The sequence below is a fragment of the Bison bison genome, unplaced genomic scaffold (genome assembly GCF_000754665.1).
Source record: "Bison bison bison isolate TAMUID 2011002044 unplaced genomic scaffold, Bison_UMD1.0 scf7180017864368, whole genome shotgun sequence".
In the NCBI taxonomy this organism is placed as follows: domain Eukaryota; kingdom Metazoa; phylum Chordata; class Mammalia; order Artiodactyla; family Bovidae; genus Bison; species Bison bison.
In genome coordinates, this window is record NW_011494940.1 from 219771 (window position 1) to 291859 (window position 72089).

The window sequence follows — 72089 nt, forward strand, 5'->3', positions numbered from 1 at the left end:
CACAACCATAATATGTAAAGACTGAAAATTGATATAACCAAATATGACAACTGTATTGGGAGGATGGAGGAACGGGAAGTGGGCACACGTATGTGGTGGAGGTGAGGGTGGGGTGAGCAGAGCTGAATCCCTGTGCACTGTATTGGAAAGTCAATGGATAATGCCTAATGTGGACAAAACCAGCAAGTATCTATTCACCCATGTTGTTTAGAGCTAGGAAGGTAAATACCAAACAAAAAAAATCATCTGCTAATGGCTGAAAATAGTTGACTCAGAGGACCAGGAAAGCAGGGTAAGCAGTGATATTTTTGATACATAACTGATTTTTAAACCATGTATATATATATTTTTAAAAACTACAGAATTTTAAAATAGAACCAAATTAAATAGAGATTGAGCTGCTTCACTGAGGCCCACAGGTGTGTCCAGGGGTGATGTCAGTTCCATCCTGGGCTTTACAATGTTGGAGCTAAAATGAATAACTAGGCTGCAGCCTTGGAGACTCAGGGAAGCCTGTGCAGGGTGTCTCCTCAGAAAAGCAGGTGTGCGTTCAGAGGCCCTGTTACCTGCACTCAAGTCTTCACCCTTCTCTGGCCCTCCGTCTGCTTCTAGTGGCTTTCAGGCTTGTAGCCTCTCTGGGGGTCTGATGCCTTCTATAATATTTGTGACTCACCTGCTGCCCCAGCATCCAAAGGCCAAGCCCAGGTCTGCTTCTCCCCTGAATTCTTGTGTCAGTGAGTAGCTCTGCCAACTAGCAGTCAGCCAAACCCAAGCCCTGAGAGGCACCATCACTGTGTCCACGGGGTGCAGACCTCCTCACCTTCTTACTTCAGATCCTCATGGCTTCTCACCTCGGTCCTGTGATGCCCTCCTCATTGTTCTTATGCCTCCCAGTCCCCATCCCGCAGCTCCACAGGGCTCTCCACTTCTCTCCAGGACTCTTCCCTGCCTCAGGTCTGCCTTGAGTCCTCTGGTGGCTGCCGCTAGCTTGCAGAAGGTTCCCACTCCTTGGCTTAGCGCACAGGTCTTTGTGATATCACTCTGGCCACCTCCCCCACCACCGCCCACTCCCACCTTTCGCTCCGGGAGGGTGGGCCCACTTGTAGCTCCCAGCGAGCATTATGAACTCATCATGCCTAGCATGTGACTTGCCACACTGCAGGACAAACATCACCTCCTCCAGGAAGCCTTCCTCAGCGCCCAAGTGTGATTCAGAGGCTTCCCTTACATCCTATATGTTCCCCTTTATGATAGCTCCTGTCTTACTGTAGCATGAATGTTTATTTTCTTCAGTAAGTCATCCACTTACTTGAGTCCCTCAAATCCCTCAGTAGGAATCTTGCCTATTCATGTTCAAACCGCAACCTCTGGCTTGCTGTCCTGACCTAGAAGGGACATGACGACATAACTGAAGTGACTTCTGACAGGCAATTCCTGACAAATCCCCCTCCAGAGGCCTTGGCATGAATGAAAGCAGGACCAGGTGGTTTCTGAATCGTCCCATCTTTGTTCGCTTCATTTGCTCATTTCTTTCCTAAGGCACTTCCCCCATGGGTGTTTTCCATCCTGCGCCCCTCACCCAAAATCTCATAGAGCCCATGGTCAGGATGATCAGGGGGCATGCCTACGCTGATGGGGAACCTGAATTCCTTCCCCTCTTCCTTCCTTTCAGAGAGTCTCCAAGTCTGTCCTCGAAGGGGGTGTGGCAGAGCCTGCCAAGGCCCAAGGCAGGAGGGAGATGCCTTCTCCTTAGAAGAGGGTGGCATGAGAGCTTTGTGTCTGGATGTGGAGATACCAGGCTCTGCCCTGGGCGCAAGGTTCGAAATCGATTTTTCAGTTCCTTGGAAACACAAGACTGCAACTAGAGGGGCTGGAAATGGTTCCAGCCCTTCTTTAAGGGAAGGCCCTTGTGCCCATTTTATTTTCAGCTGTACCAACTGGGTTGTGTCCATGGGTATCCACTCTGTTGTTCTTCATACCTCTTTATGTCTTGAGTGCTTCTTAATAATTAGAAAATAAAAAAAAAGTTACTCCATAAACATGGAAAGCCCTAACTAAAAAAAACACGAGTCAAAGAGGAAGGAGATATTAAAATGGCTTTTTTTTTTTGCATAATCTATAGAAAGCCCAGAGGTGTGAGGCTTTCTTTGCATATTGAAATAGAGGAACTGCATTAGCAGTGAGAGTTGTTGCTGCCTGGGCAACAGTTAACAGCCCATGGGTGACAAAGCAGAGGGGTGCTGACCCGGCAGGGTTATGTGATGTTGGAACCGCAGTGTAGACAAGAGATAGAATCATCTGGTCCAGCCCCGTGCTGTATAAAGAGCCTCTCTGGCTTGTGGAGCTGTCTTCACAGTCATTCATTCATTTTCACAGTCATCACCACAGACCCAGTGCTGTGCTGGGTATCTGGGAAACAGACACAACAAAGACCATGGTTCTAGGGGACTTTCCAGGGGGCCCAGTGGTTAAGACTTCGCCTCCCAATGCAGATGGTGCGGGTTCAATCCCTGGTCAGGGATTAAAGATCCCATATGCCTAGCAGCCAAGAAACTAAAACATAAAACAGAAGCAATACGGTAATAAATTCAATAAAGACTTTAAAAGTGATGATTATGTCACTCAGTCGTGTCTGACTCTTTGCGACCCTCCAGGCCAGAATACCAGCGTGGATAGCCTTTTCCCTTCTCCAGGGGATCTTCCCAACCCAGGGATCAAACCCAGGTCTCCTGCATTGCAGATGGATTCTTTACCAGCTGAGCCACAAGGGAAGCCCAAGAATACTGGAGTGGGTAGCCTATCCCTTCTCCAGGGTTGGGGAGGTCTGCTGGAGAAGGGAGAGATCTACCCCCTCCAGTATTCTGGCCTGGAGAACTCCATGGACTATACAGTCCATGGGGTTGCAAAGAGTTGGACAGGACTTTAAAAATGGTTCTCAACAACAAAAAAAAGTCTTTAACGAAAACAAAACAAATGAACAACAACAAAAAGACTGTGGTACTTACCCTTGGGGAATCCACAGATTCTCGAGACTCGTCTGTGAACTCATCATTGCAGGGCAATGCAGTGAACGTGTGGTTCACAGTTGACAAAGCAGGGAGCCAGAAGGGGGCTTCTCGGAGAGACGTTCCAACAGAATCTCGAGGGGCAGGTAGGACTTGGCCAGACTCTGTAGCAGAGTTGGGGTTCAGTGCTGAGCAAAACACATGTGTTCCCTCCCTCCCTGCACAGAGTTGACGGTCTAGTTGGGAGGACAGCCACCAGTCAAACAGTCACGCCTATAAGTAAAACTAGGATAAGTACTATGAGGGTTATTTGTAAGAATTTATAAAGAATGGATGAGCTATATCTTAAAGCAGGTCTTAAGAAAGAGTGGGGACTAAGTAAGAGAAAGAGAGAGAGGAAAGGCATTCCAGGCAGAGGGAACAGTACATGCAGAGGCCCTGAGGCAGGAAGGAGCAGGGCCTTTCAAGGAGTTACACGAAGTCTGTGTGTCTGGAGCAGAGAGAGGGTGAAGATAAGACTGGAGAGAGAGGCAGCAGCTCCTGGTGCAGGAGCCATCACAGGCTTTTCATTTTACCCTGAGAGCAGAGGGGAGCCACCGAGAGGATTCAAGCAGAGGAGGGTCAGATTTGTCATTGGGACAGGCTTCTCTGGCTGCTTCCTGGAGAAGCCAGTTGGAGAGGAGGGCGGTGAGCAAAGAGACAGAGAGACCTCTCATGAGGCCGCTGTGTCACCCAGGTGAGAATGGAGTTTGTGAACTGAGCACAGGCAATGGCAGGAGGGTGGGGAGCAGTGGGCAGTGAAAGCAAGGGCTGGACGGGATTGGATGGGGAAGGGGAGGCACAGGGAGGACTCAGGATAATGCCCTTGGAGACAGGGGAATGGCCTCCTCCTGGAAATCTTGCAGAGACAAGTTGTACAGTTAAAGCGCCTGCATTATACCCCCGCCTCCTGTTTCTCCTGCTTCCCTGCTGGGCCTCCCACCCCTTTCTGCAGCTGCTCTAAGTTCAGAGTATAATCCCCATGAAAAGCCAATAATCAAATTTTATGGAAAGTAAATCCTCTCCTTTTTCACTCTTTAGTGTCACACGCCCTCAAGGCTTCAGGGTGGGACGCTTGGCTCAGGTTCACTTTAATTCTGTGAGTAAATGAATAATTAGAAAGAAACAATCAAGTCCAAGATGAAACCCAGGGATTTACGGATTCCCGCAGTTCTCCAGTCGACAGCTGGGTGAGGTGCCTGCAGTTGATGCCATCAGCTGACCTGAGCTCCGAGCAGCCTTGAAAGTGCCTCCCAGTGTTTCAAGCGCAGAGACCAAGAATGCTGACTGCACCTCACTTTTTCCAATCACCTTTTTCTCTTACTGTTACATTGACTGCACGTGACAAACACCCAACTTGAACCAGTTTAGGCCCAGGGAGAATGTGTTTCAGCTGCAGTAGGGGAGATCACAGACTTCAAGGAGGAGGTGACCAGGCAAGTGGCAGAAAGGTCAGACCTGCTGATGCCCTGGGAACTGCCCCAGCCAGAGCTGAACCACACTCAGGACTCTTTCCTTCTCTCCGTCTCCATGTCTCAGTCCCTCTGAGCTGCTGTAACCTAAATACCTTACACGTGGCAGAAACTTATTTCTCACAGTTAGTTTTACAGGCTGGGAGGTCCCAGGTTCTAGGTGCCAGAAGAATCGATGTCTGGTGAGGCCTAATTCCTGTTCCTAGAAGGCTTCTCTTGCTGTGTCTCTGGGGTCCTTTTTTTTTTTTTTTTTTTTGCAAATAAGGGCACTAATCCCATTACTGGGGGTGCCACCCTCATGTCACAGTTACCTGCTAAAGGGCCCACCCCCCAACACCATCACATTCTGGTTTAGGTTTCAGCATGTATGTTTGGGAGACACAAAGTTCACAGCATCCTGCACGTCGGCTTTCTCTGTCTCTCTTCTTGAAGACTAGTTTTCTGCATTGTGCTGTTTCACCCCTTAACCTCTTCAGCTGCCTGAGAAAGGCTGCCCTGATCTTCTGACTAAATACAAACTCCAGAGTAATGACTGGGACCACACCCACGTTGCAGGCTGCCTGTGTCAATTTCTCATGCACGACACCTTGTGGATACTGCAGACGCCTCCAGAGTCCAAGTACAGCCCCGAGTCTCTGCTGTTACGGATGTCCCCATGACAACTCACCTTCCTGGTCCCTCCCCCTCCCCTTTCTCACTCCTTGACGTGCTTCTTAGTCCCCAGTGCACGCAAAATCTCCTTAACCTGCCCAGCAGGAAGAGCACAAATGGCTTTCTGGCCCACAAACTCGCTGACTGATCTCCTTTAGAATGAAAGTAAAAGCAGAGTCACCCAGTCGTGTCCGACTCTTTGCAACCCAGTGGACTGTATCCTGCCAGGCTCCTCTGTCCATGGGGTTTTCCAGGCAAGACTACTGGAGTGTGTTGCCATTTCCTTCTCCAGGGGATCTTCCCAACCCAGGGATTGAACCCAGGTCCCACATTGCAGGCAGATTCTTTACCATCTGAGCCACCAGGGAAGGGACAAGTAGGAGCCATGTACCAGGGGTGAGTGAGCTCATTTCAGACACGAGCAACGCAAGGGCAGCTGCCCAGTCGAGGCCAGCACGCTCCCTGTCCAGTCCCAGGAGGACAGCCAGGCCCATCAGGAAGGGGGCACCCAGCCCCGTTTCTCCCCATCACTGCCCTTTCTCCAGCCCCTTTTCAGGCCCGCCCCACCGGGATCTCTTATAGGCAGCTTGCTCCTCTGCGTTCCTTCCTTAACTCTTAGGGCCACCCTCACTGTGCCCCCTCCCCACTGCTCCTTCCTCTGCCTGCTCTTGTCTCAGCCTCCCTCACCGGCTCCCCCCCCCCCCACCCTGCCCAGGCCCCTCCCCCCCGCAGCCTCCACCCTGTCTCTCACTCACATCTCACCCCCCAACCCCACAAGCACAGCACCTCAATGTCAGCCCCCACCTCCCTGTCCCTCAGCTTCCCGGGCGGCCTCCCCAGCCCAGCTCCCAGTCCCAGGCCACCCCCTCTCCTGCCCCTCCTCCCAGGGTCCAGGGCCCCTCCCCGGCTCCCCTCCCCTTCCACCTCCTCCCTGCTCTGATCAGCCCCTGCGACCTGCCCCCCACCCCCAGCCCCTCCCTGCCTGCCCTGACTAGGCCCCTCTGCCTCCACTGGGCAGACAGCTCCTCCTGCCGGCAGGCTGCTCCCACCTTTCCTGTTTGGCCTCCCTTGTCTGTGAGTTTCCTTTTCAGATCCATGGATTCAAGAAAAGCGAGTGGGTTTTTAAAAATGAAGTCACACCGTCTCTTCGGGAAGTGGTCTTGGGATAGCTGGACACCTGCATGTAAACCAATAAAGAGCCCACCAGGTTCTTCTGTCCATGGAATTTTCCAGGCAAGAATACTGGAGTGCATTGCCAGTTCCTCCTCAAGGGGGTCTCCCCTGCCACCCCCCCACCCCGCCAGGGATCAGACCCGCATTTCCTACATCTCCTTCATTGGCAGGCAAATTCTTTACCATTGAGCAACCTGGGAATTCCCATGACATAAATCATACTTTTTTTTTTTTTAGCTGAGTCTCCAAAGGCAATTGAAATTAAAACAAAAATAAACAAATGGGACCCAATTAAACATACAAGCTTTTGCACAATAAAGGAAATCATAGACCAAAATGGAAAGACAACCTACAGAATGGGAGAAAATATTTGCAAACGGTTTAACAGACATGGGCTCAATTTCCAAAACATACAAATAGCTTATACAACTCAACAACACAAAACAGACAACCCAATTGAAAAATGAGCACAAGACCTAATTAAACATTTCTCCAAAGAAGAAATACAAAGGTACATGAAAAGACGCTCAACATCCTTAATTATTAGAAAAACACAAATCAAAACTGCAATGAGGTACCACCTCACACCAGAATGGCGATCATAAAAGTCTGCAAATAACAAATGCTGAAGACGATGTGGAAAAAAAGGAACTCTCTTAACACTGTTGGTGGGAGTATAAATCGGTGCAGCTGCTACAGAAAGCAATATGGAGGTTCCTCAGAAAACTACAAATAGAACCACTACTATATGACCCAGCAATTTTACCCTGGGCATATAACCAGACTACACTCTGATTCAGAAAGATCCATGCTGTTCAGTCAGTTCAGTTCAGTTCAGTTCAGCCGCTCACTCGTGTCCGACTCTTTTCGACCCCATGAATCCCAGCACGCCAGGCCTCCCTGTCCATCACCAACTCCCGGAGTTCACTCAGACTCACGTCCATCGAGTCAGTGATGCCATCCAGCCATCTCATCCTCTGTCGTCCCCTTCTCCTCCTGCCCCCAATCCCTCCCAGCATCAGAGTCTTTTCCAATGAGTCAACTCTTCGCATGAGGTGGCCAAAGTACTGGAGTTTCAGCTTTAGCATCATTCCTTCCAAAGAAATCCCAGGGCTGATCTCCTTCAGAATGGACTGGTTGGATCTCCTTGCAGTCCGTGCTGTTCAGAGCAGCACTATTCACAGAAGCCAAGACATGGGAACCACCTAAATGCCCATCAACAGAAGAGTGGACAGAGAAGACGTGGTGCACACATGCAATGGAGTACCACTCAGTGATGGAATGAATGAAACAATGCCATTTGCAGCAATGTTGCATCTAGTGGATGCAACTAGAGATTATCATACTGAGTAAAGTAAGTCAGAAAAAGACAAATACTGTATTGTATCTCTTATATGTGGAATCTAAAATATGATACAAATAAACCTATCTATGAAACAGAAAGAGTCTCATAGGGAATAGACCTGTGGTTGCCGAAGGAGAGGTGTTTGGGGGAGGGCTGGAGTGGGAGGCGGGGGCTAGCGGATGTAAGGCATTATATAGAGAATAGATAAACAGCAAGGTCCTATTGCACAGCACCGAGAACTATATCCAGTATCCTGTGACAAACCATAATGAAAAATTATTTAGACGAACATATATATACATACATATATATATATACGCACAAAACTGAATCGGTTTGCTGTACAGCAGAAAGTCATACAACATTGTAAATCAACTATGCTAAGTAGTTTCAGTTGTACCCAACTGAACTATGGACTGTAGCCTTCCAGTCTCCTCTGTCCATGGGATTCTCCAGGCAGGACTACTGGAGTGGGTTGCCTTGCCCTCCTCCAGAAGACCTTCCTAACCCAGGGATCGAACCTGCATCTCTTACGTTGTCTCCCACGTTGGCAGGCAGGTTCTTTACTGCCAGCGCCTCCCAGTAGCTAGCTCATGGAAGCTACAGACATGGCGGTGGTGGTGCCTGGATGACTGCAGTGTGGGGAATACCGAGGGAGAGGAATGGGCACAGACTCAGATGGCAAGCATCCAGGGGACGCACACAGTGACAATGCCGTGTCATTTCCGAGTTGGCACACCTCCTCTCTGTGAATCAGTAACCACACGTGAAATGACTGACACACCCTGCTTCCATCCCCGCAGCCCTCATGGTACATGAGCCAGGACTCAGCGTCCCTGCAGAGCCTGGCCCCAAGCCCCGTCACAGAGCTTGCTGCCCTCTGTCTCCCAGACACTCACTCCCTTGGAATCTGACACGTCCCCAGCATCTCCGCAGTCATCAAAACCCAGCACCCAGCCAGGGTCCTGGGAAAGTTTGAGACATCACAAGGACTCTGTGGGGTCTAGAGATCCAACAATCTTTTCCTCTCCTTCATGAAAGTCAGTGAGAAGTGGGAGGAGGCAGGGATGGAGGGTGGTCTGGGGCTGGTGATATCCACTCACTCATTTCTTCCTTCAACAAGTGCATTTAGAACCCTGACTATGAGCCACTGGTCCAAGCACTGAGGAAGAGATGGTGAACTCACTGACAAGGTCTTCAAGCTGCTGAGGCTCACAGTCCTGTGGGGAAGACACTCAGTGGGTAAACAATGAGCATAACACCATGGAAGACAGCAAGACAGAGTGAGGCGGCAGGTAGGGAAGGCCTGGCTGCGGAGGGGAAGTCTCAGCAGAAGTGAGGAAACAAGCCACAAGCTCGATATGTGTATCAGGCAAACTCAGACACAGAAATTGTCAGGTGCAAAGGCCCTGTGGTGGGAACTTGGTTGGTACATTCAAGGCACAGCAAGGAGGTCGTGTGGCTGAAGCAGAGAGAGGAAAGAGGAGTCGGGGACAGATGTTCGTGTAGGCAGGGGCTGCTTTGCATGGAGTCTTGTGGGCTCTGGTGAGGACTTGGGCTTTGGTTGAGGTAAGAAGCTAGAGAGGGTTTTAGGTGAAGGAGTGATGTGGTTGACTTGCACTGTAAAAGGATCATTCTGGCTGCAGTGTTGAGTAGTCAGGGGACCAAATGTAGAAGCAAGGGAGCAGCTGGAGAATGCTAGCAAGGGATAAATGAGGCAAGTAGATATATATGCTCTGGGGTAAGAGGTATTGATGGCGGGCTGGGTGGATCATGGCACCAACTGTCAAAATGGGGGATCCCTCTGTGAAAATGTAACTCAGCACAGAAGAGTCATGTCTTCAGCTATTTGGGTGTCTCAAGCCCCACACACACACATATACACACGCAGATATATACACACACAAACATATAGACACACACACATACACACAGCAGAGTCTCTCGCTATGAAGCCTAAAGATACATTGATAATATAAAATCTCCACTCAGGACATTTACTCAAATTGAAGCAAAAACAGAGACTAATATTTAGATGGCCACAGTTTGCTCTTGAGGCAAATGAGTCAATCAACTCAATCTTCAGAGCAACAGTTGAAACCAGAATCAATCCTGATAGGTAGCATGGCATGTTCAATTTAGTTTCAACACCTCTAGCACCTGCCATGGGAGAAGGCAATGGCACCCCACTCCAGTACTCTTGCCTGGAAAATACCATGGGCGGAGGAGCCTGGTAGGCTGCAGTCCATGGGGTCACTGAGAGTCGGAAACGACTGAGCGACTTTACTTTTACTTTTCACTTTCATGTATTAGGCTTCCCTGGTGGCTCAGACGGTAAAGCGTCTGCCTGCAATGCGGGAGACCCGGATTCGATTCCTGGGTCGGGAAGATCCCTTGGAGAAGGAAATGGCAATCCACTCCAGCACTCTTGCCTGGAAAATCCCATGACAGAGGGGCCTGATAGGCTACAGTCCATGGGGTCGCAAAGAGTTGGACATGACTGAGCGACTTCACTTTCCTTTCACTTTCATGCATTGGAGAAGGAAATGGCAACCCACTCCAGTGTTCTTGCCTGGAGAATCCCAGGGATGGGGGAGCCTGGTGGGCTGCCATCTATGGGGTTGCGCAGAGTCGGACACGACTGAAGCGACTTAGCAGCAGCAGCAGCAGCAGCAGCAGGACCTGCCGTCCTCCAATCTCTAGTATTCTTATCCCTCCCTACCCTCTTGTCAATCAAAAAAGACCTTCAGAGAAGGAAGAGGCAAAAATTCTGTCTACAGTGTAAATAACTGATAAGACAAAGTATTGCTCATACTGGGAGCATTTGCACTTTGGATGTAATAAATGCCTTAAGCCACAAGAACAAAGTCTAGTGTTCTTCTGCCTTTGTGATTATATTCTATCAACAGCCACCTGTCTCAAAAAAGTTGTCCTAATCTTTCATTCACCGTAGTTGGAAGATCCTTGACTGTTTAAGCACAAGAGCATTTTGTCAAAGGGATATTTTTTTTTCCAAAAGGATATTTTTTTATATATTACTTTAAAACCCATTAAGCTTCTAACTTTTAAAATTCTCAAGTTACAAACTCAATGTGCATCTTCAATCCATCCTTGAACCTCATCCCATCCTCATCCCCCATTCTTTCCTTCAGTCCATTTATGATCCACTGTGTCAGACTTGCCAGGTCAAAATGGCCCTTGAGTCAAATGTTCTGCTTTACTTCAAGTTGGTTGACTTGCAAGGATGAGGCTGTTCTGGCTCACTACATGGTGATGACTGATGAGAGCTTGTAACTGCCAGTGGGGCGCTCCTTGCCCTTGACCACCCTGTCTACCAGCAGCCATTTCTTGAGGCTTGGGTACTTGCTATGTCAACTGATGAGTTGTTTTTACCTTGGAGAGGGTCTACAAATTGGTTTCAAGAGTCAGTGAACCCCTGAAATCATATAATCTAGATTTGGTGAGTACATAAATACAAAGGGGAGCAAAGAAATCCAACGGCCACCAAATGTGAGAAATTAGGAGACAGATGGGCCCGTGGGCTGGACAGCTGGTGTTTGTCAAGTGGAGTAAAACTGAAGCTTTGCTCTCATCCAGACACTCCAAGGACAAAGCTTGTGGCAGAAGCTGAGCTCTGTTGAAGTAAAGAGATAAGGGGCCCACTCCTGAGGTCAAGGAAGACTTCCCTGTCTGCACATGTGCAAGAAGGCTCCTTGGGGGTCAAAAAGGGAGGGGTGCCAAGGCATAATAAGTGCAGACACACCCTCACAGGCCTCAATGGTGGGATCCATCTTGGCAAAAAGTTGAACACGCATCTTGGGGAGGGCCCGAGGAACAGTCGGGAGTGAAAAAAGAAATAAGATAACTAGCCGAAGGTAAATGAAGCCCCAGAAGAGCTGCCCTATACAAGTGATTTAAATCACCTCTTTATTACCCACCTCCTTGTTAGAGAGGACATCCATGCCCTTGCTCTCAGGTGTGTATTTCTGCTTTGCTTCTGTCTTAAATAAACAAACCGCTTCTCTGTGTGCTCTCCCACCTGTTATGCTGGATCTCTAACAGTAAACTTTGTATCTGTTTTTACAGTGTTTACCTCCTTGAAACATTCTTGCTTTCAGCAGGGGTAAGGGTCATGGGAACTTTGCTTCTAGATTCTAGCCCCTGCTGGTCTAGTAGCTAGGATTTCTGATTTTCACCCAAGCTACCCAGATTCATACTGTTCATGGGTTCTCAAAGCAAGAATTCTGAAGTGGTTTGCCATTCCCATCGTCCAGGATGAGATGGTTGGATAACACCGACTTGATGGTCATGAGTTTGAGCAAGCTCCAGGAGTTGGTGAAGGACAGGGAAGCCTGATGTGCTGCAGTCCATGGGGTTGCAAAGAGTCGGGTACGACTGAGTGACTGAACTAACTGACTGACCCAGATTCAATTCCTGGGCAGGGAACTAAGATCTCTCTTTACGACCGTTCACCGCTGTCTCTCTGAGATCAAAATCATCAGTTTAGATGGGTACTCAGATATTTCAGGTAAAAAACAAAAACAGTCAACTTTTGAGTATGCCACCTAATATCTGCCCTCACTAGATACACCGTGTTCGGGCCTCATCCTTCTGTTAGGTTTTTTTCGTCGCTATGGGCAACTGGATCATGTAGCCCAAATATTAAGTGAATTTCTTAACACAAATGATGCACTTTGGAGGTAACCTTTGAGGACTAAACAGAGAAGGACTAAGCTAGGTTAATTCTGGGCAGAGAGAAGCACGTGTTTTGTGAAGCCATCCCTGCCTTCTGGAAGGTGACCCTTTTATTCCCGCTCTACTTTGCACCAAGATTCCAAGAACCAGGTCTAAAAGGAGAATGTGGATTCTGGCTTCCATGTTTCAGGTGACTTTGAGTTTGGGAGAAGACCCAGAAAGAGCCATGGGAAGTGCAGAAAGTGGGAACTGCTCCTGCTTACCTGGCCAGCTAAGATGTCCTACTACGGTTAAGACCGAAATCGCTCAGCAGCCACACGTTTCAAATTGAGGTAACTCCCCGCTACCTTAAAGGTCAGGACAGCCGCTGTGCTGACAGAGGCCTCCTCTCCCTGGCAGTCTACCCCACAGCTCTTGAGTCATCACGTCTGGATGACTAGGCTGACAAAAACAAGGTTTCAGGGGCTGAGTAGAATTGGTGGGAAGCAGGGCGGTAGGGCAGAGTGGCGGAGAGGAAAGCACTGCCCCTGGAGTCCAAGGACCTGGACTCCAGCCCCTGCCCTGTGATCTTGGGTGGGCCTGCCACGTTGATCTCTTGGCTGTCGGATGCAATTAGATAATGCAAGACATGGTGCATGAACTTCCCAGGAAGTGGAAGGTGCTCAGTGAGATGGATTGTGCAGGACTCAAACTGAGGCAGAAGTCTTGGCCTTAGACCAGGCTATGATCCTCCTGGTTCCTCACAGGAAAGTGTCTTCATAGCTTGTCTTATGGAAACCAGGTTGGTCCCCTGATCTGTAGAGATTTGCATCCCTAACCATTTATTCTACAGATGTTTCCACAGAGCTATGCTGAAGCCCAATGAGGCACCGGCTTGCATCTAGAAGTCACTTCTGCATATCCTGGGAACACAGAAATGGTTGGCTGCCAGAGGTAGAATGCAAACTGTCTGGGTCTGTCCTAAGCTGGGAAGTGGGGATGGATCCAGGAAAGGGAAGGAAGGAGGCGGGGCGGGTGGCCGGGGCGGAGGAGCGGGGTGGGGGGGAAGTGGGGGGGGGGTTGTCGCCACAGTTCTCCGTCTTGTCACTAGGTGGCAGCACCAACACAGGACTGCTGTCCAGATCCCGTAACCTGGGACTTGAGAAATTCCATCATGGGCACTCAAGCTTGGTAAACAGCTCCAGCTTTGGAGGCAACAAGGGCAGGTTTGAGTCCCATATCTGCCCTTAGTTGTGTGACCTTGAGCAAACCATTTAAGCTCTTTTGAGTCTGTTTCTTTACCCATAATAATAGTCCCTACAATAAGGTAAATGCTTGATAAGTGGCAGACACTGATGTCCCTGCCCTCGGTGAGAAGATTAAACAGCATAGTTCCCTTATTCTTTTATCACTCTTATTTTGTGCCTTTTCCCCCCTCTTTCAAGAGCACCCCTGATGCTTATTTCAAATAAGCATGTAGGTAAACACTGGGCTGGGGGAAGGCAGGGGAAGGTCCACTGTGACTTTCCTAGAACAGACTCAGCTTTTCCCCTTCCTTCCCTCTACCCTTTCTCTTCATTATCTTTCTTCTACCTTGGGATTTTTATATTTTACTTACAAATGTATGTTAACCGCTTGCTCTGGGCAACTGTAAAGCCCTGGGCTAGCTGGGACCAGTAGGGGTGGGGTGTGCAAAGGGAGCAGAGAGGACAATTTTTTTTTTTTACTACTTCTCAAAGCATGCAGGATCTTAGTTCCCTGACTGGGGATCAAACCCACATCCCCCTGCCTTGGAAGCATGGAGTCCTAGCCACTGGATCGCCAGGGAAGTCCCGGATGGGAACAGAATTATATACACTGAAGACAGAGTCCTCCTTCAGAAGTGTTCCCAGTCCTGTAGGCACTGAACCAATCCCTAGGTGGTGGGCACCCAGCGCAGCTGAACTAATTATTAAAATATTTACATCGTTGCAAGTCAGTAATCCCTGCCCTAGTGCTGTTCCTTGCTGCAGAGCAGAGAAGGCTCCACTGTGCTCCAGCACCAACGTCCATGCTGATTGGCCGGTGCCTGGCCTGAATTTTGAATATTGCCCCTAAGCAGGTTGGTTGGACTCCACACAGAATGAACTACGGAGGATGGAGAATGCAGCCTGGAGGCTGAGCTGCCAAGTCCCATCCCGGTCATAGTTTTAAAATCAGAGACTGGGGTTCTCACCAGAAGCAGTGATGGGTCTGAATTCAGGTCAGGCACACCAGAAGCTGGTGCAGTGCTGGCTGAACGCCCATTTCTCATGGAGCACGGGGCATCCCAGAACCCTCTCAGAAAATGATCTATTCCTACTGGCCCCTGAGAATTAAGATCCAGTACTTGCTGCCTTCCTGGGAAACCCAGGTATGAGACATCATTCCTGAGTTTACGGTTCCTTAATAGAAGCTGACTTTAGCTGATTTAGGGGCTTGGATGATAAAGAATTCACCTGCAATTCAGGAGACCCGCATTTGATTCCTGGGTGGGAAAGACTCCCTAGAGGAGGCTATGGCTACCCATTCCTGTATTCTTGCCTGGAGAATCCCATAGACAGAGGAGCCTGGTGGGCCACGGTCCATAGTGTCACAAAAGAGTCAGGCACAACTGAAGCGACTTAGCATGCATGCACTAGTTGATTTTTAGGAGAAAGTGAATTTGTTGAAAGGAGATTGTGTGGCTCATAAAATCCAAAGGAAGGCTGAAGAAAAGACTCAGAATAAGGCAGGATTCAGGTCAGTTCTCCAACACAGAACTCTCTAGTCAGGGTTCACAGTGGAAGTGGAGAGCTAAGCACTCACTGTCTTTTGGGTCTTCCTTTGTTCTACTCAAAAGTCATTCCCAGGACACAGTCTGATTGGTCCAGCCTGGGTCACACCATTGCACCTGGCCAAATAAGGCAAGGCGCCTGATTGATAGCTCTACACGTGGGAAAAAAGCAATGCTTTAAGAGGAAATTAGGGTAATTTACCAAAGGAAGGAGGCATGGATTCTGGGTGGTGAAAAACGACCCTGCTAATCACCTGCCTCTCTATCCTATGTCACAGTTCAAGTGACACCCTATCTTCAGCTCCCAGGGGTTAGATCCAGGCAGAACTAGATCCCCATACTAATGGTACTTTAAACTTCTAGAGGCCACCAGATCAAGCCAGTCAGCCTGGGTTCCTACAGCCTTGTTCTTCCTACCTCCCTGGGGATAAACAATAGGCCAACATCTGAGGGGGCCATAAGGAATTTTTACCTGAAGTAGACAAACTTTAAGACTATCAGAACTCCTTCCTTCCCTCCTTCCTTCCTTTTTCCCTTCCTTCATTTGTCAAACAAATAATAAGGGTCTCCTGTGCTGGGTACTAGGGACACGGAAGAAACTAAGATAGAGACAGTCTCTACTTTTGCTTATGGGCTCTGAATGGCCTATGTAGACAGCCATTCGCCTGTCCACCATTAGTCACCACTGGTGGCTTTGTCCATGATATGGACTTGTCTTCATCGTGGCTATCATGTTTGAGGCTCCAATGGAAGGTGCTGCCTGGGGATGTGTCCTCTTTCTTTCTGTCAGAGGACTGGTTTATAGAGAGGGGGTATATGTGTGAATGTGTCTCTGTGTGTGTGTCTGTGTGTGTGTGTCTGTGTGTGTGTGTGTCTGTGTGTGTGTGTGTCTGTGTGTGTGTAAATCTGTGTGTGTGTCTGTGTGTGTGTCAGTGTGTGTATGTATCTGTGTGTGTGTGTCTGTGTGTGTGTCTGTGTGTGTGTAAGTCTGTGTGTGTGTCTGTGTGTATGTGTCTGTGTGTGTGTAAGTCTATGTGTGTGTCTGTGTGTATGTGTCTGTGTGTGTGTGTGTGTGTCTGTGTGTGTGTAAGTCTGTGTGTGTGTCTGTGTGTATGTGTCTCTGTGTGTGTGTGTGTGTGTCTGTGTGTGTGTCTGTGTGTGTGTCTGTGTGTGTGTCTGTCTGTGTGTGTCTATGTGTGTCTGTGTGTCTGTGTGTGTCTGTGTAAGGGATGAAGGGATGGAGAGCCAGCTGAGCAGGGAGGCAGGCCGACTTCCCCTGTATATTATCATGGACTTTGAGGAGCAAAACAGAAACCGAGGAGGGTTGACAGGGCAAATGTCCTTTTGGAGAGTCCTGCTCAGGAAGCCAGCTTGCTTTTGCTTTGATCCTGGTCCTTGGCTCTGTCTGACGGATGACATCTAAATACAAGACAGAGAGCTAGACGGCGGTGTGCCTCAAGAGACACAGCTCACCTATGCTTCCTGTGGCCCCATCTGGGGCTCCTGTCCCCAGTTTCTACCGACTCTACAGGAATGAGTCCCTTCTCTTGATTCCTTTTCTTTAAAGATCTGACTTGTGCTCACTCTCCATATGTTAGTTGAATGGAATTTTGTTGCTTGCATTCTATTGTCAGAATAAGAATTGTCTTGGATTCAGTACAGTGCAATCACTCAGTTGTGTCCAACTCTTTGCGACCCCATGGACTGCAACACACTAGGCCTCCCTGTCCATCACCAACTCCTGGAGCTTACTCAAACTCATGTCCATCGAGTCAGTGATGCCATCCAACCATCTCATCCTCTGTCGTCCCCTTCTCCTTCTACCTTCAATGTTTCGGATTATACACTCCTAAAAGGCAGGCACTGTGTGAGCTGAGGGGTAGAGGATGTAAGGTGTCCAGGGTCCCATCAAAGATTTGAGTCTTCACTTTAATAGTCATCTGGAATAACTTTGACCCTCTAATCATGCCCTGTGCCAGCGGGCAGTTGATAAGCAATTGATGTGAATAATACTGACTTCACTTAGAGAAGATGCACCAATAGGGATGGGCAGGACCTGCTGCTGATGAGACAACCTAATTTCACTGTTCCAACAGCACAGCTATGAACAGCCGATCTCCAAAGTTGATCACTGACTGCACATAGCAAGATGGTTCCGAAAGTTTAGCGTCAGTATCTTAAAATGCCTCGAGATGGGGAAATGAGATATGTTGCTTTTCACTTTTCAGAATTGGATGCGTCTCTAGAGAAAGTAGAAAGGGAAAATTTCAGAGATGCTACTGGGCTTCTAAACTTTGGTATTTATACTATATATTTGCTGGTTTTGAAATTTTAAATCTATTGATTTTATATAAATATATATATATTCAGTTTTGGCCAGCACAGAAGTTTTATTCATCTCTCTCTTACCCCTTTATTCTTGTGTTCAATGCATATTAAAAAGTAACGACATAGAAAACAGAGCAAATATTTATTAATACATAACACGTACATAACAATACACCCTAACTATCCTCCTGGTGGCTCAGATATAAAGCGTCTGCCTGCAGTGCAGGAGACCTGGGTTCAATCCTTGGGTTGGGAAGATCCCCTGGAGAAGGGAATGGCAACCCACTCCAGTACTCTTGCCTGGAAAATCCCATGGAAGAGGAACCTAGTGGGCTACAGTCCATGGGGTCACAAAGAGTCGGGCACCACTGAGCGACTTCACAACATGTACATTAATGAGTCGTGTTTCTTAATCGACTGTAGTTTTTAGCATATTTCTTTAGATCATTTCACTTTTTATGAAAGTATATTAATTTGTAATGGAAGATGTATATCATCATAAAAAGTGGAAAACCACTAAACTTATTGAAATAAATATACACTGACTAAATAAGTTTTACTTGAGTATCATCTAAATCATCCTGCATTCTAAGCAGGCACTGTGGCGATTGAGTGGAACTTTGAAAAATGGATAGAATTTTAAAAAGCTAAGGTGGCATAATAAAGTGAGGCATCTATGCCATTTAGATCAGATTCACCTCATGCTACTTAAATCAGAAAGGATAGGGAATCTTATTAAAAATGAGGATTCCTGGGTCCCACTTCCAGACTTACTGAAGAGATAATAGCTAGATGAGCAAAGGCTTGATGAAAGGGAAGTTTGAGATGTGGACAAGGACATGAACGAGGACTATGAACAGCCTGGCCGATCCACAGGGTTTGCTTCCAAGAGACGAGAGGTGGACAGGAGTGTCAGGGTGGGTTAGTAGGCCGTCCTGGACAAAGCGAGGGTTCTGCAGTTAGGTGAGAGGGGAGAATGGCCTTGAGAGGTCAATCATCAGTCTCTGCCACTGTTCCTAACCTTGGTCTTTCATCAGGAATCCTCCAGAAGAAGCCAGACAAACCTCCTAAGCATCAGTGAAATTTGTCTCTGTAAATTTCTCCTCTTAAGAGGGGGCTCTTTAGCTCTGCCTGCTGGTAGATTCTTTAAACCAGAATCAACTTTTTATTCCATTTCCTCGAAGTAGATTAACTCAAATCACATATCAAGCAGTTGAGAAACAACATTTTCAGGAGGAAGGGACTTCTCTGGCAGTCCACTGGTTAAGACTTTGCCTTCCAACGCAGAGGGTGAGGGTTCAATCCCTGGTCAAGGGGCTAAGATCCCACAAGCCTTGCAGCCAAAAAAACAAAACACAAAACGGAAGCAATATAGTAACAAATTCAATAAAGACTTTAAAAATAGTCCACGTCAAAAAATGTTTTTAAAAAAAGATTTTCAAGAGGAATATGTCTCTATTCCTTTCCAGTCCCCTGGTATGCACAATAGTAGCCAGTCATCCACATGGTGAGGATTCCATTACATACATACTGGCTACCAAGTCTAAAATGCACCACTGGGCATCGTTCCCTCAGCCTAGGAACCTTGGATACCTCTTAAAATGCTAATCCCCTGAGACAGAGGTAAAGATGACTTCGTCTGTCCCACCTTAGCGTTGGTCTTAGTTCACGTAGCCTTCGTTTTCCCCCTTGGAATTCCTGGGCCGCTTGGGAGCACTGACTCCCGTGAGGCAGAAGGAGGCCAGGGCAGCACAGAGAGCCGGCCTGTCTGTCCCAGAGAGAAATGGAGTCCCCAGCCGGCTGGGGAAACTGCATGCGAAGCTGCAGCTGCAGCTGGGACACTGACTGGAGGTATGAATAAACACTGCTGGGAAGTTTGGGTCCAGCAGATGGCAACCCCGTGACCTCTGAGCTGACTTTACCTCCCTCTCTCTCCCCACCCACGCTTCTCAGCCCGAAGACCAAAATTCTGGCTTTCCTGTAATTTGTTTTGACACGATCTCAGGGAAGAGCGCTGCAAGCAAGAGACGAACACTGAGGACAACAGGAACCCTCTGTCAAACCGACAGACGATGATGTGCCCATTTCTTGCTGCATAGGGCATTCACCTCGCCGGGGCGTTCCGCAGAGACATGGTTAACCCAGATCAGACTGACACATTGGCAGGCCTCTGCAGGGCCACCCTCAGACCTGGGCAAAAGAGGTCCCTGCTCTGGACTCGCCCCATTATGGGAACTCCCCTCCTCCTGCTATACCCCTTCTCATGGGGCCCTGAGTCCTGAGGACTGAAGGGATGTGCCTACCCAGAGCCCTCTGTCCCTTTAGACCATGCTCCATATTCTCAGCACGTTGGAATCCCCTGTCAGTGTCCCTAGCTGTCTTCCAGCAGCTGTAACCTTCTTCCCCGGATAACTCTTCACCAGAGTAGATCAGACCCTGGTAGGTGCCCCCCTGGACCTGAGGGAGTGGCCCACGGATGGCTTCTATGGAGGAGGGGTGTGGGTGGACCGGTCTCGTAGGCTGGTTATGTCCACCGCCATCCACATGAGGCCTCTGTGGAGGAGCCGGAGGAGGGACGAGAAGAGAACTGGTTGCAGCCTCAGGGCTGTTTCTCCCTGTGCTGCCTTGCGCTAATACGAAGTTCTGCAGCATCGCAGGCCTTTATATTCAAACCCCATCTTCCAGGTTGTGAGGAAGGTCCATTTATCAAGGCAAGAGAAAAGAGCGTATTTTGTCTAACACAGTTAACATATTTTATAAGTTTGATACCAGTAAATCTTTAGCCATAGGGTACGTGGCCTCTGTACTTTTGCTACAAGCCCTGCAAATATGAGAGGCAAACCTCCTCCACACACACATTTTGTTTGATCGGCAGAGGGTTTTAAAAACTGGAGGAATTCATGTAGAAATTCTGATTTGGGGCTTTTCTTGGAGAATTGGAAGCTCTGGCCACACTGGCCCTGAATTCCAGGGCAGCATGGAATGTTTTGCTGTTTGCAGCTGTTTGCTTTCAGCAGGTAAGCGCTCATTGTTCAGCCGGCCACATTCCCAGCCACTCCCAGTTGTCCTGCGTCCAGTGAGTTTCATGTACTTACAGTGCCTCCCTGGGCCCTGGAGGGATTTATATGTGACTGGTCCACCCACCTGAGGGACTATCTCTGTCATGGGTAGGAGGCTGAGACAGAGCCTGGATGGTGGGACATCCGAAGTCAGGGCACTGGACATTGAGACCTCTCTGTAGCTGCCCCTCCAATTTCCCTGTGTGGCAATGAAGTCAGCTTTGACACTCACCCTAGCCTTCTGTGGTCTCTGTCAGACTGATCAGAAAGGAGAAGTGGAACTTCCCAGGCTCATTAGAAAGTAGCGAATGAAAGGGGAAGAGAAGTCCTTGCCGAGAGACAGGAGCGGCACACGTGAGCCCTGCATTTCTGGTTATGGCTCTGAGTGTCATTCGGAAGGTGCCCAGCACTGGTCATGTGCCTCCTGCGGGGGGTTTCTGGGGGGAAATCACAGAGCTAGAGCAGGGGTGGGGACAACATCTCTGATTGGAGGGAGGCCCAAGAGAGATCTGGTCCAGGAAGGGCTAGCTGGAAAGTTCTGCTTCCTGAGACTGAGAGAGAAAAATCAAATTCTAGTCAATGCAGGCCATATCTCAAGGGGCCATTGGCGGCTTTGCTTTGCCTGTTAACACAGGTGTGGGAAGGAGCTACCCAAAGCATCAGAGCTACCAGAAACCAAGCCCTGAAGGAAATGGAGGAGAGTTCCTTCTTGACATAGCCCCTCATCCCAGGCTACACCAAGTTCGTGCACTGGAAGGGGAGGCTCATTTACCAAGTTCTGCTGGGACACCAAAGGTTAGAATGCAGGATTCTGCAAGCAATGCTAATCCTTGGGAGAGGTCTTCCGGCCTGTCTCCAACAAGCTCCAAGCCCCCTTCCCGCATGCCGGGCCTCCATGGGGAATCGACTTCAGGGATGAGAGCTGAATGGTGGCAATGCGCTTTCAGAGGCCCTTGGGCTGCACGTCTCCCATAGTTAGGCCACAGGGAGGTCAAGTGGCCACGTGCTAGGACGCAGCACTTCCAGGCCTCTGCAGAGTTTAGTAGTCACACTAGTACAACACTAGCATAATCCCAGCGGGTAGGAAAGACGGGCAGGGAAGGTCCCTGAAACCTTGCCTCAAGTCAACCAGAGCTGTCAGCGGGCAGGCCCACGAGATGCTGGCACAGGGGAGCAAGCTTATTCCTCCCTTCCCCCCATGCTCGCTGCATCCCAAGACAGCTACCAGCAGGGAGGCCACAGGCAGCGGCTCTGAAGGACCACGGGGTGGGCTGCGGAGGCTGCTAAGGGGCTGCATCTGACACCTTCCATGCCAGTCCCTGTCATTTTGGGTCCCAGCTGGCTCACCAGGGGCCATGTGTGTGTGTCTGGGTTGGGGGGGGGGGCGGTAGAGACAGGTCCTGCCATGGCTCTTGGGCAGTGGTATGGGTAAGGCCAGAGGGCACTTGGCCTGGGGATTTCTGAGGAGCAAGTGGACATCCAAGCAGGAAAACCGGAGCACACTGGTTTCAGCTCTGCCAAAATTTGTGAGTTCGTAGCCCTGAAGATAATCCTATGTTATCTGAGCCACATAACAGGACTGATGCTGAAGCTGAAGCTCCAATACTTTGGCCAACTGATACAAACAACCAACTCATTGGAAAAGACCCCAGTGCTGGGAAAGATTGAAGGCAGGAGGAGAAGGGGATGACAGAGGATGAGATGGTTGGATGGCACCACCGACTTGATGGACATGAGTTTGAGTGAGTTCTGGGAGTTGGTGATGGACAGGGAGGCCTGGCGTGCTGCAGTCCATGGGGCCGCAAAGAGTTAGACACGACCGAGTGACTGAACTAATCTGAGCCGCTGCTGCCCTCAAACCGTGGAGCCTTGAGGAGACAGCAAAGCTGTGTGTGCGCTATCCCAGCTTCCCAGGGGAGGTGGAGTCCTCAGCAGGACACTGGTGCCTGTGTCTCTGAACCACGGGTTGCCCCGCAGAGAGGAAAGCCTTGCATTCCTGTGAGGTGCTCCTTGAGTTACTAGTGCTCCTGGCGTGGGGCCAGGCATGCAGCAGTCCCCAGGGCTGGCCGTATAGATGGGGCTGAGTCTGCGCAGTCCTGTGAGAGGTGAGTACCAGCCTGAATGACCATCCCACTCCACTGCACCAGCCCTTCTCTCCTGCAGAAAATGACCCTAGAACCGTTTAGAACTGACAATCTAGAAAGCATCATACAATGAGGCATGGAAAGTGGGAGATCACATAGAGGCGATTTGGGGAGGAAAATGATGGAGATGCCTAGAGGGGAAATTGAAGATGCTTTGAGAAAACCCAGCTTCCCAAGTAGATGAACAAGCCGTGGGAAAGAGCCGAATGAGCAGAGTCTCCAGACCTTTAAGGGCTCCTGAGCCCAAGAACCAAAAAAATGACAGAACTTTAGGTTTCAAGCCCTTGCCAGATTGGTTTCTTTTAAGACATTTATTTAGAAAAATAACCCTGCCCTACCCTGCTCCCTCTGGATCACGAGACTTGGGCGTCATGCTTGACCCATCACTGGGTCGGGCCTCCCAGCCAGTTGAAGGTCCAGGCCCCTGGCGGCGTGTGGCCATGCAGCAGGCGCTGCACACACATCCAGTTGCCGCGCGTTCCCGTCCCCGGGCTCTCGATCCTGGGGTCCGGCCTCGGCCTCTGGCTTTCTGGGCGGCGAGAGGGCGCTGACGGAGGACAGCTGTCTGTGTGCTCCTCCCGAGACCCCGGGAGCAGCTGGAGACGCAGGCTCTGCTCTCTGCTCGCCCTCCCTTGGGGGAGCTCAGGGCTGGAAGCGCGGGGAGCTGACGTGAGGCTGGTGGAAGGCGTGGGTGCTGTACACCACCTCGGGGGGCGAGGGCGCGCCGGGGGCCAGCACAGAGCACAGGGGCTCATGGCTGCTCAGCACCGACGTGAAGTACTTCATCTCTTCCGTGAGCTGCTTGATCTCCTTCCGCAGCGCCGCGTTCTGCTTCTCCAAGTCTTCACTCTCCTGTGAGCAGAAAGGATGGACATTGCAGGTTACTCTCAGCGCGCAGGGGAAGATTGGGGGGCGTGGAGGAGGCAATGGGAGTTCCGCATTAGATTTCCACTAGTACGGCCAGGCAGGGCATCGGTGACTTTTTCTGCACATGCGAGTGTGTGCACGCGTGCGTGTGTATTTGCACGTGTCATGTGTGTGGATGGGTGCGGTGCTGTGTGCTGTGCTTAGTCCTGTGCTGTGCTCAGTCGCACCCGACTCTTGGCAACCCATGGACTGCAGCCCCTCAGGCTCCTCTGTCCATGGAGATTCTCCAGGAGAGAATACTGGAGTGGGTTACCATGCCCTGCTCCAGGGGATCTTCCCAACCCAGGGATCGAACCCAGGTCTCCGGCGTTGCAGGCAGATTCTTTACCATCTGAGCCACCAGGGAAGCCCATGCATCTGCATAAATACATGTATATTTGTACATGTATATGCATAGCTGTTTAGATCAAACCATATGAAATTGCTGATATTTATTTTGACCTCGGAAAATGGCAGTTGCATTCGGTCCCAACTAACAGAGATATGTGTGTGTGTGTGTGTGTGTGTGTGTGTGAAGGCATGTGTGAATTGCATTAGTGTGCTCCTTTGCGTGCAGGTACATGCATAGGTCTCCATAAGTGTATATGAGAGTTGAGAGTGGCAAGTGCATGTCCAGGCCAGTGCATGACCAGCTAGAGCTAGAAAAAATGGAAAACAGTTTGTGAGACTGACGTATACCAATTTCACTCTTTTCTGCTCTGTTACACTGGTGTGTTTGCCTAAGGTTCCCAGCATTTGCATTTAGTCTTATGAATGGAGTCCTTGGTTAACTGTCTACTTCACCCAGATTCTAGAACGTTTGGGGTCTTCTAAATGATAAATGGTCAATCTCCAGCAGAGTTCTCTCTCCGGCAGCTTGTCCTGTGGAACTCTGGGTGTGACCCAGCACCTGTGCTTTGTTTCCAGAAACATCTTTACCCCTTGCTTCAGGGAACCATCAGATACATGCTAATCAGAAAACCTCAGGACACCCTGGTGGTCCAGTGGTTAAGAATCCGCCCTCCAATACAGGGAATGTGAATTCAGTCCCTGGTTGGAAAACTAAGATGCTGCAGAACCCCTAAGTCTGCATGCCGCAACTAGAGAAGCCTGTGCGCTGCAACTAGAGAGAAGCCCACATATGCCAAAACAAAGACTCAGCGCAGCCACAGAAATTTTAAAAAGAAAGACTCAGGGTAAAGAGCTCTGACTACTGATCACATCATTAATTAATCAACAATTACACCCTGGTAATTAGCATTTACTGGAAAACAATCCCACCTTCAGAAAACCAGGGGAATTGCATTTCCAATGTGATTTTAATGTTCACATTCTTTGACTCAGATAGATCGTCTTTGCTAATCATTGGTACCCACAGAGGAAGAAAAAATGGCACTGGAGATGCAAATAAATTACATTTCTGTTCAAAAAGTGACCTAATATTTGGATTCTAGGTCTTATTTTTCTTGTTCTGTTTCACTTAGCTTGTTTTCCAAGCTTGCCATGACATTAGAACTAATCTGAGGGCCTGATAAAAATATAGTGCCAGGCACTTCCTGAAATCTAGAGGTTTGAACTCAGTGAGTTTGGGATTTGGGGTTTGAATTCTGGGAATCTGAATTTTTAACAAATGCCCCAGATTATTCTAATCACCAAACAAGTTTGAAAACAATAGCTAGTAATGTTAAATGTGATAATAAATGTGTTCTAACTATCCAAGCACTTATTAAGTGCCTGGCATGGAGTATGAACTCAAGTGCTTATTGATTGGCCGCCTGATGACATCGACTGATGGATCAGAAGTTGACTCAGAATTACAGTAGGCAGTGAGCAGATGTGTGATAACTTGACATTTAAAATTTGCTTTAGAAAACCAGCTTCAGGTTAATGAGAGAGTTAGTTACTCTGCCGACTGCCCTAAGCCCTGCAAATGGGAGTTCTTTTGAAGTGGTAAGGAGAACGTGGCCTTATCCATCAAGGCAGCTTCCGGCGGTTTGTACAGGACAGACGCTAGCGTGCTCAACCTCAGCCTGGCATTTCCTGTGTGTGGCCCAGGGCTAGAAAATGTGTCCAGGTTGATACAAAGGAAAACCCCATCTCTAAAACAGGGTGGGGAGATGGGATACCAAGAGCCACGATGGTAGAGACAGGGGCACTGGCTGCTGCTTCTGCAAGGTGTGACCGGCTCATTCATCTCACCATTTGGTTATTTCCGGGCACATCCCAGAGAGAGGGCATCCCCTCTCTTTACCAAAAGGTAAGATAAAGCAACACATGAGACTGGGGGGCGTTGGCAAGACGGGAACTGGGGGCCGGGAGTCCTGGCCCCTTCCTCTAGCCCTTTTCCTCGCCCCCTCTGAGAGTTTCCACTGGTGACAACATTTACTGTAAGTTCTGTGCTCCGAAGAGCCTGGGCAAACCCCGAGGCAGAAGGGAGGGGCGGGGTAGGCGGGCCGCAGGGACCAACCGCTCTGACCTGCTCTCCGCCCAGAGGCCGGCCGGCTTTCGGGAAGTGACAGCGGGCTCTTCCTCCCTAAGCCAGCCCTGCTGAGCTCCAGCTTTGTCCTTTCCTTCTCCCTGTCCCCTGGGAGATCCCGGAGCTCTAGGGGAGTGTTCAAAACCACCATGGCCTCTAACTAGAAAACAACCAGCTGCGACAAGAAACTCGTCTTTACCTTGGGAAGCAAGACTGTTTCCTGCCAGGGGCCCAGAGAAACCTGCACTGCCAGCCCAGGGGCCCTGCAGCCAGCCAGACACTTCGCAGAGGAAGAGCCTGGCTTCCCTCGCAGAAGCAAGCGGCTGATCTAGGGCTCTCATCCCCACCTACCCCTGCCTGGCCTAGGTCCACTCTGACCCTCCCTGGGTCCCAGCATGCCCTGCAAAGGGTTCACACAGGGACACTGGCTGAGGGACACCTGGGAGCAGCTCTCCACCCAGAAGTACCATGATCACAGCCCCCCTAACTTCCCCCTGAATTCCCAACAGGGCCTGGAAACCGAGAACTCAGCAAGGGAAAAAGGAAAGTAACATTTAGAAAGTAAATTTTAGTTTCTAATGTGTGTGTCTTCTCCTAATGTGGGGGGGCAGGGCTGCCCTTGGGCTTCCACATAACCTGCTTTTTACTTTTGGGAATACATTTAGATCCTTTAGGCTCCTTGCAATAACCCTTTGAGGTAGCTATGTAAGGCCAGCCCTTATCATTGTCTCCATTTTACAGATGAGGCCAACTGAGACTCTGGGAGAAACCTATTGCGCAAACCCCCTACTCCCATCCCTAAAGGAGTACAGGCTGGTGGCAGCAGCTGCTGAAACAAAGAGCTATAGATTCACCTAGAGACACTTATTTTCTAACTATCCCTTCCCCCACCCCACCCCTGACCCCCGACACCCATAAATTCGTTCTCTAAGTCTGTGAATCCGTTTATGTTTTGTAAATAAATTCATTCGTATAATCGACATGTACACACTGCTATATTTAAAATGGATAACCAACAAGGCCCTACCATATAGCACAAGGAACTCTGCTCAGTGTTATGAGGCAGCCTGGATGGGAGGGGAGTTTGGGGGAGAATGGATACAAGTATATATACAAGTATATGTATGGCTGAGTCCCTTTGCTGTCCACCTGAAACTATCAACTAAACATTATTTATCAGCTCTAGTCCAATACAAAATAAAAAGTAAAAAAATAAAAATAAAAAGACATATTTTTCTTGGAGGTCCAGAAAGTTTGAGTGGGTGACTGATCCAAAGGCCCAGAACCAGGCAGATACAGAGCAGGGCTGGGCTCTCGGCTTCTCCATCTTCAGTCCTGTGCTCCTTTTAGCCCACCCACTGCTTCTCCTGAGAGACTTGACGACTCAGGATCTCTGGAGTCACTAAGATCACTAGCCTTCTAAGAGAAAACTGGGTCTTGGTTTGGTGATCCTTCAAGACAACACAAGAACCCTGAGTCGGTCATACTCTTCCAAACACAGAGCTGATCATCACCTCCTGCCCTGAGCTGGGATGGAGTCTAATGTGCAGCTACTCTATGAGAGGGTTGACTTGGGGCCAGACCATCCCCAGACCACAGCATGGTCTGGAATACATGGCAACGGGGGTCGGGGGGTGGGGGGGCTCCATCAGGTAACAGTGGACAGGGGTCTTGGTCCTGGCTCTGGCTGGGTGACTCTCGGTGACATCCTTTTCCTCTCTGAGCCGCAGTTGCCTCACTTTAAACTAGGAAGACTGGACCAACACAGTGATTCCCAATCTTGGTCACACACTAGGATCAGTGGGATCCCTGGAACGTTTTACTGATGCCTGATTCTGATTTAATCAGGCTGGGGTGCACCTGGGCATTGAGTTGTTAAGGGCTTCCCAGGGGAGTCTAATGTGCAGTGAATGTTGAAAACCACAGGATTAGAAGCCCAAGCCCTCTCTAACTTTCAAATATTTCAGATTTTAAATTGACTACCTGTGTATTAGCCAACTAGAGCCTCTAACTGTTTGGAAAGAGTAGTTGTGTGTTGGAACCAGAGGTATGTAGGCTCAATGTATATGAGATAGGTAGTAGAAACCAAAAATTTAAAAGGCTAATCCAGTTTGAATTAATAATGACTAACATTTTTTGGGCGATACCATGTGCCAAGTACATTACAGTTACCATTACATTTAATCTTTGCAACAACCCTATGTGGTAGATAATGTTACTAGCCACACTGCACAGAAGAGGGAAATCTAAGGTAGAGAGAAGTTTAGTAACTTGTTCAAGGTCACACAGCTTGTCAGCTATAGCACCAGTACTTGAACTGAGACTGTCTGCCTTCAGAGCCTGTGCCCACCATCCCCTGTTGCCTTTGAAGTCTGTTTAAATCTTATGATATCTGGTAATTATCTCCTGTGAGGCCTCAGCCTGGTTGACTTTCCTATTTCATCTTCCCTCTCTTCCCGCCTCATGCAAATTGAGATGCTAATGTTCACAATTCACCCTCACCTGTGAGGTTACTTGGTGCCGCCCTTACCATGAACCACAAGCAGTTTGGGGGTGGCTAAGGAGGAGGCTTCTTGGGGGTGTGGGAACATTCTGGGAAATTCCCTAGTGGAGGGGCCAAGCAGGGGGTCACTGTAGAGTGCATCAATGATGGGGAATCCCCAGGCAGGTCCCTTCCCCACAGGGAAGCCAGTTGGGACTGAGGCTAAGGACTAACTCTAACCCAAGGCTCTAGCGGGGACTCTCCAGGCCTCCTTTGCAGGGCTTGGAGCGTCTTCCTGCCAGATCTGGTTTAGTGCCTTGACCTTCTCCTTGAGTTTTCTAATCACACTTTCCAGAAGGGTGAAAATAGTCCCTGTGTTTTTCTCCTCAACAGAACCTACAGTTATTGGTAGGGTGACCTTTCAGCTCCCACCCACACTTCAATACGAGAGTGGTGTGTGAAGCTCACACCCAGCTCTTGGTTCAATCCCCAGCAGTCTGCAACCCCCCCGCCCTCCCAGGCAGAACTAGGCTGGAGCCCACCATTCCTGGAGAAGTCCATGAACGGAGAGATAGGGCACGTCCCAAGCCATAGTGGGATCTGTGCTATGTCTCCCACCAATCCTGGGGAAATAGCCCCACTCCTGTTCCTCACCTGAGGAGGAGAGAAGAATCACTAAACCACAGGTCTTTGCACTGAATTCTGGAGAAATCTATACTTTTGAGCCTTAAAGTTGAAGCTCCAGGACTGTCAGCACCTGGTCATCCACTGATACTTAACCACATCAGCCACGCCCCTCAGGGCCCTGCCCTCTCTTCTGTTCCTTGGCTTTCAGGACCATGACTTCATTGATCTCATATATGAGAAACACTATAAGATGGCTCACTCAACGTCTATCCAAACTCCTTACCCCTGCTTTCCTCTAGAGAGGCTAGGAAAAGAATTCCTCAATTACCCAGCTTCCCCTGCAGCTAGATAGGACCATGTGACAGATTCTGACCAATGAGACATAAGCAGAAATACAGGGAGGGAGAGGATGAAGCTTCGCTTCCCCGGGGATAAAAGGGAAAGCCTCACCAGAAAAACGCTAACCTCTCTGGACACAGATTGATGCCTGGAGATTCAGGAGCCATCTTGCAGCCTTGAGGATGAGACCCCCCCATCCTGAGAATGACTGCCCAAGAGAGAGAAGGAGGTTGGTTCTTTGATGACATTCTTGTACTATCCCTGGTCTGTCTACTTCTGAACTTCTTATTTGAGAAAAATCTAAAATACAAATGACTTGTTGATGCCTCTGATGGATAGTTTTTCTATAACTCCTGACTGATACCTCAAGTTAGAAAGGATATCGTCCAGTTTTGAAAAACAAACTAATAATTTCCATCAACATCAAGGTCTGAACTGTTTTCTTTGGTTTTGTTTTAAGCTCCAGGTCTCTGGGACAGAGTGTCTGGGTATCTACTCACAAATTGCCCCAGATTCACTCCACACATTCTACCACATGCATCAGACAGGCTTCTAAATGTCACCACTCCCTGATTCTCAGCCCTGGCTGCACACTGCAGTTTCCTGGAGAGCTTTTTTTTTTTAAAAAAAAAATCTTGATTCCTGGATTTTACCACTGAGAGGTTCTAATTTAGTTGTTCCAGACTGGGTTCAGGCATCAAGATTAAAGAAGTACTTGCCAGGTGAGCTTAATGAACAACCAGCTTGAGACGTATGTTCATAGTAGATTCTTCTTGAAAATAATAAAACAATATAAATATATACAGTTTGATGTTAAATTTATGATATCATATTTATATATTTACTTATATTTTGTTTTATTAAATGTATTTATTGTGTAACATAGTATAAATAATATAAAGAACTTTAAAGAAGGAAGAGGATATTTCTAAGTCAAAATTTTTTCTAAAAGTAAATGGCTATTTAAGGCGAAGAGTCTTATAGTTGGTGAAAATTTCAAGTGGCCCAGAATAGTTCACTCTTATAGAAAGGCAAGAGGTAGAGGACTTATTGGAATCTCATTAATGATAACTTCATCAAATTATTTGTCCTATGGATTGTTAAGCTCGGTGAGGACAGGAGCCATCCTTGTCTTCACTGTTTTATCCTCAGTGAAGGACAAAACACGGTCTGGAGTGAAAGACAGTGTTTTGTCCTGGGACTGTGCCTGGCACACAGTGAAGTGATCAGTAAAATCATGTTTCTTGATTGCCAACTTGGAGTCTGTAAGAATTTACCAAAATCTGAAACCTGCATTTGAAGAGTCTGCTAAATTTGTGATATCCATGAAATTTCCCAGGGAGTGTTTAACCAAGCATTTAAGTACTTTCATTGCTTCTGCATTTAACTCTAGAAGAGTTACAAATGAGTGTTTGGTGGTGGTTTAACCGGTAAGTTATTTCTGACTCCTGTGACCCCATGGACTGTAGCCCGCCAGGCTCCTCTGTCCATTGGATTTCCCAGGCAAGAATGCTGGAGTGGATTGCTGTTTCCTTCTCCAGGGAATCTTCCCAACCCAGGGATCGAACTCTGGTATCCTGCATTGCAGGTGGATTCTTTATCAACTGAGCCATCAGGGAAGCAGATTCTTTTTTTTTTTTTAAGGCCTGCTTAGCAACATTGTTGTTCCCCAGACTGAAGCTGTGGAGTGGAGGCAGCTGAATTACAGCACTGTCAGAACCCTGCGTGCAATTTCCCTGGCCTCAACTTGACCTGTCCCAACTAAACGAAGCAAAGGAGACCTGACCAACTGTAGTGAAAAAGCCAGCCAAGGAAACAGCGTTCTTAAAGTTTGTATAACCAACTGGAAAGAAGGGCATACGTTTTCATATATGATCTACTTCTGATATCTTCATGTGATTGATTTATAGGAAAATACTGGCCTCTCTGCATTAAACAAATAAAATCTTCTCTCCAATGCAAAACTGACAAATGCGCTATTGCTTTCTTTTAACATTTGCTCTCACATTATTTCTCAAACAGCCCAGTGAGATGTAATTGCTTTACATTTTGTGGATTAGAATTTAGGTTCAGATATATCTGCCCTCTCCCTGTCCCTACTGGATTTGAAGTCATTTTACTGAGGACCCCACCCCCACCCCATCTGGTTCCTGCTTCCTGGGGCACAATGGCCTTTTTTCCTGAGTTCCTCTTCTTGAGCTCACAGTCCTGGGCCCCACAAGGCATCTTTCTGACCCTTGACAGGCCCCACAGAGTTTGGCCTGAAGGCTCTGCAGATAGCACTCTCTCCTGAGATCTTCCCAGGCTCCTTCCCATGACTCATATTTGATTTCAGATGTCAGGCCCTCAGAAGGACCTTCCTTGACACCATTCCCAGCCCTGTCCTTAAGTCACTGTTAACACTGCACCATTTGCTTTCCTTTGAAGCCCTCCTCACTTTGTGTGATTAGTGAGATAGTAAATAACAATTGGTCAGTTGATTTTCCAGTGTGACTTCTGATTGAATGTAAGGTCCCTGAAATCAGGGACTTTGTCTTGTCCCTGCTGAACTCTCATCACCTAGGAAAAAAAAAAAAATGCCCATAGGAGGCATTTCATATATACTTATACAGCAGAAAGAATCATTTCTGTCAACATGAGCTCCAGTACTAGGAATATGGCCTTTGTTTTTGTCATTTTCTGGACTACTGCACCCTCTTAGCAATAGGCATATTTTTGTGTCAGCTGAGTAACTGGAAAATATTTTAGTAACAGGGTCATCTCGTGCAGGAAATTGCCTTCTAGCACCAGGAATCTAGCCCCCTCTAGTTGGCTCTGAACTTAATCTTTACTCGTGAATTTCCTAAGCGCCTTAGGTCTCCTCCTTGGTTCCCCTCAATCTAGTGTGACCAGATGTTTACTGGGACACTCCCAGTTCATAGTATTGTCCTCGTGTAATTTTTCACTAGTGGCTCTTTTCTCTCTCAAAAATGTCCCTGTTTGGAAGATAAATTATGAGATCTTCTGCCAAAGGCTTTCTCCTAAATTCTAACTCAGGGATACCCTCAGTGTTCTCATCCTCTGTCCACCAGAATTCACTCAGGGTCTATTTGATCATTTTCTTATGTTTTTTAATAAAAAACATACAATATAAATATATTAAAGATATATTTTTAAAAAGTATACCCACCCATGATTCTAGTCCTCTAAACACAACCCTTCTCATTTGTACATGGTGCCATCTTGTCCTTTTTAACAAATAATAGCAGCCAAAATGTCCAGCATTTTTGTAAGTGTGACAAAATTATTATGACAGAAAAGAAAAGACAAATTTGTATATATACTTAGAGTATACTTACAAAATCACCATAATTATTATTTTAATGGCTACATCAACAAACAGATGGTCCACAGTTTACCTTATGTGGTTTTCTAATGCTGGAGATTTTGGTTGCTGTTGTAAATAATGGTGTAGTGAACATCTTGCAGTCCTTGGTTAGTATTTTTATAAAAGGTTGTGTAAGATATACAGTGTCATCGGCCTTGAATGTATATATTAATTATTACAACGACATTGTCAGGATTTAGGTGTTGTAATTTTAGGTGATTTTTTTTTTTTTGGCCTTTCTGCGTGGCACTGGGGACCTTAGTTCCCCAATCAGGGATCAAACCCATGCCCCCTGCAGTGAAAGTTCAGAGTCTTAACCACTGGACTACCGAGAAAGTCCCAAGTGTTGTAATTTTAAATAATTTATTTTGCTAACAAACTTTTGGAAAGTTTCTTAATTTCATTATAATGTTACAAGTTATTGATTACTAAGAAGAAATAAATTTCTATATATGTATTCCCTAGTATAGCATTCTCAACCAAGGAAAATTTTGTCCCCCCAGGGAACATTTGGGAAGATTTAGAAATATTTCTGATTTTCATAACCAGAGGGATGAGGTAGTGCTACTGGCATCTAGTGGGTAGGTTTTAGATTTTACAGTGCTGGAGACCAACCCCCTCCCACACACACAACAAAGAATTGTCCAACTCAAAACGTCAATATTGCCGAGGCTGGGAAACCCATGGTGTGTATTGTTTTCACAATCAGAATAGAAAATTGGGCTATGTTCATTTCAGTAGGAAAAAGCATTACGTAAGCTTTCTGTTCATAGCCTTTACCCACTTACCTACTGGCATCTTGAGGTTTTTCTTAAAAAGGCTGTTCTTTCTATACTGTAAGTATTAAATCTGAATTTATTTAATTTGACAGAAATATTCCCCTAGTATGTCATTGTCCTTTTGATTTCGGATTACACCTTTAAGATCTTTTTTAAAATAAATGAACTTTGACTTCCCTTGTGGTCGAGTGGCTAAGACTCTGAGCTCCCAATGCAGGAGACCCGTGTCCAGTCCCCTGGTCAGGGAACTAGATCCCTCAGACCCAGCACAGCCAAATACATAAATAAAATAATGGAACTTTTCAATTTAGCCCCTTTTAACCTGGGACTCTCTGCCTTTCTGGTCTCTTACTATGTGGTTGGGCTCTGTTGCTGAACAGTGTCTGGACTGTTCACATGTCCCGGTTAATGGCCTACTTCTTAACTCACCCTTTGCAAAAGGACGTGTGAGAGCAACACCATCTGCAGAGCAAAGTCCTGCTCAGCAAAGTGGCACAAAAACAAAAGTAAGTGGTGGGAAGGCAAGAGGTTTCGTTCCTTGGATGTCCTTGAGGAAGACAGCAGCGTCCTCAACAGTAATACATACAGCAGGGTGACCTGGAGCAACTCTGAGTTCCTTTTTAATTCTGCGATTCCATCAAGAAGGGGGCATGACCACAGTTATGGTTAGTCCCTCTACGAACTCCCGTATGGACCCATGGCAGGGTCCCCTACAGGTACTCCGCATTCTGAAGGGGACTTTGTCTTGTGGAACCAATCTATGGAATCCCTCTAGGACTCGGGGCGCCTGACTGAGCCCTACAGAGGAAATGGAGAAAACCCCAGAGCAGCTTGGGGTTTGGTGAGACTCCCTCATCCTTTCCAAGAGAAAGTAGTTTGGTAGCCACTGAAAACAGCTTCATGAAGACTTCAGCTGAGTGGGTGCCACCAATTTCTGACCGGGACATGTAATCGCTTTCAGACAGAAATTCCTTATACTGCCGAATACGCCTGCTGACCATAACCACACTGACCACTTATTAGTAGGACAAGAAGTTAGCGGGGTGTGAGTTCCTCTGTGTGTTTTTCCTTCCCAAATGAGAATCGTCAAATTTTTATTACAGATTTTTAAAACAGTACACATTTATTATAATAAAAAGAACTACAGAAAAGTACCAGGAGTAAGGTGACTTATTCAAATCTCAACCACATAGAAGAATCCACGGTTAGCATTTTGAAGACTGTTCTTCCAGACATCTCTTTATGCATGCAAACGTGCCCCCAAACCACAACTTTTACATCAAGAGGATTATACTCTGCATATTCTTTGTCACTTGCTTTGTCACTCAATGCCATGTCATTAACATCTTTCTGTGTTGATAAATACAGATTCACTTAGTCACTTTTAGTGCTAGCATAGAATTCTAGTGTATGAATGGTCATAATATACTTATCTCCATAGCTGGGCATATGTCCAATTTTAGAGTATTGGTAAAGTGTATGCTGCTGCTGCTGCTAAGTCTCTCCAGTCGTGTCTGACTCTGTGCGACCCCAGAGACGGCAGCCCACCAGGCTCCCCCGTCCCTGGGATTCTCCAGGCAAGAACACTGGAGTGGGTGATAAAGTGTATACTGTTCACAAATAATGATGAATTGGCCATCTTTGTGCATCATTGTTTCTTCAAACTCTTGTAGGTGGAATTGCTCCACCAAAGAGCAGGATGTTAATATTTATTGCTACACTGCTTTCTTTAAAAACGGTCTCAATGGCTTTGATCCAGTGCTTACTTTCTCAGCTAGGCCTAATGGTGGAGGAGAAAAAGTGTCAACTTTGGAGGATGCTGCTTAAAGAACAAAAGAATAAAATTCAGGAAGGGGTTCAAGGAGGATCAGTCTTCACAAGAGTCCAAAGGAAGAGGCTGTGTTGCCTAGTGGTTAGGAAGATGGGTTCTGAAGTCAGACAGACCTAGTTACAAAATGTGCGACCTTGGACAAGTTACTTAACCTAATATAGGAATGACAAAATAAGGTTTTTGTGCAGATTAAACGAGACAACTGCAGGTAGAGCACATAATGCACAGTGCCTGGTATATAGTTGTGTGTTCAATTAATATGTTTTTAATAAAAAGAAGTTCAGAGCAGTAAAGGCATAAGAGAAATGTCCTTTCCATGGATAGTTCACTGATTTTACACTGAACTTCTTTAGGCTGGAACCAGCAAGAACATTCTTTCTGTGGTTTTCATTTTGCTTTATTTTTTTTTTAACCTATGACTTCTCTATACCAATAAAACTTATGGTATAATCTCCTAGAGGGAGGAAAAAAAAAACTGATAGAATGAAAAAGAACCATAAACAGCCTTCTTGCATGGCCCTTACCAGAAGACCAAGAACAACACTCTCCTCCTAAGGAGGCCTGGGAAGTGAGCATCTTTGCTGAGCTTTGCTTCTTCCATTACTTAATTTTCCTCCAATTATAAAAACTTTATTTCTCACAGCATCAGCTTAATTTCAGACATAATTTACCCTCCTGATATTTGCTATATATGACATTAAAGATCTACCCTGGGCCTGTAAATCTTTCTCTCTTTTTTTTAAACTAGTATGAGATCTTCCACACTAGAGGCTGCCCCAGGCAAACACCTATCCCTCCTCCAATCTAAGTATCTGAAGTTCCAGCTTCCAGATCTGACCCTGTAACTCTGCTTTGCTTCCATTTCCATCCTCAAGGCCAGATCTGACTTGTCAACATCATAGCTCTGGGCTAATACTACTGCCTCTCCATCGCCTCCTCTACTTTGAGCCTTTTCATGAACACAGCTTCTCAACTGATCTCAATTCTCTTTCCCACTGACCTGGGACACAGACTCAAAATCCTTCCTGCTACAAGGCACCAGAGTATCCGACAATTACCAAGATAACCACACAAATGAAACTGATTCGCTGTCCCTTACAGTGGCTTGTTTAGTGCTGGAGACCTTAAGATTACTCATTAGAAATCCCAATTGACTGTTGTCCCGAAGGACTGAGATATTTATGCACAATGTTCAGGGATAAAACATCACAGTGGAAGACTATTCAATGTTTGAGATCAAATTAGAAAAGAAATCATTCTAATGCACATGTAATAATGATCTATATTGGGAATTTAATATCTATATTATATAAATAAAAGCACATAATAAAAACATCCAAACTATATAAAAAAGTAGAAAAACACAAAGTATCTCTCTTCTGCTTTAGACCTTTTGTCCTACTTTCAGAAATATGTATCATTAGCAATTTTGGGGGAAAACCTACTTGAAAAATTTTAAGCTTATACGCATATGCACATATATGTTTTTATTTTCGTTAAAAATATGCATAGAAGAAAACTATACTCCAGACTCATACTTATTCACTTAAGAGTATAGAAGCTTGATAATCTTTTCAGAGTAGCACATTCAGATTTAACTTGTTATTTTAATACCTTCGTGGTATTCCACCGAATAAACCAACTCTAGTCTATTGAATGAGTCTCTTACTGACCATTTAGCTTGTTTCCTGTCTTTGCTATGACAAGCAATGCAGCGAGGATTATATCTACATGTACATAATTGTGTAATCCGTGAATATGTTTGTAAACAGATTCCTAGATGTAAAATTGCCAAGTTACCGTGTGTGCGCACTAGTAACTTTGGACATGGTCAAATTGCTCCCTAATGGAGTTGCACCAACTTATGCTTCCAATACCTGCTTCACCATCATCTTGGGAACATCGTCTTTTAGCAACATTTTCTGTCTTTGTCAGTCTGGCAGAGAATGTAACTGTTGCTTTAACTGTTGTTTTCCTAACTGAGGTCTAGCAGCTTTTCCGTATTTATTTGCCATTTATTTTTCTCTTTCTATAAATTGCCTATTCTTCTTATTATTCATTTTTTCTTTTGTTTGTAGATCATTTTCTTATTCATAAGGGCTCTCGTATATTAAGCAAATATGCCCTTTTTTGGTCATATGTGTTGCAGGTATTTTTCTCAGTCTTCACTTGCTTTTGATTTTGCATATTAGGTACTTTGAACTGTATAGACATTTTCACTTATGTATAAAATACGCTTTTTATTGATAAATGTGTATCAATCTTTCCCTTTATGGCTTCAGGGTTTTTCATTTTACCTGGAAGACTTAATTCCAAGATAAATGTTTTTAATGCTAATTCTTCAAATTTCTTTAATTTTTTCTATATTTAATCTATATGCATTGTAAAAGAAGTGAAGACTCTAGCTTTTTTTTTTTTTCTCAGATGACCAACCAGTTTTCCCAACACAATTTATTGAGTACTTCATTTTTCTCTTGTTTCAAGTGCCATCTTAGACATTTTGCATTTTTACTTGTGTCTTAGGAACTAACACAAATTTGAGTCTATTTGTCTTTGAGTCTATTTGTATTTGGGTCTCAAATTTGAGTTTGTTTGGAGGTCTACTTCTATGTTCTATTCTGTCCAATATTCTATCTTTTCCACATTGTTTTGATTTCTATATTTATAATTCACTTTAATATTTTATTCAGCTAATTGTCTCTAATTACCCTCTTTTTTTAGAATTTTCCTAGAAATTCTCACATGGTTATTTTTCACAAGGTATTTACAATATCTAATTTAATATCCTCAAATACTCAGAAAATCCTATTTTATTGAGATCACATTAAATTAGATAAATTTCTAAATTAACTTAAGGAAAATTGCTATCTTTATATAAGACATATTTTTTCAATTATTTGAAATTTTAAAAATCACCTAGAATAATTTTGAAGCTTAAAAAAATTAAGCTTCAAATTTTTTTGTTAAATTTATTCCTTCTTTCCATTTGCTGTTCTTGGTATTGTAAATAGAATCTTTCTTTCTATTAAATTTTTTAATCTAATTTGCATAAGAAAAGTTATTACTTTTTGTGTTAACTTTGAAAGCTGACTGGGTTCTTGTTATTTTTAATAGTTTTTAGCTGATTATCTTAGATTCACTTATTACTTTTGAAAGTGAATGGCTCAAGATATGACTTTCTCCTTTTTAATCAATACCAATTCTATGCCTAACGGACTCTACTTGACCACGTGAGAAAATGAACTGAGTGTGCGGAGTGCTGTGTGAGACATCAACCAAAAGAGAATTAAAACAGAATGTGGGGGAATTCCTTGGTGGTCCAGGGGTTAGAACTCTGAGCTTCCACTGCAGGGGGCACAGGTTCAATCCCTGGTCAGGGAACTAGAATCCCACACGCCACGAGATGCAGCAAAACAAACAAAAAGACAGAACGCGGATACTGTTGATATTACGCTTATGAAAAGGAGCTCCTCCTGATCTGGCTTATGTGAGTGGTAGTCAAGGCCAGAGATGTTATCACATTGGCATGAGGTTAAACCGCTTGTTGAAAGCATCAGCTTCCCTACTCCGCTATTTTAAAAGCAATCTACACACAGAGTGTTGATGCGAACCACTTATAGGATAGATACTGAAAATGCTAAATAATAGGTATTCCTCTCTCTCTCACTGGAGAAACAGAATAATTTTTTTGCTATTTTAAGAGAAATAATAGTGACAAAGTTGAAACCAAGAAATCAGTTGTTACCCCAGCATCTAAGAGGCTAGCATACTAATACAAAGGCGGTCCTTATTTAAGACCACAGTGCTTTCTAAACCCTGGTCTTTTACATCTTGTTAGGTGAGTCCTATGGCTGTGTCTTCCGGCCAGAGAATGGTTCCAGAGCCTCAACATGTGGAGACAAGCATGGAAAGGAATCAAGGACAAACCACCCACCCAACCCTAAGAATGCTGGTGATAAATAGAAGGCTTTCTACCTGAATCACAAACATGATTAAGAGGATAATGGATGCAGAAGATGGGTGATTATTGTCTGAGAGGAAATGAACATTTCAGATCACAATCAAGCTCTCTGTTTGACGGTGGCAGATTTGTATGTTGCTGCCAAATTTCAGATCACAGCCAAACCCTCTGCTTGATGGTGGCAGATTTATATGTTGCTACCAAAAGTTTCTGCCCAAAGTCAAGAAACATAAGTCACACTGGTTGCAACACTCAGGCTTGCTGTATAAACTCTGAGGTGTTCTACTCACTGGTCAGAAAGTGAAGGTGAATGCCATGGTGCTCAGAAGAAAGGAGTGGGGAGGAGTCTGTGTCCAGGTACGGCAAAGATGAGAACATTCTAGAGACTGAGGCCAGGGTTTTGAGTGTGGACATGGTGACTACATGACTTGGGTCTCCATGGACCCCCAAACCCCAGAGCGTATCTTGGTATAGTCTTGACTAGTATAATCAGATGGGCTATATATCTTCTGGCTCAAACTCTTTTCTTGAAAAGAGAGGCAGCAGAGTCAGTGTTGAAAACCTTGCCATAGCAAGGAAGCATGCATATCACCCTCACTGATATGTCCCCAAAGAGTTGAAAAAAGACCAGGGGGTTGAGTTCCCAGGGAGACAGTGGCACAGCTCGAGTTAGGGAAGACTTCTCTGCTCCTATCGGGAGGTAGAGGGCTCTCCATCACTAGGCGTGACAGGCATACTTTGGGGATCATGTCCAGAGGGTGTTGTAGAGATTCTTGAGCATCAAAAGTGTGTCTGAACTTTCCAGCCTTTAAGAAATCTTTCAGCCCTGAGATCCTGTGGTTTATATATAAATATAAGTTCAGATGCATAAAACTTTAGCTGTAGTCATCTTATTTCTTATAATGATAACTATCATTAATATTACTCTTATTATACTTAAAATTTTTGAATAGTTATGATATGCCTAGGAGGACTGAGCTTGAGCTGTTATATTATATGCACTCCATCTATGAGGTAGTCATTGTCCCATTTTCCTGATAAGGGAACCGCAACTAAGGGAAGTAAAGGACATCTCTGCAGTCTAAGGTGGGTCATACAGACAGTGAATGGCAGAACTGGGACTCACACCATGTCCTTATGACGGCGGCACTGCTGAGCAATACATAATTTCCTTTTTAAAAAATATTTCAAACTTATAAAGCCTATAGCAGATTTCCAGTTTCAGAACATTGTCTACTTATACCAAAAGATAGACTTTATCCTTACTAATTTTATTTATTTGTTCATTTGCTTGTTCTAAAGAATACTGAATAAGAATCAGATGCTGATGGAGGCAAAGTGAGCAATCATAGATTTTTCAAGCCTAAAAGAGTAAATTGGAGTGTCATGAGCCCCTAAGCCATGGTGAAATCATGGAGAACATATCAGCAGCAGGGCCACCACCAGCTTAACATTTAGACTACTGATCACAATTACCAAAGAGAACAGGCTTAGTGTTCATTCATTCTTTCTTTCAACAATTATTCATGAGTATAAAACTACGTTAGTATGCATTGGAAGACATGTTGAATACGTTTCAAATAAAACACGAGCAACCAATCAGAGATCTTCACACTACCTGCTCTCTGCTTCCTTACAAAGTTAAAAAGGGTGTCTTTTAACCTAAAACTGCACCTTACTTTTCCTTGATGGGATTAACACAGTTATTCTTTAACTGACCAGTTACCAGGCTAATCTTTCAAGTAAACATAAGCATATTCATTTTTGATGCCAATTCCCCTTTTTATCATTGGAATGAATTCCCAGGATGCTAGGGGTCTGGGAATGGTGTGGGGTCGGCAGAAGCACGGGGAAGGATGAGAAAGGACAGTGTTGCTAGAGGAAGGGCTGACGGGATAGAAGAGAAAGGAGCTAGTGGAATAAGGGTTGATTGAAAAGGAGCAAATTAAAGGGCAGGGTGAAGAGAGGCAAGGTGGTAAGGTGAGGGAGATGAGGAGAAGACTTTTCTGTAAGAAGCACACAGCCACGATTTGTAAACACTGACCAGAATCTTGTGCTGCTGAAAGAAATGCAGTTCTGATCACCCAAGTCCCCTGCTCAAGCCAGGGGTCAGGGCTTCCCTAGAAAGTGCAAGACTGGAGGCAGCTCAATCAGGATGGTAACTGTGCCAGATACATGCACTTGCAACTGTTATCATTCACAGGCCATCTTGGGATACCATCAAAACAGAAATTTTGAAATCAAACCTTAATAATGTTCAGAAAAGAAGTTGTGGGGTGCAGCACCCTGTGGACCTCATTGTCCCAAATGCAGGGCCCGGAGTGGCCACCCCGCTGGCCTCCCAGGGGATGGGACTATATACATGTGTTCCTAGCACTGTGAGATGACAGACCCTCCCAAAGCACATAACACCTTCTGAACTGCTCCCAAAAGCAGTCGTGACTTCTGCTGCCTGGGTCCACGCAGAATGGAGCTCTCTGAGGTTGTCCCACCCCTGAGCAGGTGGATCTGCCTTCCACCAGCCTCTGGGCTGCCACACTCAGCCCCTTTCCTCCACATGCCATCCTGGGGCTCATTTCTGTTTCAGCCTCCTGGCCCATTTCCTGCGACAGAATCACTCCACCTGCATCCCTCACCCCTCCACTGACACCCCACATGTACATCTCCACACAGGCAGACTCAAGGCTCCGTCCCGGTGTCCCCAGGTTGGTGGGGAGCAAAGCCTACAGCCCGAGAGGATGAAAAGAGGTCTGAACACTCACCAGGTGGAGGGTGTCGGCTTTCTGTGTCTGCCTCTGCCGGCTCTTCTGGGCGGCGATGCGATTTTTCTCCCTTCTCTGAACCTTTCTCACATCATCAGATGAGTCCTGGGGAGCAGAGATGATGAAAATTAGGGGAGTCTACACCTCTCTTCTGAGCTGAAGCCGCCTCTCATGGTGTTTGGTATCCTGCCGTCCACCCTTCCATTTCTTCATCGTTATTTGCCTGTCCACACCCTGGTGACCAAAACGCTGAACCCAAAAGGGAACTCTTCCCCACACTCTGTGAAACTCTCTTGTGTCTCTGTAGCTTTGGCCAGAAGATACAGGAAGAGGGCAAAAGAGCTTGAGGCCTCAGGAGGGCTGTATTTGGAAAAAGATGGTTAAGGCGATGAAGTATGTTTCATCACCTCTCCTGTTCAGGGCTGCTCCACCCTTACTCTGTTACTTCTGGCCTAGAACCTTCTTGTTTTTGTTTTTGTTTTTTTTCTAAAATGTTGTTGAGCACTCACTATGTGCTTGCTTCTGTGCAAGTGTTTTTCCCTGAGGTGCTCTTGTTGAACCCCCTGATTTGGTGAAGTTGATGTGAGTATTTGCATCTTACATGGGGGAGCGAAGGCTCAAAGAGCTTGCCCAGGAGCTCACAGTACTCTGGCAAGTTGCATCCTCGAGTGCTGAGTCTGATGCCTCTCTAAGCCACTCCCTCACCCACTACCAACTACTTCTTCCCTGGTGTGACCCCTTGGGGCTTCTGTTTCCTACACCCCCACCCCCGCCCCAGTATGAGGTCCCCATCCCAGATCTGCCTCTTTGTCCCCTGCATTCCCTTCCTTACACTCAGTGTCCCTGACATCCCCCAGAGTGCCCTGAGCACAAGCCCTAGTACAAATTGGAGACCAGGAACAGTTTTAATGATGGAGATGACCTGGCCCTGGCAGGTAGGAGACGGGTGCTTAGAAGGACCCGGGACCTTTGGTGTCATCTGAGTGCCTCCCACAGATGGGCGTGTGCTCTACTTGGGCAGAAAGGTTAGCTCTAGCTTTGCCCAGACGCTACAGGGTAAGTGTAGAAGTTTGACCGAAGCCCTCCTGCACCCCCAGTTCTGTGCCATCTCACATCCCTGCAGGCTAGCAGGACACAGTTCCCAGGACAAGAGTCTGCCCTCCCAAGCATATGTCTCACCAACGGGCCCAGTACTTCCAGGCCATTGCAGTCAGAGGGCAGTGGGTTAGATAGGAAGGAAGTGCTCTTCCTCTCAGGGGTTTGGGGAGCCGGGTTACCATGAAAGCCGTGAGTAATTTCCTTCCTAAGAAGAGCACAGACTTCCAGGCGGTCTGAACAGCTCGATTCGTTCTCGAGCCGAGGACTGGCTTGTCTGTCCTCTAGAGGTCTCCACGAGGGCTCCTTCCTACCTGCCTCTCTTCTGTCAAGTACTGATGACAGAAGCTGTGGTATAAGTTTGTATACTTTTATTCGGGCTGCAGCATTTTCAAGGCCCTCTCGGACACCCGTGCGAAGGAAAGAAGGCAGTTTTTAAACCCCGAATTGGAGAAGACATTGTCCTCCACCGTTGTACTGGATGATCAGGGAGAGGGCTTCCTGGGGAGAGGGCTGTCAAGGAATGTGATGAGGAGAAAGCCCCGGGAGATGCGAAGCAGCCAGTATGCTCGTGGTGTTTTGTTTTTTTTTTCTTTTCTTTGAGCAACCCTCAAGTTGAAAAATTTTGAGTTGGAAGTTACAATCTTAGACACCCAAAATCTCCACCCTCACCTCTCTAGTTTCTCCAGAGCTGAGCTACAAGGGAATAATTTCAAGTGCCCAGAACCATCTCCTGATTCATTTCTTTCCTCCTCCAGCCCCCCTTCCCCCGTCCTGTGCCAGCAACAGGTTCTGTGCTAGGAGGTAAGATAGATCCTTCCGAGCTGGCCTGGGGTCCTCCTCCTAACTTGCCTCCCCCAACCCCATCCCTTTCCTCTCCTCTTCTGCTGGCTGTCTCCTGGGCAACCATCTAGCTTTCAGGGTGTGCGTGCCCTCAGCCCGCATCAGCGCTCCACCCCACTCACTCTGCTACAGCCTTGGAGAGAGGTAGACTCTCTCTTCTGAGAGACCAGAGTTCTTTGGTGCCCATTCCCCTCGGCTTCCTAGAAAGCTTCCTGGGATGGGACCCCAGGTGAGGTGAAGGCGATGGGTACCATTAGGGGACACGGAGAGCATCCTCTGGCAGGAGGGGCGGAAGGATGAGGGTCTCCGCCTGAGACGCACGGCTTCCCTGCAGCCCTTGAGTCTAACAGGATGCTCCGGCCATCTCCTGGCCCCTCAGCGTCCCTGGGCAGAGGCCCAGGAAGCCTGACCCTCTTCCTGCTGCCCCGGAGAATCAGGAGGGAGGAGGAGGGAAAGGCAGGACTCTACCTGTTTGCCGGGGGGTGGAGAGCGGCTGAAGCTGGAGTCGCTGCTGTCGGAGCTGTGAGGCATGGCCGCAGTCTTCCGGGCTCTCCACACAGCCCCAGGCGCCTCGGGGCTCTCCTGTCACCAGCTGGCCTCCCTTCCTGACTGCTCCCCCCAGGCCAGCAGCCCACCCCCCTCCGCAGGGCCCTCCTCTGCCCGCCTTGCCGCTGCCCCTGACCCCTGCGTCCTCCTCGCTCCGGGGTGCAGAGGCTCTGCTCCCCACAGGGACATGTCGCTTGCCCTGGGGCTCGCGCCCTCTCTCTTGTGGTTTCTGGTAACGCGCTGAAAGTCACATGGGCGGAAACTTAAGTTAGAAGTTAAATTGAGAGAAAATACATATCTGGGAAAAGACCCACAGAATTATTTGAAAGAAAGAAAAGACAAAAAAAAAAAAAAAAGATACACAAAACCCCAGATGCCTTCCGACAGTTTGAAAGGCAGAACAGCTCACTTCAATTGATGAAGATAAAAAGAGAAAAACAGCCCAGGGAGGGAAAAACCCCAGCCAGAATTAGCAAGTCCGTCTTCTGTCAACATGGGCAGAAAGGAGAGGACAGCAAGGAAAGAGTTTCCACTGTCACCCGACTTGATTTTTAAACTGAAATGAAAGCAACGGGCTGGGATTTCTTTCTGGTTTTTCAGCAAAGTGGCTGCCTGTCCTGTCTTGCGGGGGGGCCTTCTCTGTCTCTCCTGCCTTGGGGTGGGCTGGGGTGAAGGGACCCAAGGGCTCAGACCTTTCCAGACAGACAGAAGGGGTGGTGGTAGGTCTGAAAGCCACAGGGGCTAGCCTGGAATCGATGTTCTAAGCATTTATTCATCGCCTATGCCTCTTGGCAGGTGCTCTCTCTAGAGGAAAGATGCTTCCTGTGTTGAAGGTCTTTCAGGGGATCCGGGTCAGCCTGGAATCTTAGTGATTCATGAAGGTCCCAAGGTCAGAGCCCAGAGTGTAGGAACAGCTGAACACACACACAGCCACAGAAATGAGCACTGTACTTGGAGTTGAAATAATCAGGATTTGAAATCTCCCTCTATCCCTTAGTATGTCTGTGGCCTTGGATAGCTTACTCATTTATCTGTAAATGAAGGGTGATAAAATCTTCTCTGCCTACCTCTCAGGGCTGTTTCAAGAAGCAAATAAAAATGGATTACAAAGCCCCAGCAGACTGTAAACTATGCCATGAAGACAATTGGTTGAAGCGCCACTTGACCTGTTACATACATGTTTGATAAGTTCTCAATAAGCAATCCCCCACACACCTAGGCATTTGAGCTTTCAAAAAATGTCTTGTCTTATTCCCCATACGGCTCCAAGCTAAGTATTTGCCTTGCTTAGTCCTCACCGAAAGGAAGTATGGCCCCTGAGGGATGCTGTGTCCACTGGCTGAATTTCTGCCCTAAGACAAAACTGTCCTAGAGGTAAATTGAGCAAAACAAAATCCCTTCCCCCATGGAAGTTGTATTTGAGTGGGGGAAGCAGACTGTAAACAGAGCAGTTAACATTTAGCACAGCAGAAGGTGACAAGGGGCATGGAAGAAAATAAAGCAGGTATGGGGTGGGGAATTCAGGGGGGTCAGTGGGTTGCTGTTTCTGCAGGGTGGTTGGAAAAGGCCTTCCTGAAAGGGAGACAAGTGAGCAGAGCCCTGAAGGGAAGGAGGGAGTGAATGGTGTGGGTGTCTAGGGGAAGAACATTCCAGCAAGGACCTGAGGTGGGAGAGGAACAGCAGCGAGGCCAGGGGAGCTGGAGTGAAGAGCTGTGAGTGGTAGGAGGTGAAGTCAGTGACGTACCAAGCATTTACACCGGCCTCGGAGGCCACTGTTAGGACTTTGGCTTTTGTTCTGAAAGAGATGGGGAGCTCCCAGAGGACCTGCCCTCCCACTTGGACGCTGTGATTCTCTACCTCAGCCACTGTCTGTTCCCAGCCCTCATCTGACTTAGTAATGATTTACTTTGTTTTCTCCGGGTGTTCCCTCTTTGGAAGGTGAGCGCCATGTGTGAGTTTCATTCAACAAGTGTTTATTGAGCACCTACGCTGTCCCCAGTTCTAAGTAAGGATATAGTTAGTATTTTGACTGTTTCTCTGAATGAGAGGTGAATCCGTTTGTTTTGCTGCATGACAAACCACAAAAAAAAAAAGAAAGAAATCTCAGTGGCTTGAAAGAAATCTCAGTGGCTTAAAACAACAGCCATTTAGTCAGCTTTCAGTGAGAGGATCATCTGGAATATTCCCCCCGGGAGCTGGGGGGGTCTCAGCAGGACCTCATCATGTGTCCTCATATACCTGTAGGTTGGTTGATCATCGGCTGGTCTAGGGCCATCTTGCCCAGGACAGTTCCACGTCCTGTGCCCTCATATACCCAGTAGGTTGGCTGATCATCGGCTGGTCTAGGACAAACTTGTCCAGGACAGTTCTGCTTCACATGGCTTCTCATCCCTCAACAGGCTCTCCCAGGCTTGTTAACACAGCCATTCAGATTCCAAGAGGAAGGCTAGAAGCATTCAAAGCCTCCTGGGGCCCAGATTTCCCACCACGGTCCTTCTGCCACATTCTATTGGACAAAGACAGTTACAAGGCCAGGTCAGATGCTCTGGGTTGAGAAAGAGACTTCATCTCTTGATGGGAAGAATTTAAAGAATTGTGGCCATGTCTGTGGTCTCCCACAGATGAGGTTTTAGAGCAGGAGTGATGAGCTCTAATTTAGGGTTTTTAGTTTTTTTTTAATCTATTTATTTAGTTTTGGCTGCACTGGGTCTTCATTGCTATGCACAGGCTTCCTCTAGTTGTAGCTCATGGGCTGTAGAGTGCAGGCTTAGTAGATGTGGAACACGGGATTAGTTGCCCCGAGGCCTGTGGGATCGTCCCAGACCAGGGATTGAACCTGTGACCCCTGCATTAGCAGATGGATTCTTAACCACTGAACCACCAGGAAAGTCCCTAATTTGAGTTTTAACAGGATTTCTCTGGAAGCAGTTGAGATTTAGTGTAGTGTAGAGGAACAGACGGAAGTAGGGAGGCCAGGTAGGATTCCAGCATTGGATTAGTGCAAGAATCCAAATAAAAAATATTGGTGACAGTGACCAGTGAAGTAGTGATGAAGGTGGTGAGAAGTGGGCCATGTGATAACGGAGGACTGTGTCTCTCTTATTTACAATTATATACCCAGGGTGTTACTGGGTCAATCAGTCTTGTCCAACTCTTTCGTGACCCCGTGGACTATAGCCCACCAGGCTCCTCTGTCCATGGGATTTCCCAGCAAGAATACAGGAGTGGGTTGCCATTTCCTTCTCCAGGGGATCTTCCCGACTCAGGGATTGAACCCGCGTCTCCTGCATTGGCAAATGGATTCTTTACCACTGCGCCAACTGGGAAGCCCACACCCAGGGCGTAGTAGATGCCTAAGAAATAGCTGTCAATGAAATTAATGTCTGAATAAATTCCCAAAGAACTTTGCCTATAACTTATGGCTCTTATCATGACCACCTTGTCCTGTATCTTTTCTCACTGTTAGTGTACTGAAAGCTCTGTAAGGATAAAAGCTGGCATGTTTGTGTTTCATTCAGTTTAATTTAACAATGATTAATGCTGCTTGTGGGGCTTCCCTGGTGACTCAGATGGTAGACTCCGCCTGCAGTGCAGGAGACCAGGGTTCTATCCCTGGGTTTAGAAGATCCCCTGGAAGAAGGCACAGCAACCCACTCCAGTATTCTTGCATGGAGAATCCCCACTGATAGAGCAGCCTGGTGGACTACAGTCCATGGGGTCGCAGAGTCAGACATGACTGAGTGACTAGCACACACGCAATGCCTATCATATGGCAGAAATTGGAAGTCTGAGTAAGGCAGAGACCCCCAAGCCCCATAGTAAGAAGGGAAAGAAGTCCAATAACCAGAAAGGCTATCAGAAGTATAATAATAATGTAATAATTGTAATAATGTTCAGGTGAAGTTCTTAACTCTTTAAACTTTCTACCATTCAACAGTGTTTTAAACACTTGTTATGTGAATGACTGCTTTATTCTGTGGTTCCAAATCAATATACTGCTTTAATATTCAACAGAGACTAATGATGACAGAAATGAAAAATTAGCTCTCATGAAGAAAGATGGTCTCCTTCAATAGTAATGATTATCAATTATTTTTAAATATTTAAGATGAAAGAATAATAAACACTTGATATCTACCATTAAGCTTAATAATAAATAAGATGAATAGAACTGAAGGCCCCTATGAATTCTTCCCTAATCCTGTTCCCTCTCCACCCAGATAACGGTTATTCAGAATGTTGTTCTTATCATTCTTACATGTTTCTCTTTATTTGAACCATATCTGTATGTATACCTAAGTAATACATGGTGCTGCCATGCATTATTTTTAACTTCTTACATTGTCAATATTTTTACATTTAATTTCTAGTTTTTATTACACAGTATCTGAATGGTCACAGCAAGACTTGGAATATTGGCATTCCCACTGAGGTTATTCTGCACAGTATCTGAATGGTCACGACAAGACTTGGAATACTGGCATTCCCACGGAGGTTATTCTGGAGAACACTACAAAGCCACCAAGTGACTGATGTAAAACAGCTCAGTCAACATCAGCCCAGCCTAAGGATAATGCTAAAAGGTAGCTTTCTTGCTGGCTCAGTGGTAACGAATCTGCCTGCAATGCAGGAGACGCAGGTTCAATCCCTGGGTTGGGATGATCCACTGAAGAAGGAAATGGCAACCCACTCCAGTATTTTGCCTGAGAAATCCTATGGACAGAGAGGCCTGGTAGGCTACAGTCCATGGGGTCACAAAAGAGTTGGACATGACTTAGTGACTGAACAACAACAAAGCATTTGCAAGACACTGAAATCCCTTATGTTGACAACTAACATCTGTCAGTCAGAACATTTGCTGGTTCTTTCATGGTCCTGGTACAAATTAGAAAATAGTGCCACCTCTTGGTAGGCAATCCCAGGCCAAAAGGCGTGGACTGGTGAACCCCTATCTGACTTACCGTCAGGGCTCTTGTGCAGTAAACAGTCCAGTACCCTTGCTGTGTCTCACTTCCTATGTGTTAGGCACATAAAATGACTCATTTAATCCTCACAACAGACACAGAAGCTAAGTAGAGTTGACCTTTGAACAACTCAGGGGTTAGGGGTGCCGCATATAACTTTCAACTCTCCAAAATCTTTGACTTAATAGCCTACTGTTGACTGGAAAACTTACTGATAACCTGAACAGATGATTAACACATATTTTGTATGTAATATGTGTTATATACTGTATTCTTATAATAAAGTAAGCTAGAAGAAAGAAAATGTTATTAAGAAAATCATAAGGAAGAGAAAATGTATTTACAGGACTGTATTTCATTTATCAATACTGTAAGTTTACATCATCTGTTTATAAGATGAATCGTCTGTCAGTACCTACCTCAATATTGCTTTATGTGATACAAAGATGTTATACATGTAACTAATACTGGACATCAAAAATGGAAAGACCATGTGAAAAATTCATACTTATTACAGGTATAATGATTCATGTACAGATAACGAACAAGCAAGCAATATGACTGTTTTATGGTAGCCTAGCTTATACTCTGGGAGAAGGCAATGGCACCCCACTCCAGTACTCTTGCCTGGAAAATCCCATGGACAGAGGAGCCTGGTAGGCTGCAGTCCATGGGGTTGCTAAGAGTCGGACACGACTGAGCGACTTCACTTTCACTTTTCACTTTCATGCATTGGAGGAGGAAGTGGCAACCCACTCCAGTGTTCTTGCCTGGAGAATCCCAGGGACGGCAGGGCCTGGTGGGCTGCTGTCTATGGGGTCGCACAGAGTCGGACACGACTGAAGCGACTTAGCAGCAGCAGCAGCAGCAGCAGCAGCAGCTTATACTCTAATGAGTCAGTGAACTGTTACAAAATTTTTAAGGTATACTGTATTACAGTCATATTTATAATGCAGTATGAGAAACACTGTTACTTTTTTAAACCTATGTTGATAGGCTGATTGGCCACGTCTCCAGTTACTTCAGAGAGAGAGGCATACTATGCTGCTGCTGCTAAGTCACTTCAGTCGTGTCCGACTCTGTGCCACCCCATAGACAGCAGCCCACCAGGCTCCCCCGTCCCTGGGATTCTCCAGGCAAGAACACTGGAGTGGGTTGCCATTTCCTTCTCCAATGCATGAAAGTGAAGAGTGAAAGGGAAGTCGCTCAGTCGTGTCCGACTCTTAGCGACCCCATGGACTGCAGCCCACCAGGCTCCTCCGTCCATGGGATTTTCCAGGCAACAGTACTGGATACTATAAAGTAGTGTAACTTTTGAAAGCAAATAACTTTTGAGTAGTGGGATCACAGAGGTGGGAGAGGGGGTGGTGCTGAGGGAGAGGATGGGAGAAGCGGAAAGAAAGGCAACTCTGAGAATTTAGGGCAGCAGCCATTTGCCAATATGTATTTATTTCAGTGTGTAAATAACTAGAATCATAACACATGTGCCTATCGGATGAGCCTTGTTTAAAATTAGCAGGATATGTTGTAAGCAAATGGGCTTCTTATGGTAATTGAAAATAGACATTTTTTAAGTACCATAAGCTTGCTATATTCACACCAGTCTAGTTCTCCTATTCCTTTGCTGTTTCCAGTGCCAGCACGAATATAGACTTCAGCCCAACTCTTACTGAATCAGTTCATTTCCAAGACCCCTGTTTTACAAAAGCTGAGATGCTCTGACCAAATTGTTGAGAAAATGGGTTGAAACTGTGGAACCTAGCAAAGCAGAACCTTCCTGATTGTCGGTGGTGTGCCCCCAGGGGTTGGGGGTGGGAGTCGGGGGCTGAACAAACAACTAGGTACTTTTCCTTCAGGATAGTCATTTCAGAAATCAAGCTTCCCTACCTGGGAGGAGGTACAAAATCTCCCAAAGTCGAAAAAAAGGAAGGAAATACTTGCTTGGGACCCCCCCTCAGTTATTCTGATATAACCGGTCTCAGCTCGGGTATTTTTTAAAAAGCTCCCCACGTGGTTCTAACATGAAGCCATTGGATGGAGGGGAAATTGCGGAGCCCATTTCTCCAGGAGGGGTTCCATCATGGCCTCAGAGTCCAGTTAAGCTTCTCCGCCCAGTTCTTTCATCTCTATTCATCCTCTCTCACCGGCCCTGGACACAAAGGCCTCCACGCCCTGGGGTTAACCGGCTCCAAATCCACTTTCCTCACCTGATTTGAGCTGACTCAGGGCGTGTATGTGTGAGCCCCAGGGTCCAGTCCACGAAGCAGATTAGGCAGAAGGGTTGGGGGCGGGGCGGCGGGCGTCGTGGGCCCTGGACGGGGATGAGAGTCAGGGATGGTTAGGGGAGCTCCCTCCCCTAGCAGGCACTCGAGGGGCATCATCGAGCAGCTGGGACCACTGGCTGCACTTTCAGGCCCCTGAGCCTTTTCCTCTGAGAAAAGGAAAGGCCTTTTCCTTTTCACGTTCCTAGAGCTCTCTGCCTCACGTTCCCTGATAGCCCCCTGTCTAGTTAGTAAAGACAAAACCCAGGAAGAGGAGAGAAGACTCTTCTGCAAGTGCAGGCAAATGTCCCCCAGGCCCCCAAGGGCTCCTCACTGGTGGCGATTAGGCGGGAGGCCTTCTCGTCAGCTGCTGCCCACCCTTGCAGGCCACCCCCACCCAGGTCAGAATTCCTGGGTTGTCACCCCTCCCATCTGGACCAGGAACACACTGACACCAAAAACCCACTCTTTTTTCCGAGCTCTCTCTGAGCACTTCGCTGGATGTACCACCTTTGAAATCTTAAGAGCTGACTGCTGCTTGTTAGCTATTTGAGTAAAAATAATAAAAATCCCCTAGCTGCCTTATTAAAAAAAAATTTTTTTTTGGTGGTAAGGCACAAAGCACAGTATGGCACATCTTCAATGCTTACAAGATGGCTAAAGGGGATTTTTCTCAAAGTTTCCCAAACAAGCAGGGAAAATATTTACCTGAAGGCAGAGCACTCCAACAAAGGGGCCAGAGTGGGTGGCCAGGTGATGGTAGGGAAATTCCCCCTGAAGGCATGGGCAGGGCCTGTAGTCCAACCCTCTTCTTATCTGGGCTTTAAGTTTTAAGCCAAGATAGGCTTTGTAGGAAGCCTCTTAGGAGGCAGTGGCCGCCCTGAATATGTCGGCCCCAAAGGGTTAAATCAGATTTCTTAACTCACATTTTGCCATTTGGACAGATTAATCTTTTCTGTGGGGGGCTATTGTAGGCTGTATAGCTGTATCTCTGATCCCTATGCATTAGATGCCAGTAAAATTCCCCAGTTATGAAAACCGAAAATGTTTCCAGATCTTGCTTCAGTTCAGTTCAGTTCAGTTCAGTCGCTCAGTTGTGTCCAACTCTTTGCGACCCCATGAACCACAGCACGCCAGGCCTCCCTGTCCATCACCAACTCCTGGACTCCACCCAAACCCATGTCCATTGTGTAGGTGATGCCATCCAACCATCTCATCTTCTGTCATCCCCTTCTCCTGCCCTCAATCTTTCCCAGCATCAGGGTCTTTTCAAATGAGTCAGCTCTCCACATCAGGTGGCCAAAGTATTGGAGTTTCACCTTCAACATCAATCCCTCCAATGAACACCCAGAACTGATCTCCTTCAGGATGGACTGGTTGGATCTCCTTGCAGTCCAAGGGACTCTCAAGTCTTCTCCAACACCACAGTTCAAAAGCATCAATTCTTCAGTGCTCAATTTTCTTTATAGTCCAACTCTCACATCCATACATGACTACTGGAAAAACCATAGCCTTGACTAGACGGACCTTTGTTGGCAAAGTAATGTCTCTGCTTTTGAATATGCTATCTAGGTTGGTCATAACTTTCCTTCCAAGGAGTAAGTGCCTTTTAATTTCATGACTGCAATCACCATCTGCAGTGATTTTGGAGCCCAAAAAATAAAGTCTGACACTGTTTCCACTGTTTCCCCATCTATTTCCCATGAAGTGATGGGACCGGATGCCATCTTCGTTTTCTGAATGTTGAGTTTTAAGCCAACTTTTTCACTCTCCACTTTCACTTTCATCAAGAGGCTCTTTAGTTCTTCTTCACTTTCTGCCATAAGGGTGGTGTCATCTGTATATCTGAGGTTATTGATATTTCTCCTGGCCATCTTGATTCCAGCTTGTGCTTCTTCCAGCCCAGCGTTTCTCATGATGTACTCTGCATATAAGTTAAATAAGCAGGGTGACAATATACAGCTTTGATGTACTCCTTTTCCTATTTGGAACCAGTCTATTGCTCCACGTCCAGTTCTAACTGTTTCTTCCTGACCTGCATACAGGTTTCTCAAGAGGCAAGTCAGGTGGTCTGGTATTCCCATCTCTTTCAGAATTTTCCACAGTTTATTGTGATCCACACAAAGGCTTTGGCATAGTCAATAAATCAAAAATAGATTTTTTTTGGAACTCTCTTGCTTTTTCGATGATCCAGCAGATGTTGGCAATTTGACCTCTGGTTCTTCTGCCTTTTCTAAAACTAGCTTGAACATCTGGAAGTTCACGGTTCACATATTACTGAAGCCTGGCTTGGAGAATTTTGAGCATTACTTTACGAGCGTGTGAGATGAGTACAATTGTGCGGTAGTTTGAGCATTCTTTGACATCACCTTTCTTTGGAATTGGAATGAAAACTGACCTTTTCCAGTCCTGTGGCTACTGCTGAGTTTTCCAAATTTGCTGGCAGATCTTGCTAAGCAGATGTAAACTATTATATGTTCAGTCGCCCAGTCCTATCTAACTCTTTGCGACCCCATGGACTGCAGCATGCGAGGCCTCCCTGCCCCTCACCATCTCCTGAAGTTTGCCCAAGTTCATGTCCATTGCATCGGTGATTCCATCCAGCCATCTCATCCTTTGACACCCTCTTCTCCTTCTGCCCTCTACCTTTCCCAGCATCAGGGACTTTTCCAATGAGTCAGCTGTTTGCATCAGGTAACCAAAATACTGGAGCTTCAGCATCAGTCATTCCAATGAGTGTTCAGGGTTGATTTCCCTTAAGATTGACTTGTTTGAGCTCCTTGCTAGCCAAGGGACTCTCAGGAGTCCTCTCCAGCACAGTTCGAAGGCATCAGTTTTTTGGCGCTCTGCCTTCTTTATGGTCCAGCTCTCACAACCGTATGTGACCACTGGGAAGACCATAGCCTTGACTATATGGACCTTTGTTGGCAGAGTAATGTCTTTGCTTTTCAACACATTTGTCTAGGTTTGTTACAACTTTCCTGCCAAGAAGCAGTAATCTTCTGATTTCACTGTAGTCATCATCTGCAGTGATTTCAGAGCCCAAGAAGAGGAAATCTGTCACTACTTCCACCTTTTCTCCTTTTATTTGTCATGAAGTAATGGGACTGGATGCCATGATCTTAGTTTTTTTAATATTTAGTTTTAAGCTGGCTCTTTCACTCTCCTCCTTCACCCTCATCAAGAGACTCTTTAGTTCCTCTTCACTTTCTGCCATTAGAGTGGTATCATTCGCATATCTGGGGCTTCCCTTGTGGCTCAGCTGGTAAAGAATCCGCCTGCAATAAAGGGGACCTGCGTTCGATCCCTGGGTTGGAAAGATCCCCTGGAGAAGGGAGAGGCTACCCACTCCAATATTCTGGCCTGGAGAATTCCATGGACTATATACAGTTCATGGGATCGAAAAGAGTACTGGCATGACTGAGCAACTTTCACTTCACTTCACATCCGCATATCTGAGATTGTTGATGTTTCTCCTGCCTATCTTGATTCCAGCTTGTAACTCATCCAGTCCTGTATTTCTCATGATGTGCTCAGTGTATAGGCTAAATAAACAGGGTGACAGCAGACAGCTCTGTCACACTCCTTTCTCAGTCCTGAACCAATCAGTTGTTCCATACTGTTCTAACTGTTCTTATTCTAACTGTTGCTTGTTGGCCCGCCTACAGGTTTCTCAGGGGACAGGTAAGATGGTCTGGTATTCCTATCTCTTTAAGAGCTTTCCACAGTTTGTTATGATCCACACAGTCAAAGGCTTTAGTGTAGTCGATGAAACAGAGATAGATTTTTTTTGGAATTCCCTTGCCTTCTCTATGATCCAACAAATGTTGGCAATTTGATCTCTGGTTCCTCTGCCCTTTCTAAACCCAGCTTGGATTTCTGGAAGTTCTTCATTTGCATAATGCTGAAACCTATCATACAAGATTTTAAGCATGATCTTACTAGCATGAGAGATGAGTGCAATTGTCCAGTGGTTAGAACATTCTGTAGTACTACCATTCTTGGGAATTGGGATGAGGATTGACCTTTTCTAGTCCTGTGGCCACTGCTGGGGTCTTCCAGATTTGCTGATCTATTGAGTGCAACACTTTGATAGCATCATCCTTTAGGGTTTTGAATAGCTCTACTGGAATTCCATTGCATCCACTAGCTTATTAACAGCATATACAGAATGGATATATAACAAGGTCTTACTGAATAGCATAGGGAACTATATTCAATTTTCTGTGAAAACCACAACAGAAAAGACTATGAAAAAGTATGTACATAAATGTATAACTGAATCACTTTGCTATACAGCAGAAATTAACACATTGTAAATCAACTATACTTCAATAAAATAAAATTTTAAAACAATGTTTTTTGTCCTTGCTAATTAACTTATGGGATTTTTAGTTCCCCAACAGGGATTAAACCTGGGCGTGAGAGTTCAGAATCCTAATCTCTAGAGTGCCAGGGAATTCCCTCAATAAAATAAAAATTTTTTTAAAGTTTCTAGACCTTGCCAGATGTCCCCTGGGAGGAGGATCAAAATTGCCCCAGATAAGAACCACTGAATTAAAGACCGTGCACCTTCACGTGGCAATGATCCCCCCATCAGTCTGGACCTGAAGACTTCCTTAAAAACCCTTCAAAGTTCAGGAAACCTCTAGACAGATCTGCTCTATTCCATTCGACTTCTCAGTCCCCAGGTTTTGGACCTTCTTCAGCCAGTGGGTGTAGCTGTACTGACTTCAGAGCCTTGGGCAGCTGAGCATCAGAGCTGCTCCAGGTAGGCTCCCTTCTTTCCTGCCCCTTGCAGACCAGTGAAAAAGGAGCATGGCCTCTCAAGGTCAAGAGAGAGGCCACTCCAGTTTTTAGTTGGTGACTATATTTAAAAATGCAGCTATATCAGGATAAGATAACAAATACGGTGTTGCTTAAAAAAAAAAAAAATTTGTTTGGCTGCAAAATCTTTCAGTGTGACCCATGGACTCTCCAGTTGTGGCACGTGGACTCCAAAGTGCACAAACTTAGTTGCTCTGTGGCATGTGGGATCTTAGTTCCCTGAAAGAAAGAAAGAAAATGAAGTCGCTCAGTGGTGTCCGACTCTTTGCGACCCCATGGACTGTAGCCTGCTAGGCTCCTCCGTCCATGGGATTTTCCAGACAAGAGTACTGGAGTGAGTTGCCATTTCCTTTTCCAGGGGATCTTCCCAACCCAGGGATCGAACCCAGGTCCCCCACGTTGCTCAGACGCTTTACTGTCTGAGCCGCCAGGGAAGCGCATAGTTCCCTGAGCAGGGATCAAACCTGCACCCAATGCACTGCAAGGCAGACTCTTAACCACCAGGGAAGTCCCAATAATGCTGTATTTTTAAAGCAGCATGTTTGCATTAAAATCAGATAATTATGGAGTTTATACACTATTGGTTCATGGCTCCCTGGAGGTGGTACCGACAGACAGTGGAAAGTAACTTCAACAATGGGTGGATCCCTTGTTCTCTGGCCTGGCTGAGTCTTTCTGTCTGGATATACGAGTTCACTTGGACATAAGGTGCTTTGAGAACGTGAGACCTATCAAATCACTTTTCAGCACCACCCGCCTCATCCACCGAATCCTGAAAGGATGTGGAGAGAGTTCCTTGGAAGAAGATGAGAAAAGGGAAACGCTACTTAGCTTTGAATTTGAATACACAATCAAATGCTCTGACTCTGTTGCTTAGTAACCATGTGATCTTGGGCAGAGCACTTAAAACTCTGTGCCTCGGTTTCCTCATCTACGTAATGGGAATTACAGTACCCGCCTCTTAATGGGCTTCCCTGGTGGCTCAGATAGTAAAGAATCTGCCTGCAATGCAGGAGACCAGAGCTCGATTCCTGGGTTGGGAAGATCCCCTGGAGAAGGGCACACCCCTGGAGAAGGAAACAGCTACCCACTCCAGTATTCTGGCCCAGAGAATTCCATGGACTATAAAGAGCTGGACATGACTGAATGAATGACTTTCACATAATAGTGAACATATTTAAATAACTTGGCACAGTGATTGTGCCTAGTAAGCCTTTTGTGCTAGTACTGTTGTTATACTCATTTTATATAGCCCCCAGTAGATCTGGTCTTATTTTGGAACAGTCTCATCCAAAAGAAGCATTAAGAAGAGGGAAGCACATCACGGGTCAGCTTTCTGAAGTCTTCTTGACACAGTTTCTCCCCAAAGTCACCCTCCTCAAAGCTACTGTGCCAGGCTCACCTTTCTTTTCTGAGGTTTCTACTCAAATCTCACATGCTTTCTGTGACCTTCACTCTTCTCTTGCTAAGCAACTCTCCTCTCTACCTCCCAACCAAGTGTTCTTTGATCCTGGACTAGGTATCTCCAGGCCAGGTCAGAATCACTTACCTTTTTGCCCCATTGTCTTCCTCTCCACTCTCTCCTGGATCCATAGGGCAAAGGTTCAGTAGCCACTGGCCCCTGAACAAAGATATCTCCTCCACGGGCAGTTTGTTATTTATTCACCTGCTGTTGGACATTTGAGCTGTCCTCAAGTTTTGACTATTGAGCCAAATGTCTCTGCATATTAATATACATATGAATGGTGGGTGTATACTTTCATTTTTCTTGGGTGACTACATAGATGAGGATATCTGAAACCTTGCTATAGTCACTTATTCATTCAAGTAGATTTTATGTAGATTTCTTAGGCTTTTCTTTGATGATTATGATTTTTGTGAATATAGTTTTACATTTTCCTTTCCAACCCATTTGCTTTTTTTTTTGTTTTGCCTTATGCAAGTGTTTTTGTGTAAAATAAAAGTACTGAGAGTTGACATCCTTGCCTTGTTTCTAATCTGAAGAGATAAACATCTATTATCATCAAGTAAGCTATAGGGTTTTATATTTTATAGATTTTCTGCTATCAGGTTGAGGAAATTCTCTTCTATTTCTAGCCTGTTGAGAGCCTTCATCTTGAATTTTTGTTTCTTGAATTTTGCTTTTTCTTAATCTATTGATATAATTCCATGATCTGTCCCCATTATTTCATTTTATAATATTAATATTAATTGATTTTTTGAATGTTAAGCCAACCTTGCATTCCTGGGATATACTTTATTTGCTCATACTTCTTAGCATATCTATTTATTTATTTTAACTTTTTGACCACACCCTGTGCATGTGGGATCTTAGTTCCCTGACCAGGGATTGAACTTGCACCTCCTGCATTGGAGGGTAGAGTCTTAAGCACTGGACTGCCAGGGAATTTCCTTAGCATATTTAAAAATTGAGATATAATTCACACAGCATGAAATTTACCCTTTTAAAGTGCAAAATTCATTGTATTCATAGAGTCGTGCAACTATTACCACTATCTAATTGCAGAACATTTTCCTCACCTCAAAAAGAAACTCTGTACCTGTTAGCAGTCACTGTCCATTCCCTCCTCCCCCCGTTTTCTGGCAATCACTAATACACTTTCTATCTCTGTGGATTTGCCTGCACTGGACATTTTATATAGATGGAGTTGTACAATATGCAGCCTTTATGACTGGCTTCTTTCACTTGGCATAATCTCTTCAAGGTTCATCCATGTCGCAGCATGTATTGCTATTTCATTCCTTTCTACGACCCAATAAAATCCCATTGTGTAGATAAGCTACATGCTGTTTGTCCATCATTCATGTTGATGGACATGTGGATTTTTTCTGTATTTTGGCTTTTATAAACAATGTGGCTAGGAACATCTGTGTACACGTTTTTGTGTGGACATATATATTCAAGTCTCTTGGAAGGGGATTGCTGAGCCATATGCTACTTTTAACTTTTGAGAAACTGTTATACTGTTTTCCACAACGGCTCTCCATTTTACATTCTCCAGCCACATATGAAGGCTTCAGTTTCTCTACATTTTCATCAACACTCGTTTAATCATCTTCTTTATTATAGTCATCCTAGTGGGTATGAAGTGGTGTCTCAATGTGGTTTTGATTTGTATTTGCCTGTGACTAATGATGTCAACCTTCTTTTCATATACTTACTGAATATTTACATATTTTCTTTGGAGAAGTGCCCATTCCAATCCTTTACTCATTTAAGGAATGGATTAAAAAAATATTTACAAGTGAAACTTCTTTATATATTCCAGGTACTAGATCTTTCTTAGGTATGTGATTTGCAAATATTTTTGTGAGTTGTCTTTCATTTTCTTCTTTTAATTTATGTTACATGTTATATTCTTACAAATTTGGGTATAGAAGACCTGCCCAGTTAATGTTCTTTACTCTAGACTGGATTTTTAGTGCGGTTTGGGGAGTTCTTAAATAGGACATAATCCTTTTATGTTAGCTGGGACAAGATTATGGAATAATTTGGAATGAGTGGTTTTGTTCACATATCTGTAGAAAGATAAATTGAACTTGTCTTCCAAATTTAATTATAACTACTACTGCGTTTTTGTTGACATTAAAGCTGAACCTGGATGATGACTTACTTTTCTATTGAATTAATGTCTTTTACTTTCTTGATAGGGTCTTTTTAAGAACAAAAATTTTAATGAAGTCCAAGTCCTGCCTTTTTTTTCCTTTTAGTTGCTTGTGCTTTTGGTGTCATATCTAAGAAACTATTGCCTAAACCAAGATCAAAAAGATTTACACGTACATTTTCTTATAAGAGTTTTATAGTTGTAGATCTTACATTCAAGTCTGTGATCCATTTTGAGTTAATTTTTACATGTCTCTTTGATGCAACTAAAGGTAGAATTTTCTTAATTTTATTTTTGTATCATTCATTGCTGATGTGTAACAATATAACTGATTTTTATAAATTGATTTTGTATCCTGCAGCCTTGCTGAACTCACTTATTAGCTCTAACAATTTTGTATCTGTATGTGAATGCCTTAGAATTTTCTATATACATGATCATGTCTTTTGTAGATATCATTTGTTTTTCCTTCCAATCTGGATATCCTTTATTTCTCTTTTGAGCCTAATTTGACTGCTAGAAATTCCAATGTTGAATAGTAATGGTGAGAGTAGATGTCTTTTTCTTGTTCCTGATCTTAGTGGGAAAGCCTTCCATCAGTCTTTCACTATTAAGCATAATATTAGCTATGGGTTTTTAATAGATATCTTTTATCATGTTGGGAAAGTTCTACTCTTAGCTTGTTGAGTTTATCATAGAAAGCTGTTGGATTTCGTCAAATGCTTTCTCTGCATCTACTGAGATGATCTTCTGGGTTTTGTTCTTTATTCTAATAACCATGCTGGTGCTCTTTGCTAAGTCGCATCCAACTTAGCGACCCCATAGACCGTAGCCAAGTTCGTTTGTCTATGGGATTCCCAGGCAAGAATACTGGAGTGGGGTGTCATTTCCTTCTCCAGGGATCTTCCCGATCTGGGGATTGAACCCCCGTCTCCTGTACTGGTAGGCATTCTTTACCACTGAGTCACCAGGGAAGCCCACATTCTAATATGATGTGTTACATTGATTAATTTTTATAAGCTGAACAAGTCTTGCATTCCTGAACTAAATTCCACTTGGTCATGGTGTATAATCCTTTTCATATGTTGTTCTATTTTTGGAAGGTTTTGAAAAGGATTGATATTAATTCCCTTTAAACATTTGATTGTATTGTATTCACCAGTGAAACCTAACTCCTAGGCTTTTCTTGGTGGCAAGTTCTTGACTACTAATTCAATCTCTCTATTTGCTTTCCTTCTATTCAGATTTTAAAATTTCTTCTTGATTAAGTTTCAGTAGTTTGTATCTTTCTAGGAATTTTCTTTTTTATCTAGATTATCCAATTTGTTTTTATAAAAAGTATTTTAGTATTCTCTTTAAACCTTTTTATTTTTGTAAGATCAATAGTTGGATAGTTGGATGGCATCACCAACTCAATGAACATGAGTTTGACCAAGCTCTGGGAGTTGGTGATGAACAGGGAAGCCTGGCCTGCTATAGTCCATGGGGTTGCAAAGAGCTGGACCTGATTGAGCAGCTTAACTGAACAGAACTGAACTGAAGATCAATAGTAAAGCCCCTTTCATTTCTGATTTTAGTAATTTGAGTCTTCTCTCTCTTTTTTCTTGGTCAGACCAGTTAAAAGTTATACAACTATGCTGATCTTTTCAAAGGACCAACTTTTGCTTGCTTGAATTTTTCTATTATTTTCTATTCTCTGTATAGTTTACTTCTGCTCTATTGTGGTTATTCAGTCACTCAGTCATGTCTGACTCTTTGCAACCCCATGGACTGCAGCACACCAGGCTTCCCTGTCCTTCACCGTCTCCCAGAGTCCACTCAAACTCATGTCCATTGAGTCGGTGATGCCATCTAACTATATCATCCTCTGTCATCCCCTTCTCCTCCTGCCTTCAATCTTTCCCAGCATCAGGGTCTTTTCCAATGAGTTGGCTCTTCGCATCAGGTGGACAAAGTATTGGAACTTCAGCTTCAGCATCAGTCCTTCCAATGAACATTCAGGACTGACTTCCTTTACAATTGACTGGTTTGATATCCTTGCTGTCCAAGGGGCTCTCAAGAGTTTTCTCCAATACCACAGTTCAAAGGCATCAATTCTTCGGCACTCAACCTTTTTTAGTGTCCAGCTCTCACATCTGTACATGACTACTGGAAATATCATAGCTTTGACGAGACAGATCTTTGTCAGCAAAGCAATGTCTCTGCTTTTTAATATGCTGTCTAGGTTGGTCATAGCTTTTCTTCCAAGGAGCAAGCGTCTTTTAATTTCATGGTTGCAGTCACCATCTGCAGTGATTTTGGAGCCCCCACCCCCGCCAAAATAAAGTCTCTCACTGTTTCCATTGTTTCCCCATCTATTTGCCATGAAGCAATGGAATCAGATGCCATGATCTTCGTTTTCTGAATGTTGAAACTTAAGCCAACTTTTTCACTCTCCTCTTTCACTTTCATCAAGAGGCTCTTTAGTTCTTCACTTTCTGTCATGAGGATGGTGTCATCTGTATATCTGAGGTTACTGATATTTCTCCCAGCAATCTTGATTCCAGCTTGTGCTTCATCCAGCCTGGTATTTCACATGATGTACTCTGCATATAAGTTAAATAAGCAGGGTGACAATATACAGCCTTGACATACTCCTTTTTCTATTTGGAACCAGTCTGTTGTTCCATGTCTAGTTCTTACCAGCTACTGTTACTTGCCCACAGTAGTAGATACAATGGTCATCTGAATTATATTTGCCCATTCTTGTCCATTTTTAGTTCACTGATTCCTAAAATATCAGTGTTCACTCTTGCCATCTCCTGTTTGACCACTCCCAATTTACCTTGATTCATGGACCTAATATTCCAGGTTTCTATGCAATATGGTTCTTTACAGCATTGGACTTTACTTTCACCACCAGTCACATCCACAACTGGGCATTGTTTCCACTTTGGCTTAGTCTCTTCATTCCTTCTGGAGCTATTTCTCTGCTCTTCTCCAGCAGCATTTTGGAGACTTCCTACTCTGTACTGCGTGTGCTTAATTGCTCAGTTTTATCTGACTCTTTGTGACCCATGGACTGTAGCCTGCCAGGCTTCTCTGTCCATGGGGATTCTTCAGGCAAGAATACTGAAGTAGGTTGCCATGCCCTCCTCCAGGGGATCTTCCTAGCCCAGGGATTGAACCAAGGTCTCCCGCATTGCAAGCAGATTCTTTACCATCTGAGCCACCAGGGAAGCCCAAGAATACTGGGATGGATAGATTCTTGACTAGCTACCAGGGAAGCCCAATATAGACATTATCCAGCTAGAAAATTCCCTCTAAGTAATGATTTAGCTGCATCCAGTAAGTTTTGGTATGTTGTGTTTTTGTTTTCATTCATCTGGCTGCTGCTGCTGCGTCACTCCAGTCGTGTCCGACTCTGTGCGACCCCATGGACTGCAGCCCACCAGGCTTCTCCGTCCATGGGATTCTCCAGGCAAGAACACTGGAGTGGGTTGCCATTTCCTTCTCCAATGCATTAAAGTGGAAAGTGAAAGTGAAGTCGCTCAGTCGTGTCTGACTCTTAGCGACGCCATGGACTGCAGCCTACCAGGCTCCTCCATCCATGGGATTTCCGGGCAACAGTACTGGAGTGGGTGCCATCGCCTTCTCCCTCATTCATCTTAAATTAGCTTTAGTTTCCCTTGTGATTTCTTCTTTGATCTAAACACTTCTAGGAGTGTGTTATTTAGTATCAACATGAATGTGAATTTTCCTTTTTTCTTTTACATATTTCTAATTTCATCCATTGCGGTTGGAAAACATACTTTGTATGATTTCAGTCCTTATAGCTTTACGGAGACTTGTTTTATGGCCTAATAAATTATCTATCCTGGAGAACATACTTGAGAGAATGTGCGTCTGCTTTTGTGTGGAATTTTCTGTCAATGTCTGGTTTACTTGGTTTAGAATGTTATTCAAAAAAAAAAAAAAGAATGTTATTCAGATTTTCTATTTCCTTGCTAATCTTATGTCCAGTTGGTCTATCTATTAATGAAAGTGGGGTGTTAAAGTCTTCAACTATTATTGTTGAATTGTCTATTTCTCCCTTCAATTCTGTCAGTTTTGCTTCATGTATTTTAAGGAGCATGCTGTTAGTGCATATATGTTTATAATTGTCTTGTCTTCTCGAGGGATTGATCCTATTATTATTGTAAAATATCCTTCTTTGTTTGCCCCTGTGCTAATATTTGTCTTAAGTTCTTCTTTTTTTTTTTCCTTCTGATATTAGCACAACTATTTTGGCTTTCTTTTGATATTGTTTACATGGCATACGTTTGCCCATCTTTTTACATACAATCTATTTATTTCTTTGAATCTAAAGTGAATTTCTAAGAAACCACATGCAGTTGGATCACATTTAAAAAAATGAATTCTGCCGATTGCTACCTTTTGACCTCAGTGTTTAATCCATTTGCATTTAATGGAATTGCCAATAAAGCAGAATTTATGTCTACTATTTTGCTATTTGTTTTCTACATATCCTGTGTTCTTCTGTCTTTTTTGTGCCTCTATTCCTTTATTATTTCCTGCTTTGGGGTTAAATAGATATTTTCTAACATACCATTTTAATTTCCTTTTTCTTTTAACCTATGTAGTTACCATTACCAGTGTTCTTTGTTTTCTTCACGTGGATTCCAGGCACGCTCTCTCGCATCCTTTCAGTTCAGCCTGAAGGACTCACTTTAGTATTTCTTATAGGTTAGGTCTGCCGATAATAAGTTGTGTCAGTGTTTGTTTATCTGCGACTCTCTTAATTTTGCCATTATATTTTAACTGCTTTATTGAGATGTAGTTTACATTCCCTGATAGCTTAGTAGGTAAAGAATCTGCCTGCAATGCAGGAGACCCTGTTTCAATTCCTGGGTCAGGAAGATTCCATGGAGAAGGACTAGGCTATCCACTCCAGAATTCTTGGACTCCCCTTGAGGCTCAACTGGTAAAGAATCCACCTGCAATGTGGGAGACCTGGGTTTGATCCCTGGATTGGGAAGATCCCCTGGAAAAGGGAAGGGCTACCCACTCCAGTATTCTGGCCTGGTAAATTCCATGGACTGTATAATCCATGGGGTCGAAATGAGTCGGACATGACTGAGCCAGTTTCAGTTTCACTTTACATACCTACATCGACCCATTTAAAATGCACAGTAAATTATGTTTACTGTACTCACAGAGCTGTGCATCCACCATCATAGTAAATTTTAGAATATTTTCCTTACTCCAAAAAGAAACCTTGTACCCTTTAGCCATCACTCCCCAAATCTCTCATATGCCTCCATCACTTCAAGCCCAGGCAACTGCTAGTCTACTTTCTCTATAGATGTCCCTATTTGTTGATCTATTTGGTCTTTTAAAAGAATAATATTTTAACTTTATTGATTTTCTCTATTCTTTGTTCATTTTCTCTGTTTATTTGTCTGTTGAGTGTAGTTGTAGTTTGATCCTTCTAACTGATGTTGCTATTCCAATGAATGTATATCATTAATTTATTTATCCATTGATTCTTGACAGAATTTTGGATTGTTATGCATATCTTCAACATTATATGTCTAGCATTCCAATCCTATTCTTCAATTATTTGTATTTCCCCCTTTATAACGGAATATCCACTGGACTGATTTACATTAACTGGGTAAAGACTTGCTGCTCTCAGCATGCTCAGTGATTTTCACTTTTTAATCTCAGTTACTATAAGTTAGATTTACATTTCTTATGATTAGTACCAGTACTTCCACTTTTCCAGTCTGTATTTCTTTTTTAAGGAAGAGGACAATGTATTAGTCAAAGAAACAGAACAGAACCTATATATATATATATATATGGGAGACAGAATTATTATTAGGAAACTGACTCACGCAATTATAGGCACCAAGTTTCAAAATTTGCATTTGGCAAGTTGGAGATCTAAGAGAGCCAATGATAGGGTTCCAGCCAAAAGGCCAGCAGGGCTCAGACCCAGGAAAACCTGATATTTCAGTGTGAGTCTGAAAGCGGGGGGCGAGGGAAGACTTAACTTGAAGGCAGTCAAGTAAGAAGAACTCCTCATACTCATGATGGGTCGACATTTTGGATTTGTTCAGGCTTCCAGCTGATTGGGTGAGGGCCACCAGATTAGGGAGGTGTCGTATGCGTGCATGCTCAGTGGCTCAGTAGGGAGGTGTTGCGTGCATGCTCAGTGGCTCAGTAGGGAGGTGTTGTATGCGTGCATGCTCAGTGGCTCAGTCCATATCCGACTCTTTCAGGCCCCAGGGGCTGTACCCCACCAGGCTTTTCTGTTCATGGGATTTCCCAGGCAAGAATACTAGAGAGGGCTGCCATTTCCTACTCCAGGGGATCTTCCCAACCCAGGGATCGAACCCACATCTCCGTCATTGACAAACAGATTCTTTGCCACTGAGCCACCTGGGAAGCCTCTAGGGAGGTGTTAGGACTTTATTAAATTCACATTTGTTAAATGAAGCACTGGGGGCAGGATGGTTAGCCCGGGTTCAACAAAAGACCACAAGAGAAATTGAAATAGGGAAGTTCATTACTCACAGGTCCAGGAGGAAGCACAGGGCACACCTGGAGAGGAGGCCAAGGCAGGTGCAAGCAGAGAGTGGCAGAACTTGGTGCCCACGCCTATATTAGAGTCCTTGGGTGCAGTGCTTTGAGGCCCCCAGGCTAATGCTTGATTGGTCAACTTAAACCAAAAAGAGCAGGGTTTTGGTAAGCTGCATGGGGGTCTTATCTAAGGGGGGCACACAAAGGGAAGGTGCTGGCTAGGGGTGGGTTGAGAGGGACTGTTACTCACAGGGCTGTTGAGTCATATCAGGAATTCACATTTACTTCTGACTCGGTGGGCTATTCTCTAGGGCATGCGCTTGCCTGAGGGGCTAGTGTTAGTTCCAGGCCCCCACAGGCCACTTGGCCAAGAGTGTTGAGGCAGCAATTTTATGGAGACACTTACCTAAACTCTCAACAGAGGGCAATCTGCTTTATTCAATCTATTGGTTTAATTGTTAAACCCACGCAGACATACCCTCACAAAACCACCCAGAATATTGTTTGACTGGATATCAGATTCTCCCCCACCCTCCGATCCCATGATCCAGTCAAGTTGACATCCAAAATTAACCCCCACAGGCAACATGCGATAAAATATTAAAGAAGTGCACAAAAAGATTAAAAATGAATATATAACAGCCCCTCTGTGCTCCTATCACCTTCAAGGATCCATCCATGAAGATACAAAGTATGATTTCTCTCTCATTCTACTGGTCAGTAGGGCATGTGGCCACATGGTAGGGTCAGGCTTAGGGGCTGAGAAAATAGATGTACCAGTGGGCTTTCCAAGTCAGTTATTATCTAAAGATTACTTTCAAAACACCCTTATACCTCTGGTCCAAGATGAACTGAGCCCAGATGCTTGACAGGAAAATCCCATTGAAATGAATTTTAAGTGACTTTTAAGTATCGGTGGGAGATATTGTGAAAAGGACACTATAAAAGGTGACAGACCAAGAAATACAGATTTAAGTAAATTGTTTCAAGTGTTAAAGGTTACCAACAGACTAAAAACAAAAATGTAAGTAAAAATTGGAAGGGGGAAAAATGAGGTGATATGTTACCAAATTAAATTCTTCAGTATTCAATATCCACATTATTGAAAGTGAGGGGTTCTTTAAGTAATGTTTAAAGTAGATAACGTTGAGGAAGAGAAGTATAAGCATATTTTTGAATTCTGAATGTAACCACTGGAAGCACAAAACCTGTTCGTGATTTCAAATGTTGACCTCCGGAGAGTAGGCCTAGGGGTAGGCGTGGAGAAGTGGAGAACTTGCACATTTTCTTTACCCTTTCTAAAATTGTTTGAAACGTTATGACCCCGTATATGAGCCATTTTTATGGTAGTTAAAAACAGGGGCGACAGGGCAAAAACTCCACCATAGGAAACTCTAACCCTACCTTAGGAACTGCAAGGGAAAAGTTTCTCTGTTTACCTCCTTACAACAGTTGAACTGATCCTGTGGCCTCTCCCACATCCTTCCTGGTCAGAAGGTACCACCAGGGAAGCATACAATGACCGGGCTTTACAAGGTGCCCTCGGTTTAAAATCTTTTTTAAATTTAATTTTTTATTTATTTGTTTATTTCCTTAAGATGAAGATAGATTGATGTCAGGGGAAGAGGGGTGGTGGGATGGAGAGTTGTTCAGTGGATATAAAGTCACAGCTAGATGCAATGAATGATTCCTGAAACCTGCTGTACCACCCAGAGTTTATAGGGAAAGATACAAGATACAGTGAGTGCTGGGAACTTAAAGCTTGTTGAGAGGTTGTCTTATGTTAATTGTTCGTAACATACACACAGACCACACAAAGCCAATGGACGTAGGGAGTCTTTTGAAGGTGATGCATATGTTTATTATCTTGATTGTGGTTGATGGTATTATGGGTGTTGGTACATGTCCAAAGTCATTCAAATGTTTATCTTAAATGTGTACGATTTTGTGTATCAGTATACCACAATAAATCTATACTTTAAAAAATTTTTACTATTTCATTTTTAAATTTATTTAACTATATTTTGTTCTACAGCTCTAGAGTAAATACCATCACCATTCTTTTCTGAGTTCTCTTTTCATCTGACTTGGTTTAGTCTTGGCTTGATTAGCAGAACCTGAAACAATAGGAACTTATAAAAGCATGACGACAGAAAACAAGGATTCCCAAGCCCAGCCCTTTGAACTTCTTGTCAATAGGAAGAGTGCCCAGAGCCTAGGAGTCAGGAACCTTGACTATCCCAGGTCCCCACAGACAGAGACTCAAGGAGTCAGCCACTCCCAGGCCCATTGCTTCGTCTGCAGAGTGGGGCTCGTCAGAGTAGTCACTTGCAGATTTAGTGGGAGAGGCAGATGAGATGATGGCCATATACAGAGGCATTCATACAGTGCACGTGGTCACCACGCCACCTGTGTCGGTGGTGTTGGTTTCTCTAGGCTCTTGTTTAGCTGTCACAGCTGTTCCTGGAGTCCTCAGAAAGAACCCAAAGTGAAAGTTGCTCAGTCGTGTCTGCCTCTTTGCAACCCCATGGACTGTACCGTTCATGGAATTCTCTAGGCCAGAATACCAGAGACGATAGCCTTTCCCTTCTCCAGGGGATCTTCCAACCCAAGGATCGAACCCAGGCCTCCCACATTGCAGGCAGATTCTTTACCAGCAGAACCACAGTGGAAGCCCAAGAATACTGGAGTGGGTGGCCTATCCCTTCTCCAGTGGATATTCTCGACCCAGGAATCAAACTGGGGTTTCCTGCATTGCAGATGGATTCTTTACCAGCTGAGCAACCAGAGAAGCCCCAGAAAGAACTCAGGGAGATGCCGTTCTGCATCTGAAGGAGCTCAACGCCAAATAAAAAGTGAGGCCCCAGTGTCCATCAGCAGATGAATGGATAAGAAAGTTGTGGTATACACACACAATGGAATATTACTCAGCTATAAAAAGGAATACATTTGAGTCAGTTCTAAAGAGGTGGATGAACCTGGAGCCTATTATACAGAGTGAACTAAATCAGAAAGAGAAAAACAAATACTGTATATTAACACATATATATGGAATTTAGACAGATGGTACCAACAACCCTACATGCAGGGCAGCAAAGGAGACACAGATGTAAAGAACAGACTTTTGGACTCAGTGGGAGAAGGCGAGGGTGGGATGATTTGAGAGAATAGCATTGAAACATGTACATTACCATACGTAAAGTAGATGACCAGTGTAAGTTCGATGCATCCAAAGACAGTGCTCTAGGCCAACCCAGAGGGATAAGGTGGGAGGGGGATTCAGGATAAGGGGGACACGTGTATACCTGTGGCCGATTCTCACTGATGTACGGCAAAACCCATCACAATATTGTAAAGTAATTATTCTCCAATAAAATAAACTGATTATTAAAAATACTAAAAATAAATAAATAAAAGAGAGGTGGCAGTTGAGGTTTTGAAATAATGTTTCACCAAGAAACAATATAGAAATAGCAAATAAATACATGAAAAGATTTTTTAAAAAGCCTTTACTCTCAGAGGCAAGAAAAGCTAATGAAAGATGGCTCAATAGGTGAAGAATCCACTTGCAATGTGGGAGACCTGACTTCGATCCCTGAGTTGGGAAGATCCCCTGGAGGAGGGCATGGCAACCCACTCCAGTATTCTTGCCTGGGAAATGCCCATGGACGGAGAAGCCTGGGGGGCTACAGGCCATGGGGTCGCAAAGAGTCAGACTATGACCGAGCGATTAAGTACGCACAACAGAGTGATGAAACACAGCACAGACAGGAAGACGGCAGGCCAGGTGACCTCCACGCTTCTCTGCCATCCGTCCTCAAGCTATAGAGTTCAGCTTTCAGTTAGCTTTCAAAAAAGAAAAACAAGGCTGTCATGGTGGTGTGCACATCCAGAAATTCAGACTGGGAAATCCAGGCACAAGGGTTTCTAGAAGTCTAGACTGCACCACAGAGCCGGGGCCTACGGCTAAAGTTTCCTGATCTGAGTCACCTGGCATTGAGGCGGTCAGCTGTGGCCGCGACGGCCACAGGCGCACATCTGGCTGGTTCCGAGGAGAAGCCTCCACGGGCTCCTGGTCACATCTGCAGAGCCGTTCTCCCGTGTGCGCTCCCAGGTGTGGAGAGGAGTTTAGAATTTCTACGTGTATTTATTTTTACCCCCCAAAAAAGGTCAGAAGGAAATTGGCTACAGTCATCTTTAACATATTAGTACCAGAGCAAGTATCTCTTTTGTAAATAAATACACAATATCACTTTGCAAACCATTTAACATAAGCTAATTGTCTAAATAAAACTTTTTGGGTGCTCAAAAAAAAAATCAACAGATGAAGCACAGTGGCAAGAAGGTTCAGAGATCACAGTTCTGCAGAACAAAGCCCCAGCTCCCCCTGTAAAGTCATTCTTCTTCCAGCAAGCTTTCTGGCCAGAACCTGGGGACTTCACCTTCCAGCTGTACTTCACTGGTACTTCTCGGCAGACATCATTGTCTTTCTCGACTCTGCTCTTCTATTCTTGTTGCTTCCTCTGGGTTGTCCCTTACCCCGCTGACCTGGCCAACTCCTACACACCCCTAGGCATCTGTTTGGCTGTCATCCCTGCCAGGAAACCCTCTCTGATGCCCCGTGTTGGCTATTCTTGGAGGACTGTCCCTGCCCAGTTACATTTCTTTATCACAGTATTGACATCTCTTCCCACTGCTGTGAAATTCTATTCACATGTCCGCCTCAGTCACTAACCACGAGGCTGGAAGTTCTTATTTGGTCTGTGGTTTCCAGGACCTAGCTCAATGGCTGAAGTGACCACCGGGGGTCTTTCTTCTCCCATTCACACCACAGACTTAGCCAAAAAAAAAAGGTCTTCTCCAGAGTCCCATTCCTTCTGGAACTTGAGTCAAATTGAGACCACCAGGCCAAGGGTCTCCCTTTGAGAAAGAGAAGAAAGTTCCCCCACTTCAACCACATGCCCCCCTTCTGGAGTGTGGTTCCTTCTGCTCGAAGCACAACCAAGGACTTCCCCTGTCAGAGATTGGCTGAGTGAGCCCCTTCTGCAGAAACTTGATAACATCAGAGCATGGTGAGGGTTCCAGGTAACAGACGGCCCTTCTCCTGTGACTGGAAGAGGGGCCTTTGAAAGAGGTGAAGGCTTCC

At 45.3% G+C, this 72089-nt stretch overlaps 1 protein-coding gene across 1 annotated transcript; it reads right to left on the minus strand.

The window, feature by feature from the left end:
* Positions 1–22958: 22958 nt before the first annotated feature.
* Positions 22959–45119, minus strand: BATF (basic leucine zipper transcription factor, ATF-like). The gene is made up of 3 exons (XM_010855719.1): positions 44621–45119; positions 42215–42319; positions 22959–23536 (listed from the first exon to the last, which is right to left on the minus strand). Exons 1-3 carry the CDS (start codon positions 44681–44683, stop codon positions 23327–23329), a joined length of 378 nt encoding a protein of 125 aa, XP_010854021.1. The 5' UTR covers positions 44684–45119; the 3' UTR covers positions 22959–23326.
* Positions 45120–72089: the final 26970 nt, after the last annotated feature.

Coding starts and splice junctions, on each gene's coding strand:
- BATF (XM_010855719.1), bottom strand. CDS start 44,683: ATGCCTCACAGCTCCGACAGCAGCGACTCCAGCTTCAGCCGCTCTCCA. Junction 42,320..44,620: donor CTCCACCCCCCGGCAAACAG/GTAGAGTCCTGC, acceptor TCTGCTCCCCAG/GACTCATCTGATGATGTGAG. Junction 23,537..42,214: donor AAGCCGACACCCTCCACCTG/GTGAGTGTTCAG, acceptor TTCTGCTCACAG/GAGAGTGAAGACTTGGAGAA.